General features: G+C 41.4%; 5 protein-coding genes across 7 annotated transcripts; 2 read left to right on the forward strand and 3 right to left on the reverse strand.

The window, feature by feature from the left end:
- Nucleotides 1-13,885: 13,885 nt before the first annotated feature.
- Nucleotides 13,886-17,075, reverse strand: LOC132111228 (interferon regulatory factor 2-like). Of its 2 annotated transcripts, none has more exons than XM_059518384.1 (8): nucleotides 16,964-17,075; nucleotides 16,629-16,728; nucleotides 15,238-15,417; nucleotides 15,036-15,116; nucleotides 14,862-14,963; nucleotides 14,735-14,787; nucleotides 14,314-14,407; nucleotides 13,886-14,151 (listed from the first exon to the last, which is right to left on the reverse strand). In XM_059518384.1, the coding sequence occupies exons 1-8, from the start codon at nucleotides 17,048-17,050 to the stop codon at nucleotides 14,072-14,074; spliced, it is 777 nt and encodes a 258-aa protein (XP_059374367.1). In that variant the 5' UTR covers nucleotides 17,051-17,075; the 3' UTR covers nucleotides 13,886-14,071. The 2 variants fall into 2 exon arrangements, with proteins under 2 accessions (XP_059374367.1, XP_059374368.1); XM_059518385.1 differs by having other exon boundaries at nucleotides 14,066-14,191.
- A 3,940-nt stretch (nucleotides 17,076-21,015) lies between these two features.
- Nucleotides 21,016-33,454, forward strand: LOC132111026 (chitin synthase chs-2-like). The gene is made up of 19 exons (XM_059518200.1): nucleotides 21,016-21,150; nucleotides 22,597-22,732; nucleotides 23,244-23,429; nucleotides 24,313-25,403; nucleotides 25,510-25,611; nucleotides 25,751-25,915; nucleotides 26,245-26,392; nucleotides 26,496-26,561; nucleotides 27,591-27,825; nucleotides 28,276-28,476; nucleotides 29,499-29,783; nucleotides 30,074-30,253; nucleotides 30,352-30,895; nucleotides 30,990-31,117; nucleotides 31,362-31,717; nucleotides 32,611-32,721; nucleotides 32,803-33,020; nucleotides 33,140-33,206; nucleotides 33,354-33,454. Exons 1-19 carry the CDS (start codon nucleotides 21,104-21,106, stop codon nucleotides 33,420-33,422), a joined length of 4,335 nt encoding a protein of 1,444 aa, XP_059374183.1. The 5' UTR covers nucleotides 21,016-21,103; the 3' UTR covers nucleotides 33,423-33,454.
- A 491-nt stretch (nucleotides 33,455-33,945) lies between these two features.
- On the reverse strand, nucleotides 33,946-36,015 carry LOC132111033 (mitochondrial pyruvate carrier 1-like). Of its 2 annotated transcripts, none has more exons than XM_059518209.1 (4): nucleotides 35,814-36,015; nucleotides 34,540-34,636; nucleotides 34,318-34,450; nucleotides 33,946-34,215 (listed from the first exon to the last, which is right to left on the reverse strand). In XM_059518209.1, exons 1-4 carry the CDS (start codon nucleotides 35,886-35,888, stop codon nucleotides 34,191-34,193), a joined length of 330 nt encoding a protein of 109 aa, XP_059374192.1. In that variant the 5' UTR covers nucleotides 35,889-36,015; the 3' UTR covers nucleotides 33,946-34,190. The 2 variants fall into 2 exon arrangements, with proteins under 2 accessions (XP_059374192.1, XP_059374193.1); XM_059518210.1 differs by lacking the exon at nucleotides 35,814-36,015 and adding an exon at nucleotides 34,714-34,845.
- Nucleotides 36,016-36,417: 402 nt separating this feature from the next.
- On the forward strand, nucleotides 36,418-53,341 carry slc30a6 (solute carrier family 30 member 6). The gene is made up of 15 exons (XM_059518201.1): nucleotides 36,418-36,657; nucleotides 37,647-37,693; nucleotides 38,326-38,412; nucleotides 38,683-38,767; nucleotides 43,645-43,687; nucleotides 44,176-44,241; nucleotides 45,217-45,297; nucleotides 50,170-50,205; nucleotides 50,911-51,005; nucleotides 51,398-51,446; nucleotides 51,523-51,642; nucleotides 51,905-52,007; nucleotides 52,089-52,136; nucleotides 52,223-52,291; nucleotides 52,784-53,341. The coding sequence occupies exons 1-15, from the start codon at nucleotides 36,465-36,467 to the stop codon at nucleotides 53,324-53,326; spliced, it is 1,665 nt and encodes a 554-aa protein (XP_059374184.1). The 5' UTR covers nucleotides 36,418-36,464; the 3' UTR covers nucleotides 53,327-53,341.
- Nucleotides 53,342-67,628: 14,287 nt separating this feature from the next.
- On the reverse strand, nucleotides 67,629-68,707 carry LOC132111229 (forkhead box protein G1-like). Its single transcript, XM_059518386.1, has one exon. The coding sequence runs from the start codon at nucleotides 68,684-68,686 to the stop codon at nucleotides 67,817-67,819; it is 870 nt and encodes a 289-aa protein (XP_059374369.1). The 5' UTR covers nucleotides 68,687-68,707; the 3' UTR covers nucleotides 67,629-67,816.
- Between the last annotated feature and the right edge of the window lie 3,382 nt (nucleotides 68,708-72,089).

Consider the following 72,089-nt stretch of genomic DNA (forward strand, 5'->3'; position numbering starts at 1 on the left):
AGTAAAAAAATAACTTGTATTCTTTTCCCCCTTTTTTAACCACTTGGTTCTAGAATAAATGAATGCCCCTCTTGCTGTATTAATATATATCTGATGAATTTGAGTTTTTATTGTCTCCAAACGAACTTTTTCATCTTCTGTAAGATTAACCTTTTTCAAAAGAAAGTCAAATTCTGTCATAATTGCCCTTTCCTTATTCAAATTATTATTTTAAACTTGCTTACTAAAGTAAACAGCTGACTGCCTAACTTTAAATGTAAATAATTCCCATTTCTTAACATGTGACATTTGCTTATTTCCAAAAATACTTTGTGCTACTTCTTGAACCTGGGTTACAAACTCTTCATTACTAAGCAAATTATTATTTAGTTTCCAATAGCCTTGCATACTATTGTTTTTAATAACGGATCCAGAAAGTGTTAATTGTTAGTATGTAACATCAATAACATACTGGACAGATCCTGGGTTGATTAACCATAGATCAATCCTTGATTGTAAAGATCTAGAGAAGTTACTCCAAGAATTACAGTTTTCATTAAAATTCAAATGTTCAATGTTCTTTGTCATTTTGGAAAATTTGCACGTGGTCTTGCAGTGTGATTATTCAATATAGGCTGCGTCACAGTCTGAATAGATTTTTATAAAGTAAATTCAATGTGTTCCACCTTTAAAGTGAGTTACTAGCCCATGCCTTGTAATTAAACTTTACAAATTCGACCAGAAGATGCAACTCCTCAAAAACACCTCAGAAATAAAGCTGCTGAGGAGAGAGAGAGTTAATCTGCTCTTGTAAAGAGGTGGAAGTCAATGTTGTCATCACTGATCTGGAAATAAGTCTGACGTGATCACTGAAAATGCATATATCAGCAGCTACTGATATGTTTAAGAATTATTTCAAGTTTTCTGAGCCCACAAGACTTTCATTCATCGTCACTGATCATCAGCTAGGACGGTTTGTTTGTTCTGGAGCAGTGCTGGATTGGATACATTGTGTGTGTTTAAATGTGAATAAAAGCCCAAACTAAATCTGTATGTCACATACAGCCATTGTGTCTCTTCAGGATACTTTAAACCTTTTGGGTTATAGTTATGGTTGTGTTTATGTTACGTTGGGGGCAGTTGTGGCCTAATGGTTAGAGAGCCAGACTAGTTACCAGAAGGTCGCCGGTTCAAGTCTCGGTGCTGGCAGGAGTTGTAGGTGGGAGGGAGTGAATAAACCCTCAATACCCATGACTGAAGTGCCCTTGAGCAAGGCACTGAACCCCCAGTTGTTATATCCAGGGTGCTGGATCTATAGCTGCCCACTGCTCCAGGTGTGTGTTCACTGCTCTGGGTGTGTTCACTTCTCACAGCTGTGTGTGTGCACTTGGATAGGTTAAATGCAGAGCACTAATTCTGAGTATGGGTTACCATACTTGGCAAATGTCATGACTTTCACTTTCGACTTTCACCTTCAAATGAAGGGACAAAACTCATGAGAGTATGATCAAATCGTGCATCCCTAGATCACTGATATTTTTGTTATTTTGGTCTGTTGTTTTTCTCCAGAAACAGAAACAGAAGTTGAAAGAACAGAAGCTGCTGGTGGAGGCAGAAGAGTGTGCTTCAGCGACTCCTTAACAGAGGAGATGTCCTCCAAGTCTCCAGATGAGAACACAAACACAGAGCCCAACTAATCAATGTAATGGATGTCTTAGACGTCACGCAAACATTCATCTTTATTCTGGAGCACATGTCGTTTAATTCAATCTTCGTTCAGTTGAAGAAGACGAAGGCAAACGTGGAGGAGGTGATGAGTAACTGATAAACTGTTAAGATAAACTGGAGACTGATAAACTGTTCCTGTCGTCTGTCGTGGACACACTGGCTCCGGCCACCTAGGACAGCGACAGCAACCGCGAGAAAGTGTGTTTACTCCTCCGCTTCTGCTCATAGTGAGCCGGTCCGCGGGACTCTGATCATGTGATTTATTCCCTAGGAACTCCGGAGCAGAAAGAAGGAGCCTTTTCCAACATCAAGATCTCCCAGAACACCATCACAGTGCTGCAGGGTAACATGGACATACAGCCCAATAAATGACCTCACGTTGCTGTTTAAGACGAACCTGCCTGATCGTTAATGTGAAATATTTTCTTTTTCAGCCGTGGTGTTTCGTACCTCTTTGACATCTAATTCAAGACCTCTAACTCGGTTCCCTTCCCCTACCCCTCTGTCTACCCCTTCCCCTTGTCCCTTGAAACAAAGTGTCAAGGGGTACGGGAGAAAATATTCCCCTGAGGATTGGGACACCACTACTATGCCGCCACACGTCATAATTTCTCGTCTAGCTCTTACAATACACACATATACTGGTGTGCATTAGAGCCTTTAATTATCGTTCTGTATTAATGAGCTGCTTACTGACACACACACACACACACACATCGGAAATCGCGCAGCTCACACATCCAGGAGAAAATAAACTTGTCAACGGCGCCCCACGACTTTTATTAAATACAGTTTAAATACTGAATCGCTACATTATATTTTCCAGCGACGAGAGGATACAATCGCTGTTTTTAAGTAAACTCACTCTAAAAAGATAATGACCGTATCAGATACACGCAACCTCAATTTCTCTCTCTCTCTCTCTCGGATTGGCAATATTTAAGAAAATGGTTTAGCGATTTCTAATTATTGGGGGGATTAGTCTACGGCAGTTATTGCCCTGATCAGACATATGCTGTGGCACTATCATGCAGTCTGTAATGATATGACGTTAGCAAATATTAGCGATTTTTTGCAAACATTTCTTTGAGTGACATGACCATTAATATGAACTCACAATTTAGTAACATAAAACAAATGATTACTTTTCGTTAAAATCTTTATTTATGCAAAAAAAGCTTACATTTATGTGTCTTTTTGTTCGCTGTAGCAGCCATGTTGCCGAGATAATTCATACCCACTCGTCTGAAGTGAGGTCCCGAAAAATCTTCGTTTGAAAGGCTATCTGGCCCTTCCCCTTCCCCCTACCCCTCCAACCAAAAGAGAATCGAGACAGGGGAAGGGCTAAGGGGTAGAATTGGGATTGGGCCTAAGTCCCATCATGAGACGTGCAGTCTCTGTCAGGTGAGTTGAGTTTCCTCCTCTAGGCGGCACTGTAACACATTCAATGCCACAGAAACTCAATGAGCAGATTCTGCATTACACTCAGAGACATTCAGTGTGGTGTTGTGTAATGTGACGAAGGAAAACAAATGAGGGCATAACCTGTGCAGAAGCTGTCAATCAATGAGCTGGGTGTCTTTTCACCAGTTCAGGAAGGTAAATCAGAGTCTCTGCTTCACACTACACAAGCTTTTCTGAACAAACGTTTTTTCCATTACCTGTGTGATTTGTGATTATTGGGTAACACATGTCCTCTGTCCCAGGTACTGCTGTCATAACCATTATACCACTCAGTTTTAGCTGCTTTTGTTTTGACTGAAATCATCATATCTGTTATCTGATTTGGCTCTGGCCTGCTTGTTTTCTTGCACGCAGCCCCTGTCGATCGCGTGTCACTGGTCTCAGCGGGTGTCCGTCGTCAGTGATGTGATTCAGGTGTACAGCGGCAGACTTCTGCGAGACCATGAGAGAGGCCATGGAGCTCTCCATGAACACCTCCATCAGACAGGTGCATGACCACAGCTGCTCGCACATCTCCTGCCTGTCACTGAACCGTGCTTTACTCTCCTGTCCCGCTCCATGTGGTTCAGAGTGCACAGACGCTGCATGGAGACATTCCTCAGAAATAGAAAGAGATCACACTCAAAGGATTGAAGAACAGCACCTTCGGAGTGTTGGTGGCCACCAATGTGGCAGTGCTCTCTTCCAAACCCACATCAGCCTGTCCCAGGCCTGGTTTTGTTCTTTATTAGCCCCCATGTTTCTTTTGAAGTGTACTGTTTTTCTTAGTATTTCAGCGCATGTTTTGTTAACAGTACTCTGCTGTTTAGGGGTGTAACAGTGCATGTATTTGTCCCGATCAGTCACGGTACAGATGTCTCAGTCCAGTTCAGTCATATGATGAATACAGGCATCTGTGATCAGTGCAGAAGAGGGCGCTCACGGTAATGCATCGCTGACTGTCACAACAGGAAAGAGCAGAAGAAGATATGCTCTAGACTAAACCGAAACAAGAACGGCGAGTTCAGATGACACTCAAGAGCTCAAAGAAGCACCTGCTTGTGTTAAATCAACAGACAGGGAAGGATTCAGGCTATAAATTGGAACCAGTTGTTAGATTTGTTTTGGCCAATCTCTATTCCAGAATTGCACACACGTTTCAATGGCGTTTTCTTTTCCACTTACTTCCATATAGTTCAGGGATCCTCAAATCCTATCCATGAGGGTCAGTGCCCTGCTCAAACCCTGACCAAACTCTCTCACGGCAGTGACCCTCCAGGGCCAGACTGGAGGAACCCTGATCATGCATATTAAAGTAGTATTCATAAGCGCAGCAGCTTTGTTTACACTGATAACCAATTGAATCTGCATTTTCGTTCAGCCCTTCTGCTGTTTTTGTTGTCTTGAGTAGCATAATTTCACAAATCTGAAGTCAGACCATTCTGTTTTTGCTTTAAATCTTAAAATAATACAATCTAATTCCAATCAAAAATAACTCCTGCATGTATGTAGCACTACTGTCTGTTCAATAAATGAAAAAAATGTCCAGTTGTACCGAAGTCACACCGAACCATGACCCCAAAACCGATGTATGTATCGAACCGTGACTTCGGTGAACCGTTACACCCCTACACCCCTACAGCTGACAGGATTTTTTTTTCTCTCTGTAGTTTAATATAGTCTTTAAAAGCCTAAACTTGTGTTGTGAGTGCAGGATGTGGAATCATATATCCACCGATCTGGACAGACCGGCTGAGCCGGAAGAACAGACGTCTGCATCTGTTTCTGCTGGCGGAAGGAGGAGAGCCAGCTCAAGCGTGTGTAGCAGAAAGCGATGAGTCCACTGTTAGAGAAGCAAATATGAGTTAATGGGTTTATTTTCCCATAGTCCTTGTCTAAAATACCAGTTTATGTTTCAATGTTTTCTTTTTTTGTTTAAATGTATTAAAATTTAAAATGACAGTATTTGGAGCAGCTCTTTGTGTAATGTAGGGTGAATTCATGTAAACTAAGACGCTGTTATTCTAACCAATTTCCCAACAGCCCTGAATAACCCCAAAATAATATCATTAGTGTTAAGGATGTTCATTTTAACCGTTAACCGACCATTAAGAATTTTGACCGATTTATACAATCAGTTAAACGGCTTAAAAGTCATTTATTTATTTATTTTCAGTAATTTATCAAAATATTTGTAAAGTTTTGGTGCATGGTTAACGTTACGCATATAAATAAATTGTCGCTTTTTTATTTAATTCAGAAATAGGCCTATTGCCAAAGTGTAATGTTTACAAACATTAATATAAACTGTAACCATAGCTAGGCTATTTAGTTGCCCTCACTCCACAAAATCCTTTCAATGAACAGTATTAAGAAAAAAACAAGAATTAAAAAAATAAGAAGCTAGCAATATAAATGACAAGCCAAAACAAATTCATTTAGGCTAAAACGAAACAGAAACCAATGCTGGGTCTCTCACTCGACACAAAATCTAATGTTTCCGTATTCGCAGTGTGTTTGAATGAAAAATTATTATTCATTACAGCCTACTTCATTCACATTCCAGTATACATGTAAAACTACATGTTTTGCATAACATCACGCCGGTACGAACACTTAACAGCACAGATTTTATTACATATTTAAACTGAGCACTTTGTATTTTTCCATATGTTTGACTGACTGTATTTCATTATGGTAATGAAAAGACTGCATTGTCAGGGTAGCAAAGCTTAACTGTGTGCACACATGCAGCGCCAGCAATCACTTGAGGTTTTTCCTTCTAACAGTGGAAGCAACTTCTCATTTTAGTCATGAAGATAATCGGAATTGTAAACAGTTTGTCTCTATTTGTGTATATTCACAATGAAAATGTGCGTAAAATAAGTCTAAAGAAAATAGGATGCTGCTTTCTGCCTTCCATTTCCTTTCATACAGCACAAAAATGTAATGAAACTCTGCATTTTCTTTAATTTTCATAATTTATTATTCAAGTAAACATATATATTTTTCATTTAGGCCTATTTATATGCTATATATAGCCTAGCTTTATGATATTTTTCTCCTCTCGCAGAAGCGCTGTAAAATTAATCCCAATGGGTCACAGACACTTATCCTTTCTAATTTAATTCAATTCTAATTTAAAATAATCTTGTCGGTTAACGGTTAATAATCGGTTAACGAGCGTCAGTTGACGGTTAGGAAAAATAACCGAGATGAACATCCCTAATTAGTGCGAATAAACCAGTGGCATCATTTGAACAAATGATGGTTGGTTGATTAGTGAACCGTCTGCATGGCTAATGTTTCTTGTGTTCTCCTGCTCCAGGAGACGGGTCGGGGTCCCAACAGCCAACGATATCATCCAGTCCTCCAGTAAAGACGTTGTGAGGTCAGAGAGCTTCACAAGTATGATACATACAGCTGTTTTAATTTAATTTATCAGACTGAATGTTGTAGGGAAATATCTTTCTGTTGGTAGGTTTCTGGTTTCTGACTGTGGGGTATTTCCGTGAGGCCGCACAGGAACTCATCAAGCAGCGTGGGGTGGTGGAGGCGCTGGCAGCGGCCCTCGCTCACATATCAGGGGCCACCAGCACGGAGCAGAGATCTCTCATCAGCTGTACGGCACACAAGAGCATTGATTTTATTACACCCAAAACTGTTAGCAGTCTAACAGTGGCCAGAGTCCAGCCATCATTAAATACAGAGCTGGGAATCTATGTGAAACTCAACAGACTTCATGAATTCTTTTCAGCGATTCACCACCATGATAATGAGCTGCTCTTAAGAAATGCACAACATTGTTTACGGCTGGCATGGACTGAAGGGGCAGCTCGGGGAGGAAGTTGATCAGCACATCAAAACGTATGACCTTCCTCAAGGGCAAGAAGGGGCATCTCCATAATGATTTACTGAAGCCAAGCCATTCTTTGGTGCTGTTATTCAGGACCACACACCTTAACGATCTTGTTTGCTGGGATCTATTTTCAAAACATATGATTAGAAACTAATTACAGCAAATACGACAAAATAGCAAATTTTTAAGGAACATTTATATATTTGTATTTGCATGATTCTCACCAAATCTATGTCATCTTTCAAATTCATTTTTTGTAATTGATTACTTTCATTATATAACTTCCAAGTTAATTTCTCGTAATTCTGACTTTATTAAAGTCAGAATTGGGAAATATGAACTTGCAATTTTCGAGTTACAAAGTCAGAATTGCGAGTTTTGAAGTCAGAATTGCGTGATGTAAAGTCAGAATTGCAAGATTTGAACTTGCAATTTGCGAGGTATGAAGTCAGAATTGCGAGGTATAATGTCAGAATTGCGAGGTATAAACTCAGAATTGCGAGGTATAAACTCAGAATTGCGAGGTATAAACTCAGAATTGCGATGTATAATGTCAGAATTGCGGGGTATAAAGTCAGAATTGCGAGGTATAATGTCAGAATTGCGAGGTATAAACTCAGAATTGCGAGGTATAAACTCAGAATTGCGATGTATAATGTCAGAATTGCGAGGTATAAACTCAGAATTGCGATGTATAATGTCAGAATTGCTAGGTATGAAGTCAGAATTGCCAAGTTATAAAGTCAGAATTGCTGGATTTGAACTTGCAATTGGCTAGGTATAAACTCAGAATTGCGAGGTATAATGTCAGAATTGTGAGGTATAAACTCAGAATAGTGAGGTATAATGTCAGAATTGCGATGTATAAACTCAGAATTGCGAGGTATAATGTCAGAATTGTGAGGTATAAACTCAGAATTGCAAGGTATAATGTCAGAACTGTGGGGTATAAAGTCAGAATTGCTAGGTATGAAGTCAGAATTGGCAGGAATAAAGTCAGAATTGGCAGGAATAAAGTCAGAATTTTCGAGTTATAAAGTCATAATTGCCAGGTATAAAGTCACAATTTTCGAGTTATAAAGTCATAACTGCCAGGTATAAAGTCAGAATTGCGAGGTATAAAGTCATAATTGCCAGGTATAAAGTCAGAATTGCGAGTGATAAAGTCAGAATTTGCAGGAATAAAGTCAGAATTGGCAGGAATAAAGTCAGAATTGCGAGTGATAAAGTCAGAATTTGCAGGAATAAAGTCAGAATTGGCAGGAATAAAGTCAGAATTGGCAGGAATAAAGTCAGAATTGCGAGGGATAAAGTCAGAATTGCGAGGTATAAAGTCAGAATTTTCGAGTTATAAAGTCAGAATTGCGAGTTATAAAGTCAGAATTTTCGAGTTATAAAGTCATAATTGCCAGGTATAAAGTCAGAATTGCGAGGTATAAAGTCAGAATTGCCAGGTATAAAGTCAGAATTGCGAGGTGTAAAGTCAGAATTGCGAGTTATAAAGTCAGAATTGTGAGGGATAAAGTCAGAATTGCGAGGTGTAAAGTCAGAATTGCGAGTTATAAAGTCATAATTGCCAGGTATAAAGTCAGAATTGCGAGGTATAAAGTCAGAATTGCCAGGTATAAAGTCAGAATTGCAAGGTGTAAAGTCAGAATTGCGAGTTATAAAGTCAGAATTGTGAGGGATAAAGTCAGAATTGGCAGGAATAAAGTCAGAATTGGCAGGAATAAAGTCAGAATTGCGAGGGATAAAGTCAGAATTTTCGAGTTATAAAGTCATAATTGCGAGTTATAAAGTCAGAATTGCGGGTTACAAAGTCAGAATTTTCTAGTTATAAAGTTATAATTGCCAGGTATAAAGTCAGAATTTTTTAGTTATAAAGTCAGAATTTTCAAGTTATAAAATCATAATTGCCAGGTATAAAGTCAGAATTTTCATGTTATAAAGTCAGAATTGCGAGTTATAAAGTCAGAATTGCGAGCTTTAAAGTCAGAAATGCGAGTTAAGTCAGAATTTTTGAGTTATAAAGACATAATTTTTGAGTTATGAAGTCAGAATTGCGAGTTTTGAAGTCAGAATTGCGTGATGTAAAGTCAGAATTGCAAGATTTGAACTTGCAATTTGCGAGGTATGAAGTCAGAATTGCGAGGTATAATGTCAGAATTGCGAGGTATAAACTCAGAATTGCGAGGTATAAACTCAGAAATGCGAGGTATAAACTCAGAATTGCGAGGTATAAACTCAGAATTGCGATGTATAATGTCAGAATTGCGGGGTATAAAGTCAGAATTGCGAGGTATAATGTCAGAATTGCGAGGTATAAACTCAGAATTGCGAGGTATAAACTCAGAATTGCGATGTATAATGTCAGAATTGCGAGGTATAAACTCAGAATTGCGATGTATAATGTCAGAATTGCTAGGTATGAAGTCAGAATTGCCAAGTTATAAAGTCAGAATTGCTGGATTTGAACTTGCAATTGGCTAGGTATAAACTCAGAATTGCGAGGTATAATGTCAGAATTGTGAGGTATAAACTCAGAATAGTGAGGTATAATGTCAGAATTGCGATGTATAAACTCAGAATTGCGAGGTATAATGTCAGAATTGTGAGGTATAAACTCAGAATTGCAAGGTATAATGTCAGAACTGTGGGGTATAAAGTCAGAATTGCTAGGTATGAAGTCAGAATTGGCAGGAATAAAGTCAGAATTGGCAGGAATAAAGTCAGAATTGGCAGGAATAAAGTCAGAATTTTCGAGTTATAAAGTCATAATTGCCAGGTATAAAGTCACAATTTTCGAGTTATAAAGTCATAACTGCCAGGTATAAAGTCAGAATTGCGAGGTATAAAGTCATAATTGCCAGGTATAAAGTCAGAATTGCGAGTGATAAAGTCAGAATTTGCAGGAATAAAGTCAGAATTGGCAGGAATAAAGTCAGAATTGCGAGTGATAAAGTCAGAATTTGCAGGAATAAAGTCAGAATTGGCAGGAATAAAGTCAGAATTGGCAGGAATAAAGTCAGAATTGCGAGGGATAAAGTCAGAATTGCGAGGTATAAAGTCAGAATTTTCGAGTTATAAAGTCAGAATTGCGAGTTATAAAGTCAGAATTTTCGAGTTATAAAGTCATAATTGCCAGGTATAAAGTCAGAATTGCGAGGTATAAAGTCAGAATTGCCAGGTATAAAGTCAGAATTGCGAGGTGTAAAGTCAGAATTGCGAGTTATAAAGTCATAATTGCCAGGTATAAAGTCAGAATTGCGAGTTATAAAGTCAGAATTTTCGAGTTATAAAGTCATAATTGCCAGGTATAAAGTCAGAATTGCGAGGTATAAAGTCAGAATTGCCAGGTATAAAGTCAGAATTGCGAGGTGTAAAGTCAGAATTGCGAGTTATAAAGTCATAATTGCCAGGTATAAAGTCAGAATTGCGAGTTATAAAGTCAGAATTGTGAGGGATAAAGTCAGAATTGGCAGGAATAAAGTCAGAATTGGCAGGAATAAAGTCAGAATTGCGAGGGATAAAGTCAGAATTTTCGAGTTATAAAGTCATAATTGCGAGTTATAAAGTCAGAATTGCGGGTTACAAAGTCAGAATTTTCTAGTTATAAAGTTATAATTGCCAGGTATAAAGTCAGAATTTTTTAGTTATAAAGTCAGAATTTTCAAGTTATAAAATCATAATTGCCAGGTATAAAGTCAGAATTTTCATGTTATAAAGTCAGAATTGCGAGTTATAAAGTCAGAATTGCGAGCTTTAAAGTCAGAAATGCGAGTTAAGTCAGAATTTTTGAGTTATAAAGACATAATTTTTGAGTTATGAAGTCAGAATTGCGAGTTATAAAGTCAGAATTTTTGAGTTATGAAGTCAGAATTGCGAGTTATAAAGTCAGAATTTTTGAGTTATGAAGTCAGAAATGCGTGATGTAAAGTCAGAAATTGTGAGATATGAACTTGCAATTTTCGATTTATGAAGTCAGAATTGCGAGTTATGAAGTCAGAATTGCAAGATTTGAACTTGTAATTTTCGAGGTATAAAGTCAGAATCGTGAGGTCCAAAGTCAGAATTGCATGATTATAAACTTGACATTGCGAGTTATAAAGTCAGAATTGCGAGATACAAACTTTGCAATAACAAGAAAAAAAGCATGAATTTTGACTATAAAGTCGCAATTACCTTGATTTGTTTTTTATTTAGTGGCGGAAACAGGCTTCCATAAACTATTTTTTTTTTTTTTTTTTTTTTTTTTTTTTTTTTACAAAAAGAATATTTTTAATTACTAGATTCTAAATAAAAAAGTAAATAAAATAAAGAGTATAAAGTGGACTGGTCTGCAGGAACACACACACTCCTCTGCCATTTATCAATGCAATTATAATCCCATTAGAGTGAATTCACATAGAGATATCACTGCTTACAGTATTAGGATAACACATGGACAACTGTAAAGGTGCTTTTATTATCTATGACACGTACACATTTTGATGTGTGTTTATGTATGTTACCTATATATATATATATATCAGGGCTCCAGACTGCAACCATTTTTTCTGCTGGCTCGACTCATAAGCTTTTCCATTTCTCCTGCATTTGAGAAACACAAATGGCACACGAAATGAAAGCGAAACTAAACCGTGCTATGTTTCAACTGTGCAGCTCGGTCAGTTTATCAGCTCGGGCTGTGATACAAACAAACATGTCTGAGCTCAGAACAGCTTTACTCAGCTTTACTCGGGAGCCAAAGCTGATTTCTCTACACTTACTGCAGAGATGCAAGAGTGTTGCGAGATCCAGTGAGAAGCATCTGAATTCACCGCACGATGATAAGGGTGCTGCAAGATTTACTAAGAATCGTTCAAATTCTGCACAGAAATCTCTGTTATAAACAGCGCTGACATTCATCAAGGAGCCAGAAACAGTAATGCTAACTGTAACCGTGGTGTTGTGGTAGAAATAGTCTAATGCATTATATCATTAATTTTCTAGTTTTGTACAGCCTTTTGAGAGAGAAATTCAAGCACTTTTCAATGACTTTCAAGCATTTCACACAACTATTTCCAGCACTTTAAAGCTCTAAGATTATCCAGTTTGAATGTTATTTTTAATTGGATGAACAAAATATACTTTGTAGTAAACAAAAACTTATATAAAATTTAAAATGTAAAAAAAAATCACAATTATAACCAGTAGACAGCAGCAGAGGAGCATTTATTGGCTTATTAGTCATTCATTTCTACCATTTCTCTATATTTTGAAATGATAAAATCACTATTATAAAATATCAAATTATCAAGAAATCTGATTTTGTCAGAATTTAACACTTTTTTTTGTGTCTGTGTATATATGTAGTGAGAAAAGTCTCAAACTTTTCCATTTGCTACGAAGTCACACATAATCACTGAAGTTGGTCAGTACGTATGGAGCACCATCTGCAGAACTTAGTGGTGCTGGTGCCACTGCTCTCAAGTGTTAGTCTGGAGCCCTGTGTGTGTGTGTGTGTGTGTGTGTGTGTATATATATGCACTCAGCTAAGGATGAGTCTTTATGTAAAGTGGAAATACACAATATTTACATTTCAATGTAAGCGTCTCTCAAAGCATCTGTTCTTGCAGTGTCTGTGTTGAATACAGAGATCTCTTCTGCTTTTGATCTCTGTGCACCTTTGCATCTGGTTCTGTAAAGAGTTTCTGTGCACAGTAGGCTACTGTACTGTGTACTGTTGGACTGGTCAATTAGTTGTCCTACATTTTTATTTATTATTATTATTATTATTATTATTATTATTAATATATTAATACAGTATATTGTGTTTTCACACAGTATATCACTGAGACAGAGGATCTCTGTTTTAGGGTTTTATTTCTAATGTGTCCTGAGCTTTGTTTGTCTCAGGGTGTGTGTTTCGACGTCCCGGCCAGCAAAGTGAAAGAGATCCAGGTATGACGCAGCGCTTGTGTGTTTGGAGTGGTTTGTAAAGCGACGCTCGAGGGACGTGTCTGTACACACGTCCAGCTGATCGTGAGCATCTTCTTTCCCAAGCCACTGTGATGTGTTGGAGTCACTCGGTGCTCTCAGGTTTCACGAGCAGACGCTTGTGTTTGCTGACTCGGAGTGTTTTTGGCTCTCTGCAGGACAAATGGCAGGACGACCAGCGCTGGCAGCTGAGCGTGGCCACAGAGCTCCCCGAGATGTCCGTCGGATTCGGCTACGGACGAGGACACTGCTCATTTGGCTTTAAAGGCAAAAACAGTTTGGGAGGTAGAAGAGGATGAGGAGGTCCTCAGAAACACAGCTTCAGCCAGTTCTTCAGTTACTGATGTGGACTCTGATGGTCTGTCAGACTGCTGTTTTTTTTTTACTGCCGTTTCGCTCTTTAATCGGGCATTAAGTACCATGAAATATGCAAATGCTTTAACTTGCAGTTGTGTTATTTATACAGCCATTTCCACTGATATTAAAGTGGTATTTAAACTTCACTGTGGCTGTGTTTCATTGCTCATATGGTGGTAAAACTCACTGGCTCTAGCGTGGGCTGCAATGACAGATTATGATCAGATTATGTGGTAACATGATTCAGATCTGCAGACTTCAAATGCTTCTTACAGTCTCTGAAGAGAGAAAATCCTGTGATTACAGTCAAGGGTGTCCAACCATGCTCTGTTCTCATTAAACACACCTCATCCAGTTAATCGAGGTCTTCAGGATCATAAGAAATGCTTTTCCTCACATTACGTTCACTGTTCACTGCACACATGAGTGATGTTCATTATTCACCCGCAGCAGACGCAGGGCTTCTTACTGATGTCCTGCACATTCGTTTGGGAATAAAGGTGACACACAGTGTACTCTAAACCATTAACTCAATATTTATTGAAAGATTTTGGAAACAAATAAAATGGCAAGTGTCTTGTCTGGATAATTATTATTATACATAATTTATTATTATTCAAAATCATTTCACTGTCCAGTGATTAAAATGTCCATTAATTAATGTTTTTTTTTCCTTCAGTTGCACTACAAAAACAACAACAGATAGAGTAGTGTGAAGCTTCTGGTTCAGCTGATCTGGTCGTATTGACCTGATGAGGTATTGCAGTCCGTCTGGAAGGAGTAACCTGAAAAATCCATCGTCTCACCTGAAATCAGAACCGTTCGTGGATTTTAATTAGCATGACTCTAATAAGGACAAAATGTTCAAACCGTTTGTTTAGTAGGACACTTTCTTATAATAATAATAATAATAATAATAATATCATTCTGTTGTCCAGTGGATAGAGCTGTTGAACTGTTTTTCTTACACAGGCTTCCCATCCACGTTGAGTTGGGTCTCCAGCCTCTGTCGCTCTCGTACGAGGGACTCCAGTGCTCCAGGGTCTTCAGATGATCCACGATCTGCAGAGTGAACACACACAGCCTTCAATCCTGCATTCAACCAACTAACTAGAAAAGAGCAGCTCTAACAAACTCTGCCGTTGGCTTGACAAAAGTATTAGTTGGAGCTGAAATGAGTTGTCCATGTCTCGTGATGGTGTTTAAAGGACCGTTCACCCAAAAATGGAAACGCTGTCATCACTAACCTAACCCTAACCCAAACCTGAACAAGCTTCTCTCTTCTAATGATGACAGAGTTTTCATTTTTGGGTGAACTAAAGTAAGATCGGAGATCAGGATGTGGTTTGTCAAGCCAGCGTAGCCGTGTCCATCAGACTCAGATCTTACCTTCAGCACGGCTTCAGTTTGCTCGTGCTCGTCCGATCTGTTCAGCTGCAGTCCTGTGGAGGACATTAGTTAGTCACTTTTAAACCTCTACTAATCTGAACTAATGTCCAGAGACTAGCACCAGTACCCTGTGAGCAGTAGATGGCTGGTCTCTCCTCCTCAAGATCATCTTTTCTCAGCACTTCAGTTGTGGCACTGCCTCGATCATCGGTGAACTTCCAGAAGGCCTCTGTATGCACACGGGAAATATATGACACATCCATGACCATGTGGAAGGAAGTCACCTGTCATTGGTCATTACCTGTAAATCTCTCCAGTGGTATGTTTCTTTGTGTTTGTGGCGGTGATGCTGCTTTACTGTCAGTATCCAAACACCTTAAAGCTGAAGAGAAACATGCCATCACAAACTCAGTGATACATCACACATCTGTATACAGATGCACTAAATGTCACTACATGTGAAATATGAAATAATATCCCGAAAGGTTTATATGTGCAAATACCTTTGCGTCTTTTGACTGTTTTGCTGTGTGGAAGGAGAATATAAACTCTGAAAGCGTTGTGGCCTTTCTTGATGCTCTTGTCTTGGAGCTCTTTGACGTCTGTCAGGGAATTGAGGGCACATCGGAAGTTCGCTTTCCATGTCTTGGGATCGGGTTTGTCTACGCCGGGTTTGTATCGCCCTGAAATCCACGAAAGGAGTTTGCATGATCATCCAGCACCAGTTTTCAGTACATTTCAGTCGTGCTCCTGGCCAAACGGATCATTGTTGCCATGATTTAACTTCTCCTTTAAACATGTTTGGTACAATTACAAGTGATATAACATCAATATTAGCTGAGCTGTTCTGGTGCTTCATCTGGATGTTTCAAAGAGTTTAGCCATCTGAGAGCAGTGACCAGAGAGATGAAGTTCATGCCACAATTTTAAAATGTACAAGTGTCTTTTTGCATTAAATATTAGGAGATATATATATATTTATAAAAGCCATATTTACTTTAAATAAATACAGCACACATTTCAGTTCAGCAAAAGGTCATTAACTCTTTCTGTTTGTCAAACTCTGTGGAAAGTGTTGAAAGTTATTGTGATTCTCTTCACTTCAAGATCACACAGTTCAAAAGAAATCTTTCTGAAGTTCTGGGGAAATCATCAAATAACTGCCACACTGTTTGATACTTTGTATTTAATGAAAATATTATTATTATTATTGGCACAGTATGCCCTTTATTTAGCTAGTATAGTAGGTGGACAGGAAGCAAAGTGAGTGGGAAAGCTCTGCAAGCCGGGACTCGAACTCGGGACGCCCGAAGCGTGACAGTGCACTGACCATGAGGCCATCGGCGCCGACGTAGAAATACATTTAAATGACTTCAGTGTCTGGAGGTGTCCAAGTATTTTGAGGCTGCTGAATATGGAATCAGTTTTAGTTTGACTCCGACATTACGCAGAACTTGACACTAGAGCAAATGTGCATTCACTCTCGTTTCTCGTTTCTCATACTAACCAATGCAGATGATACCATCTGGTAACTAATAAACAACACATATGAATATATAACACATATTTGTTAACTGTAACCATCTACTTATTTTGCTTCCTGACAACTGACAATCACAAGTTAAAAAATAAATTAAATAAAAACTAAATTTTAAAACTTAAAATTTTAAATTCATAAAAATGTTGTGATGAAACAGGATGAATGTTTTCACGGATGCCTCATAATAGATTTGCATAGATATCAGTGAAATCTCTGAAACACATGACAGGAAACATAGTTCAAGTCTGCTTCATTTGTTTTTACCAAGCTACCTGTCTAAATAACTGATATTTTTTAATCGAGATGATATCTTTTATTTCCATGTGCTGCAATCAGAGAAATCAGTGGGCGTACCTGTGTGGATCGCCCAGTTTCGAAACAGAGTCGCGTCTTTCTCGATATTCCAGCCGTGCCGGGCCGCATGTTTCCAAGGAATCTGGAAAACTCTGGCAGACTAGAGTAAAGGAAACACAGATGTGCTTATGGATACTGACATATCTAGACATGTATAGTCAAGTCACCTTTACAAAACAGTTCGTATCAAAGCAGCTTCACAGTGTCAAATAGTTTGACAGAAATGTATAGCAGTTAAAAGTAAATGCAACATCTGATTAACACTTCACTGTGTAAGTGCCATGTTAAATGAGGCTGGGTGAAAGCAAACAGCAGCCGTCTGAACCTGATCTCACCTGGTCCAGCCACACGACTCCAGGATATCTGCCCGAATCGATCTGTTCCTCCAGCCACGGCCGCAGACGCAGGCGTCCCTGATGCATCTCTGGCTCCGGAGCCTGATGCACAGATCTCTGCTCAGTGTGTTTCACTCCAGATTCCTCCAGATGTTGGTCTGAAAGCCTTCAGTGCTGATTGAGCAGGGCTTCCTCGAGGCTCACGGGCGGTTTAACACAGCTCTGGAGTCAGTGACACGCAGTCGCATTAGCAGGACGAAACATCATACCTCAGTCTGTCAGTCAAAACTCAAATCTTGGCCTCCTCATACCTGCACCAACAGGTTTGGAGGGTTTCCTTCACACTGTGGGATGATTTCTGTGGTAGTGAGGAACCGAACGCAGTCACGCCCACACACATTAATTTGATTTATTCTACTGAATAATCTGCAAATACATTAGTTGAGTCACTAATATTAATAAAAGAATAGCTGTAGAAGTTTCTTACTGTAGGGAGAAACTAGTAAGCAGACATACTGTAGAGGAGACTTGAACTCCAGCTGATGAAAGAGTAAGTCTGTAGCTTTGCAGAGCAATCCTTTCTGCAGTGTTACTGTAATTGTGGCATACTGAGTGTAAGAGCTGCACTTCAGATTGTTATCAGTCACTCGTGTGTTCTTAGTCAACTCTGTGAGTCATTTTTTTGCCTCACTTATTTCCTGTGAATTTGACTGAGCAGTTTATGCATCTCAGGTATTTTCCAATGAAACAATCTGTGGTCTCGCTCTTTTTACAATGAGTAATTAAACACACACACTCACACATGCAGAACAAAGTGTTATACTTTAAGGAGTGTGATTAATACACACCTAAAGGCTGTAATTATACACGATTAACATGTTTGTTGTCGCTGGAGCTAGTCTGACAGATACACACACAAACGCTTTTGAGCTGAGCAATCATATCAGTGTCATTTGAAACAAGTGCTCCTAAATCAGAAATCAGACATGAAATCTGAAATCAACATATTTGAGGATAGAAATGTGTGTAATTCTAATGCTGAGTGTTAACAATAGCAGCTTATAGTTGGTGTTTTTTGCTTTCGGTTCCAGATTCCAGTCCGTCAGAGGCCACTGACACGGCTTTCTGTATATAGTGTGACGCTGCTGATAATACCACAGCCTCAGTCAGCAGTTACACATTAAACCACGCTTGTGTAGCGATACAACACAGAGCGCAGGTGTGGGAACGGCAAGATTTGAGTGTAACACGCCTGATCAGCTGCTGTTATCAGAGCAGGCCACAGTGTCAGGGCTAATGCCCCACTTACACAAACTGATAACAACGTCTCATTAAAAGGTTTAACACACATCTCAACCCTTTCACAGTCGTCTCGCATCACAGTGGTAAAGTGGACTTGAACAAGATGATCGCTCGGATATTTCGGTGTGAGTTTTTGGAGATAAGAACATTTTCAGTAGTGAAGGCAGAGTCAATGCAGATATTGAATATTTCAACCTTTGGCTTCAGTGCTTCACTGAATGGTTGCTCTCAGTTTATTACATCATTCAGTCCTATCACAGCCAGCTCTGGACCATCATCATTAAATGAAAATGTGCTTTCACATGACAGGCTGAGACTTTTCCGGGACTCCTGCGGATCACGCATTAATCACAGGATTGGGACGGGACCGGGAATCGTAATAATACTTTATACACAAATATAGCCTACCTTTTAAATAAATCAACTATATTGTAATGTTGACCTCAGTTCTAATTTCCCTGTTCTCCTCCTGTTTGCTTTGGTGTGGCTGGTGAAGTGAACGGACAGATCGTTAACGGTCAGTCTATGTTGGGGGCAGGACATCCACTTGCTCTTAAAATACTCTGTCATTTTTGGTCATTCAGATAAAAGTAATAAATCCTTCGAATCCGTATATGTGTATTTGTGTGCACTCAGAATAACAACGAAACGTTGTGCTTACGTAAAATGATTAAAGCAAACAAGATGCGGTTTCTGCCGTCTGGGTCATGTGAACTTAAGCGAGAAACTTCAAAACTCTGTGTATGAAAAATAAATCTATAGAGAGTGAAATGTCTACTTTCAAATGATTACAAATAAATAAATTAAATAGAAAACGTGTGTTATGATGGATGATGTACATGAAATATAATGTGTGTGCACTGCATTAATATGTGCATTGTTTAAGATGGCTTTCAGTTCAATAAAATAAACTACATTTGGGATTTTTATTCAACTAAAGTGGGCATGCTGTCAGGCTAACTGACAGATAATAAAAAATACAACATACTAGAGTAAAAGTAAAAACAAAAATACAACTTCAAACTTTACACAAGTATTAAAAAGTACAAATACCCTAGGAAACCATATCATATTAATAACTGCTAATGCAAAGAGATACTCAATACACTGACTAACATTCAACAGACTGTACAAAAGAGTCTGAAACAACTGAAGAAAAGTCTGAGTGTGTGCAGAACCACTGTCCTGAATGAATCCTGTTAGATCATGCCTCCACACAGGAAACGTCAGAAGATGCCAGAAAATATCAGCTAGTCAGCAGAGTTTTCTAACAGCATCAAAACCAGTGTTTAGTCTGGTACCCAAAACTGTGTAAACAGCCGCTCAAACGCAAGACAAGGTTAATGTAACGACTCCTCCAGACCCAGTGTGGCTCGGTCAGGCTTCCCAGAAGATGACCATTAGTGAGATCTTCTCCATCGCTGGCCGATGAGCCACTCCAGAAGAGTGCACTCCCAAATACTGTGGTGTTGATGTTGAAGAGTTTCCCGGCTGGATCCATGTTGCTGGCTGATTTCTGTCACTGACAGGTAAGAGAGCACTGTTAAACAACTGGGTCTGGCTGAAAGAAGATTTAACATACAAGATCTGAAGCACCACTCAAACAAGAACAGGACCTGGATACAAATACGGCAGACCAAGGTGCTTGCATCCATAACCTACACACAAGAAATAACAAAACAATTACTATTAATGCAGCCAGGCAGAGTGGCGAGGGAGAGGAGAATATATAGACTGAAAGATGCTGTCTTCACAGGACGCTTTCCAAGGTCAGAAGGCATCGATGCACGTCCCAAATCAGTGTTAGCTTCAGTTCCTGTCTCCTGAGATGCCTTCATCTGGACAGTTTCTGAAAACAACATAGATGGATCCTCGCTGCCTCTGATATCCCACAATCCTGTGCGTTTCATTCTGTGATAAAAAAAAAAAGTAATTTTTGTTAAGCCAAAAAATAAAGATGTCGTCTGAAATGAACAGTGGTCAGTTTCTGTGTAAATGTATGTTTTTGATTAACGTTTGACACTTTTATGTCACTCCTAGCGAGATATTAATATTGTAGTAGTGAAATATCTCCTTAGTTATGACCAAAGCTCTCTATATTTAGCTGTAGATCATTAAACCAGTCCGAAATCAGTTCATGAGGTGCCTTTGTGCAAAAACGCTGCCCGCTAGTCATTGCCTGATACAGCAGCGAGGCAGTCACCTGCCTAAGATCTCGGATAGTCTTTGACAGTGGGGACAGCCGAGGGTTTAACAAGTGAACAGGGGTCTAGAGTTTGGGGAATGGAGTCCTGGAGCACAGGAGATGCTGACCTCTGCTGGTGCGAGGGAGAAACACGGGGCCCAGACCCTGACACACACCGACCTTGTCTTCTGTTGAAGATACAGCTGCTCTGGACAGAGGAGCAATGAGGAACAGGTCCAAGAGAAAATGTGTCATTCCTGGTCCTATGATTAATGCAGTATTGTATGAGTGTGACACGTGAAACCTTTTTGGGGTTTACAGGTTAAAGAGGTACTGGAAGCAGCTGAAATTATCAATTGCTGCTATATTAGGTCCTTCAATTCAATATCTGTCAGCTGTTCAAAACATTATATTCTCACTTTAGGATAAACTGAATATTACGATCATGTTAGAAGTACGACTGAACTTTGGTCTGAGTCATAAACACTTTTTCTGGGCAGGGATGTAATAAGGATGTTGAGCTGGGATGAATCTCACAGATCTTTGAACTCTTTTATGGGATTTAATATATTTTATGAGATTTAAGTGATCTCTGTCTGGTAAGCACGACATAACGCAGCAGCGGTTCATGGAGTAAGCGTCAGTGTTTAGAGATGGAGGAACTGAAGCAGCGCGGACGCAAGAGAGAAGGCCGTCACAGGTGAAACACACATCAATCATCCTCGACATCTACTGCGCAAACATGCTTGCATCTCGTTTACTGAGCTCAAATATACGACAGTCATCATCAATACAAAACTCAGGAGCACATTCACACCACAACAGAGTTAACTCATTGACTGATTTAGATTTAATTTTGTCATTAATCTCGAGTAAGAAGTAGAACAACGCTGAATGACCTGTGTGTGTGTGTGTGTGTGTGTGTGTGTGGACTGGTGGGGATTTAAACCTGAATACACACCAACTCACGGGGACCCGTGTCTCTGTGGGGACCTAAATTGAGCTCTCCATGGGCAAACAAACTTATAAATCATACTGAATGAGTTTTTTTTATCTAAAAATGCAGTTTTGTGTGAGGGGTAGGTTTAGGTGTAGGGCGATAGAAAATACAGTTTGTACAGAATAACTATTATGCCAATTGAAAGTGCCCATTAGTGTGTGTGTGTGTGTGTGTGTGTGTGTTCACTGTAAAAAGAGGTAACTTGTAGTTTCTACTTGCTATTTCTACTCGTCTATAAAAGCTATTTCTACCTGATACCACCGTTAAATGTAGTTTTGAAAAAAAATTAATAAATGAATAAATCAGTTAATGTATACCACATAAAGCATATTTTTTAGGTTATCATTTGTGTTTGTGTGTGTGTGTGTGTGTTGAGCGTGATTTCACCAAGTACATGTTCCTACATCAACATCTTTTCAGGAAATATATATTTATAGATTTTATAGGCTTATAATCAGGATTAGGTGTTTCTCCACTCTTGTTAATCAGCTATCATTTCCCTCTGATTTTAGGAATGAATTATGGGTAGGGTTAGGTTTAGGGGTAGGGATTGGTTTAAGTCTATATTTTCGGACAATAATGTTGATCCAGGAATGTGTTTTACTTGGCAAAACTACAGCGACTGTGTGTGTGTGTGTGTGTGTGTGTGTATACACACACACACACACACACCACTAGTAATATGGTACTAAGTAATAATATAGATGTAATATGGCAACATTAATAACCTTCCCTTTGTCTTTATGTGGTTTGGTTTAGGTTCATTTTTTCCTGTTACTGTGTTTTTAGCATGTTATTGATTTATATAACATATAATTACAACTATTATACATTATACTATAGTTACATTTATACACATTTATATAAATATATCTGCTTGCATATGAGCTGTGCAGTCATATCAAAGCTGCTAATCCAACACTGACGCTAACATTTATCTGTTCGGTTTCATCTCAGATTTAATATCAAGTTTGTTCGATTTATTTCTGAATGGTTTGCTCATCTCAATGATTCGAGGAGTCACCGCTCATACACTTTAGTTTTCACACCACACTGAATGAATGCAGTGCACTGATTTCACATTTAATCATGAGGAGGACGCACATTCATCCTCCGTCATTACCTCCACAATGACTGTCTGTACAGAGACACCTGGGACCCGTTCCAGCTGAACCCGATCGGAGCCGAGAAAGAGAAGAAGAGAGTATGCTTTCGGATCGGGCAGAACCTGGTGGCTGTTATCGTGGGCCTGCTCGTGCTGGTCAGCGGGGTCATGAGCAAGGTGACCCATGACCATTACATGCTCATTAATATTAAGAGACTGCTTACTCAGAGCCCTCTCTCCATGATGTGTACTTTCACAGCAATACATTCACATCAGTATACCATCTTTTATCATAGTCATAGCTCAGGGATGAATATTATAAATTCTAGCATTCTTAATTGATCAAAAACCAATCAGGAATTGCTGAAGACACAAATAACAATTATTCACTTTATAAAGACAAAATATACAAGTAACAAAATCTGACTATAATAAGTTTTTTTGTCATTTGTCTTATTTATTTAAGGTGATGTTGTTACCATGTAAGCACATAAATAATTACTGTGTCATATTAATTAACCCCATGTACTTACTATAGGGCTAAGATTAGGGCTTGTTCAGTTCAGTTATTATAGGAGTAATAATGTGTAACAGGTGTAACTACATCACATTAAAACACAGCACTGAAGATCCTAGATGATTCTGTGTGTATTGATCCAGTGTTTTAAAGCTGTTTCTTGTATCGTAGGGCTCTCTGCTGGTGTTGACCACCCTGACCAGTCCAGTGTCCTTGAGAAACAGCGTGGACAAACAGTTCTACACGCTCATGTTGATGTGTGTGCTAGTGATGCCAAACCTGCTGATGTTCCTGAAGTCTCTGTGGAAGTGTGTCTTCAAGAGCTATGTGTCCCCTAACCCAAAGACACTGGGAATCGTGAGTTGACATGATGCAAATGAACACAGGAGAACACTGCTTTCTACAAGTTTAATAGGAAAAGAATTGAATAAGTCCAACAGGTCCTAATATGTGGGTCTGTAAGTGAGTAATGAGGAATGAAGAGAGGAAAGTCACATGCGAGACATTGGCCCACACATCAAAAAAAGAGTTAAACGCCCCTGCTGTGAAGAAGTGGTTCTCAGTTCCAGTGCTCACGAGCCCCCGCTCTACAAAATCTGCATCCTCCGGGTCCTTACCACCACACCTCGTTCTCGAACCCAGGTCTCCGGCATGGCACCAGCTCGTTAGAAGAGAGCTCCATCCATGGGCTGTGTTCTGATTGATAGGGTCCCTACACAGTGTTCACTGCTCCCTACTCCCTGAGTAATGTGTTGAAGTATACTTCACTTCGGATCGTTCATTCACGGATTTGCACTACACCACATCCTGCAGCGTTTTCACACACAGACCAAACTTACTAGAGACATGTGACGTAATATACCTCTGTAAATAAATACTATTTAAATTCACGTGTCACACACTTTAATGCTCTCTGAATGGAACACATTCGCTCCCTTCTCACTGTAATCATGGCAGAATATCCTGTGATGTTCACTTCGCAGGGCACTTACGGTCGAACAGAACAAACGTCTGAAGCGATAAGAGATGTATACTAAATGTGCAGAGCTAAGGGTCTTGAGACTGGAACTGAGAACCAGGTGATCATTTAATGAAGGAAGTTGACTTCGTCTGCTCATGATGACTCGATGGCAGAGGAGTAACTCCTGGAGTAGTTCCTGTATCTCCACCATGCATGAACTGCTGAAATGTGTAGCTTGCATGCAATGAAATGAAATGATTGTTGTTAATGCTTCTGCAGATGTGTGGGATTGAGAGTCTGGTGGCAGTCGGGACGGCGATACTGGTGCTCATTGTGATGCCTAAGCTTGATGTCCTCACAAACCTCAGCATCCCCGGAGGCATCTGCATCCTTTCAGCCCTGCTTCAGATCGCCTTACGCTTGCAGACGCAGAGCTGGAGGATCATCTACCCCATATGCTCCGTCATACTGGTGCTCAGCGGCTACGTTCTGCTGGTGATCGACTACTACGTGAGAGAGTCCTCTTTTGTCCCAGGACAAGTAGATGGTTATTACATATATGTAGGCATTGCGATTTTTGCATCCCTGCTGGTTTCTCTGAACTGGTGGGAGAACCCCTTTCAGGCCAGCACTAAGATTCAGGAAATGCTCACCGAACTGGAAACTTTCAGAGACACCGTTTATCTGTTCACCAGCCTCATTCGAATAGCTCTGACTCTGGGGGTGTACTTTCTGTACTACTGCCTGATCGCTGAGACTCCCATTGTTTGGGATGATTTCACCAAAGCCAGTAAAGGCACAATAGAGATAGGCATTGGTTTGTTTTCCCTGCAGGCGTTCTGCTCTGCTGCGTGCCACTGGTTTGGAGTCGTGGCCTGCAAGATCCACGCGGTGAGATTCGGTTTCGCTCTTCCCGTGTCATTAACTGGTCCAGCTACACTAATCCTGGGCATTATACTTTTCATGACGCAAGCTAAGATTCTGGTCCCTACACCTGATTCTAGTATCTTATATATACCCAGTAAAAATTTTACAATTCAGACTCCTTTCTGGCCATTTTGTCATGAACTTGAATCTCTCAAGGACCTCAATAAAACCTTGGCTATAATGTTGGAAATTTCCTATAGTATCTGCAAAACGTCCCTCAACAACCCGAACGCCATGTGGCCTTTCTCCATGCTGGCGCTGGAGGGGGTCTGCATGTGGCTCGGCCTGGTCTCCTGCACGTATTACGTCTGGAAAATAAAGGTACAGAGGATCGAACGCACGTCCCAACTTTTTGTACGCCGCCTGTATGAATCCGCCTTCATTGACCTCTCTATGCTGCTGAATACGAAAATGAAAGTAGTTCGTACGGCAAACAAGGAGAGGTACATATAAAATCATGATGTTTATGAAAAGATACATGTAATACAGTACAAGTGCGTGAATCTAGTCCAAATCTGACTGTTTCCTTTCCTTCTTTCTGTCGTGTAGTAGTAGTAACAATGACATGGAAAACTGTGTCATTTACCTTTGTGCAACAATGTGGCATGAAACATACGATGAGATGCTGAAAATCATGACTTCAATGTTCAGGTATTTGGATGGTATTATGATGGAGGAGTATTATAAATGTATTTGAGCTCAAAGCCCTGTTGGTTGTAACCCCTTAAGCAAAGAAATGCTTGCTAAGTCTTCGTTCTTCGTTCATCTTTTGCTTGTTTGTTGGCTTCAGACTGGACAGATACCGAGGGGACCCAAAGGAGGAACACAAGGACTGCTTTGACTTTGAGTGCCATATTTATGTTGATGATGCCTTCATGTATGAAAATGACACAGAGACAAAGCTTGTCAACATCTACGTCAGTGACCTCATACAAGTAGTCATGGAGGTGTACAGGTAAGACACACGCTTAATTACTGAACAAAATTATAAACGCAACACTTTTGGTTTTGCCCTCATTTATCATGAGCTGGACTCAAAGATCTAAGACTTTTTCTATGTACACAAAAGGCCTATTTCTCTCAAATATTGTTCACAAATCTGTCTAAATCTGTGTTAATGAGCACTTCTCCTTTGTCAAGATAATCCATCCACCTCACAGGTGTGGCACAGTAAAAGGCCACTCTAAAATGTGCAGTTTATAATTTTGTTAACTATATATATATATATATATATATATACACACAAGCAGCTGCAAACTAAATTTCATTGTTTTTGCCTTCAAGGGTTTTTACAAATAAGGAGCCAGATGAAGTTTCTATCATTGAAACACCATATGGTGGTCGTCTTGTGTTTGTCATGCCAGAGGGAAACATGCTTTACGTCCATCTTAAAGACAAACAACTGATTCGACACAAAAAGAGATGGTCACAGGTGAATCACAAAGTCTTATTCCTTAGTATGATAAGTAATTCAGTCTTCACAACTGTAATGTTGAACGTTTACCTGAACCAGACTGAGCATGTGTGTGTTTCAGATCATGTACCTGTATTACCTGCTTGGATGGAAAGGATACAATGTCAAAAACCCTCAGAAAATAACAGTAAGTTTTTTTAATTGCTGGATGGTGAATAAAATGCATTCACACAAGGTCACGCAACACCTGCAGTGCTTCTGTGAACGGAAAGAAACTGAATAAAACTATATACGTAAAAAATACATTTATACTGTTGGCTTATACACCAGGTATATTTCACTTAAATCATTAACAGATTATCTCTAAACGAAAGAAAGAAATGTGCTGAGTTTCGGTCATTGTGACACGCTCCAACCAAAGTTCACGGAAAGGAAACCGTGATGGCATGAGCTTGTTTTCTTTATTTTGCAAAAGTTTCAAACAGTTTTGATTGATGTATGATTGATCTTTATGGACATTTATTATTGAGTAACAGTTTCCTCTATTACAAGGGAAAACAGAGTTAAAGAAACATAAAAAGTAACACTGCTCAATTTAAATAGTGTTCAGCGTGACCACCGCGGGAGTAGTCTGTTTTCTGTGAATGTGCAAGACTTTCAGTTCAATGGCCACTAAAGGGAAATAGCGAGAGTAATAACAAAGTGCATTAAACTGTAAAACTGCTTGTGCTATAAACAAGTGTGTACATGACTAACATTATATATTGAAATAATATGGTAAGATACACCAGTTTGCAGTATCAGGCAGTCAGAAATAGCTGGAAGTGGATGAGACTGATAATGCGAGTGAAGTACAAAGCCTATGGTTTACATAATAATAATATTTTACCATCCAGATATGTTGAACATATGGAAACATTTGGATTTGTGCCGAATGAGAGACATAGGCTTCAGTTTTGCTTTAAATAGAAATTTTTAAATTGTACATTTTTTACATTTTCTTGAAATTGTAAAATCCTTTTGTTTAAAATATTGGGCCCAAATGTCGTTATAAAATATTATGCTGTATTGGCTATGACTAGGTGCAAGATGACTACTCTTTTTGAGTAAAGAATAATATTGATTCTGCTCAGAGTGAAACAATCTCATTTTAATTTTTTTCATTTCTAAGCCTTGCTGAAAATCCCCTTCTGTTGTTGACACTGTGTTCTTACAGAGACAAAACAACCCGTCTCGTGCCAGTCTCATATCATTAGATGGTGAGAGCTACTTACTACCCACTTCAGACAACGACAGCAAGAGGAGGCACATATCTGATGAAAACACATATATCATGGCTCTGGATGGAGACACAGACTTCCACCCCGCCGCTCTGATTCTGCTGGTCGACCGGCTGAGGATGTATGACACTGTGGGCGCAGCCTGTGGACGCATACACCCCACTGGAATGGGTAAAAACCACCCGCATTCACATCACACAGCTGAACAGGAATGGTCCTCTTCTCAAAAAAGCTTATAGGGGATCTAGGATGTCAAATTGCATAACACATACATAACACTGACAAAACTGGTACATGACTTAAAGCAAGAAAGAAGCAGCAGTTTGGATTCTATAGAAGATAATGGTGCGCCCTTTTATTGGCCAGTTAATTTAATTCTGATCACATACAAAGTCCACTGACATTAACCATTCCTGGCAGTCACTGCATTTTTATATTAACACCACAGAGTAAAAAAGGCTATCGAAAAGATCAGATAGCTCAATAAAACATGCAAATCAGCGTTTATAATATGATAACAGTGCTCATATAACCTGAACATAAAAATGCTCACATGCAATATGAGCACGACACTCCACTTTCCCATTGTTCACGTCAGCGATTCTGTGTGTGGTGTCTCAGGCCCAATGGTGTGGTATCAGAAGTTCGAGTACGCGGTGGGTCACTGGCTTCAGAAGACGGCGGAGCACGTGTTTGGCTCGGTTCTGTGCAGTCCAGGCTGTTTCAGTCTGTTCAGAGGATCTGCACTGATGGACGACAACGTCCTGAAACGATACACCACCAAAGCCACACGCGCCTCTGAGTATGTGCAGTACGATCAAGGTAAACCCTTCCTCAGAGTCAACCCTTCCTGTTTCTATAGCCCACTAGCATGCTAACCATCCACTAGAAGTCTGGTTTATGCTTTATAAATAACTTGCAGTGACTTGCATTATTGCATACATTTGTCTTTACTATCTTGTAATCCAACGAGACATATTATCCAAATAGCCTTTTCCTATAATGTATGGAAACTTGTCGCGTTTAGTAATGCAGTGTTCATAAATGCCTAATGGGTGAAAATGTGTTAATGCCATATTACCTGTTTATATTTAACAAAGAATAATATTTAAAGTCTACACATGACACGGATAGAACATTTTACATCAAAATTCATGAGCAGCCAGCATCGTTTCTATAGAGTTTCCTTCTCTGACCCCCACTTTGCTCACATATGCACATTTAACATGTTCAAGGGGGGAGCACTTTGAAATTAATGAAACTCACAAGCAAACATGCATGCATTTTCCATATACATGTACGAACAGTTTTGTTTAAAATGAGTTAAGAATAATAATTTCCCAAGTCCGACAACACAACTAAATTATCTATATTACAAAATATTAGCTTTTCTTCACACTTGAAAAATGGAGCATTTAAAGAACCAAATGTGGTTTAGATTCAAAATAAACGTTTTACTGAAAATTTGATGCAGAGAGGTGTGTTTACAGAGGAATCGAGGGAAACTATGAATGTTTTTTACTGAGCACGTTACATAAAAGATTGTTTTTGAAGGTTACACAAATAATGTGCTTCTTGTGGTAAAATCTGTAGTTAAATGGTCTTATTTAAAGTTGAGTTAAAATGTAATTGCATCAACATGATAAGGTTACATCATCTTTTGTGTTAGATCAAGAGAAACAGATCCTTGAAATAACAGTTGCAGGTTAACGCAGCACTTCTGTTCAGTAAAGTAGATAGTTAGTGAGATGTCTATAACTTACAGCATCTGATGTTTCTGTGTAGTTGATTCTGAATGATCGCTGAAAGTCAGTTCATCATGTTTCTCATCCGCTCACCTGCAGGTGAGGACCGCTGGCTGTGCACTCTTCTCCTGCAGCAGGGCTGGCGTGTGGAGTATAACGCTGCTTCAGATGCTTACACCAACTCACCGCAGGAGTTCAAAGAGTTTTACAACCAGAGGCGTCGATGGGGTCCTTCAACACTGGCCAACACTCTCGACCTGCTTCACCACGGCAAAGAAACAGTCCAGAGAAACTCTTCCATATCCATCCTCTACATCTTATATCAGACCTTCACTGTGGCTTCCTCTATCCTGGGACCTGCCTCCGTCACCCTCATGATAGCAGGTAAATATAAAAAAACTGGGTAAAAACGTGTTACTGTGGTTCAGCTGCCCTGCTGGAAATGTCCGCTAAAACCATCTTCTGATGGGGCTGAGGTTGACCTGGTTGACCATCTGGTCGATCTGTTCAAGGCTTGTGTATTACCTACCTATGCCCCAAGACACAGATTGGTTAACCAGCTTGGACTTCCTAAGCATGACCTGGTCAAAATACCTCTCTGTGAATATATCATGTATGAAAACTGATGTGAAGTGCAAAGACTAGTGTAATTGACTCTTTCTTTTCCATTTTAGGAGCGTTCCAATTTGTGTTTGGAATTGAAGGCACTCTTTCCATAATAATTGGCGTAATACCTCCAACTGTTTACATGATCATATGTTTTGTGGCCAAACCCAACTTCCAAATCACCATTGCTGCCATTCTCAGTGTCATATACGCATTCCTGATGACTGCATCCTTCTTCTCCATTATTGGTAACTATTGTTAATTATTATTATTTATTTTTTGTATGTATAAATTGTGTTGAAAACATGCTTGTTGATATTCAGTTTCATTGGATGTCTTATTTTAGGTGACATGGTTAAACAGGGGACATTTATAACCCCTACTGGACTCTTCCTGGTGTCTGGTGCGATCCTGTACATGGTGACAGCTATTCTTCACCCTCAGGAGTGCACTTTGATTATCTACGGTCTGATGTACTTCATCTGCATTCCCAGTGGATATCTCCTCCTCACCATATATTCCCTAGTCAACATGCACAATGTCTCTTGGGGCACTCGAGAAACTAACAAGGCAAAGGAGCAGAAAAAGCAAGTGGGCATTGTGTGCAATCGCGACTGCAAAATGTGCTGTTGGGACGTGAAAATCCAAGTCACTCAGGAGACCGAGAGTCTAGTCCTTCAACAATTTCAGCAAGCCATCAATCCAAACACACCAGCTGCCAAAACTGAGCCTGACGACCCGAAGGCTCAGAGCACCCATGAAGTCCAGAACAGCTTAGATGCCAACAAACACATCCAGGACGACCTCGAGGAGATGATTCATAAGAAGGATAAGTCCAAAGAGAATCTCAACAGGGTCTACGAGGAAATAGACGCTTGTTCTGATAAAAGGTAAAGAATATAAAAGTGTGTGTTGATTTCATTTGCAATGCAGCAGAAAAGTTCATAATTTTTCCCTAACTGTTGCTTCAAATTGATCTTCCAGTGGGAGTTCCAAAGATGAGAGAAAAAATGACCAATTTAATGATGAAACAGACTTTGATGATGACGACGATGATGATGATGACAGTGATTACGATACTCTGGAGCCAAAAGAAGTTGTGCCTGAGAGTGGTAAGAGATGACATCGTTATGATCCTATAGTTATAGATTTTATATAGTACAAGTGATTCATGATCATCTTGTCAGTACAATTTGTAAATGGGTGTTAAGAAAACTTTAAATGGGTGTCTCAGATTAGTAAAAGAATGAGAATATCTGAATCAAAACTGCATACAGTACAATCCTCATCTGGACCCTGTTCTGAGTGTAGAGTTGGTCTTGTTGTTGTTGACGTTGTTCTTATTTAAACGGACAGACTGGGTGGAGCCCGTCAAGACAGAGTTCCTGAAGAAACTGACGTATGCCAATCTGAAGAGAAACCTTCAGGAGCAGATCCGATACACACTGAGAAACAAGAACAAGGAGGATCTGTGCGAGGAACTGGTGTCGATCCTCAGCGACACCCTGAACGAGGAGCTGAGGGATAAAGTGGGTCCTGAGGACGTCTTGAGTATGAGTCAGCTGGAGGAACTGCAGTATGCTCTGAATGAAGTCGCCAGGCGCATCGTGAAGTCCAACCGCATCGAGAACGGAGCGCAGAGACTGGAGAGGCGTGTCAAGAGGGCAATCGAAAGAACGCTTGTGGCTCCACAGGTTGAGAAGCTATCTGAGGTAATGCTTTCTGGATGCTTGATGTTATAATGAGATTTACACAAGTAGGACATGTTCCTGGATCTCCATTCCCATCAATGCATCAAACACAACACTTATCTTGACTCCAGCTAACCATAAACTACCACCTAGAAACCAGGGATGGACAACTCTGGCCCTCAAGATCCACTTTTCCACAGAGTTTAGCTCCAATGAGGAGCCTGTCTGTAGCTTTCCAGGACAGGGGAGGCCAACTGGCCCCAATCATTTTGGATGTCCCCTTTATCAGACCCTTCCTCTGCAGATATTGGAGTCTCTTTTAATGAGAGCTGATTCAGGTGTGTTTAATTAGGAGGAGTTGAATAGTGTTTAGAGTCCAGGAACAGGGTTAGGAAACACAGTTTTAGTAACCCTGAAGACCTTGATTAGCTTGTTTTACTATGGTTGGATCTAAACTCTTCAGTTGCCAACCCTGCCCTAACACAAACCCTGTAGCTAATCTCTGATTGCGGAGTAGGGACTTTATTCCAGGAACAAGGAAGTTGATCCAAGAACATGTCCAAACTGGTCAAATCATCTAAAAAGTCATTTGAGAGGTATTCAATGCTAGTGTCAAGTCAATGATTAAGGGCTAAAGCTAAGGGTAGGGCTTGGAACACCAATCTTAACCATTTATGAGTAGGAATTGCTTAGGAATTGTTATTGGTCTATAAACTTAGGTTGGCTTGAACTGGTTGACAGAAATACTGTTCCAAGACCAACTATAATACAAAATAATCTAGATTCATTTGGGTTAATCAAGCTTCAGTAGATTATCAAAGGATAAGTAATGCATTTGGCTAAATTAACTGACCGAATGCAGCCAAACGGAGTAGTCTTTTACAAGTATGTTTATGTTTCCCTATTATTACCAGGATGAACATGATTTCTGGAATAAACTGATCGAGCGTTATCTTCTACCCATACAAGATGACAAAGCTCACCTCGAGGAAGTGACACGGGAGCTCAAGTCGCTACGGAACAAGGTACGCTTGGCAAATGAAGAAGTTCATCTGTCCAGGCCTGTGACTTCATGTACTAAATGAGCACTATTCTGTGTTTTGCAGGCAGTGTTTTTGTACTTCATAGTGAACGTCCTCTGGGTTGTAGCTACGTTCTTCCTTCAGGCCATTGGCACTGATGTTCTGAGCATCAATATTCCCAAGTACTATCCTAACGGTACTCAGGCACTAGAGCCCTTGAGAGTGGAGCCCTTGAGCTTGATGTTTCTGCTGTCCTTCGCCGTTCTGCTCATTGTTCAGTTCTTGGCTATGCTTTACCACAGGTAAACCTCACAGCACATACTGCCACACTGATACCCGGTCTTTTATATACATGTACACATACATACATGTATGGAGCTTGATTATTTGAGATGTGAAACCCTGTTATTTCTCATTACAGAGTGTACACCCTCATCCATGTGGTGTCGTACAGAAGCTCGGAGAAAAACTACAAAGAAAGAGATGAGGTGAGGAGCTGTCTTTGGTGCTGCATGGTGTTTATCCATGATTCAGCCTGTACATTAAGTGTCTTCCTTCTGAAAAGCTGACTGGATTTTTACAACGATTTAAACTTGATTATTATATTGTTTTTACAATGGTCTTGTTCATTGCAGGAGGATGAAGATGAGGGATTGATCCTGGGGAATCCCCAAAATCTTACCATCACTGCTGACGACTTGTGAAACGGTTTCCAAACGCTGATTCTTTTGCTCCTTACGTACAATTAAAAATGATTTATCATACATATAAAATAATTATAAAATGAAGCCAGACTTACTCCACAGCAACAGAAACTGGAGCTGGGATTGGTTTACTGTAGATTTGTGCACCAAATAACATTTTTTAAGTATTGTTTGAACAATGTTTGATCACCTGCTAGTTTATCTCTGTGTTACTGTATTTATCTGTCAAATATTAAATGTTCTGTATAACAAACTGGTCTGGACAAGTCAGTCTCTGTGGAAAGCACATTTGATTCATAGCTGGATGAGAGTCCTGTCATCATTATTCACCGTGTTCTTCCAGAGCTTTACTCCATTGAACACAAAGATTATCTCCATCATGACAACAACATACAAGTTACTTTTTTATAGCTGTGTGTGAAGAACAGACAGACAGACAGACAGACAGATAGATAGATAGATAGATAGATAGATAGATAGATAGATAGATAGATAGATGAGTCAAAAGAAGCAAAGGCAAAACTTTGTATTTTTCTCCATATTTATTATTAACACACTGATCGCATTATGTATGGAAATAAATTATTCAACTATTTCTACATTACATACAAACTGTGACCTTCAAGGCTGTGTTGTAAGGCTTAAAATGTTAAATGTGTAACAGAGGAAAAATGGCGTAAGCCCAATCATCAGTGTATATGAATGATTATTAATTGTGTTAAACGGATCAGCTGTTGTGACACAGATTCGTGATCTCCTCACACGTCATCATTTGGCCATCTTCTTCTCCATGCTGAGGAACACAGAGAAACAAGAGCGTGTGTTATGTGTGAGCACCTGAACACATCTCATTACACGTGTACAGTAAACACGGGACAGTGTTAGACGGTCGTACTTGTATTTGATGAGTCTGCTGCCCTGAGTGAGCTGCGCTGCTTCATTGGTGAAGTGACAGGCGAACAGAAGCCAGTTTCTGGGCTGGACCTTGTAGGCGAAGCGCATGAACAGCAGCGAGTAGCAAGTCAGAGCTGGAAAAACAAGAGGGAGAACACCTCGATTGACCTCTGACCTCACACTATCGGTCTGTTGCACAAGCTGCTGTTGTTGTGTCACGTACCGAAGGTCATTCTGCCGCTGATGATCTCTGGACTCTTCTTCATGTCACTGATGGCGGCGATGGGCAGACCCCAGTTAGCCACCGGACCCCAGAAGTGCTGGAAAACATGAGAAACCAGTGCTGTAACCGCCGGGACACAGACACAGAGAGATCCTTCACTAGAGAGGGACTTACTGTGCTGAGGAGAAGATCCACGGGGGAGCAGAGCCATCGGGAAAGAAACATCAACGTTACAACAAGGACAAATACAACACATGACAGGCTCAACAAGATTGTTAATATACAATATCAAGTGTCTGCTTGTTCAAAAATAATTTACTATTACTCCAGGAAAGCATCAGCATGCATCAAATTCATGGCATTGTTTTCCTACAAAACCACCACTGGCTCTGCACCCCTTTACCTGAATTCATTACTTCAGACTTATGTGTCCTCCAGAAGCTTGTGTTCTGCAAGTGAACGTCGCTCGATTGTTCATCCCAAAGAAACACAAAGTCACAGACTTTTAAATGAACTGTTCCCTAAATGACCTGCCCAACTATTTGTTATAAAATTAAAAAGCAAAAAAAACAAACAAAAAGGCCTCTAACACTAGCTTGCTCAATTCTTTTTCTATTCTGTTTTATTTTTATTATAACTACAAAATAAAAGCGTGTAACCTGTACTGTTTTAAACTAACCTAGACTTGTTATAGCACTTATATATCATTGCTCTTTTGTTGTTTTTGATTGCTTCCACTGTCCTCATTTAAGTCTCTTCGGATAAAAGCCTGTGCTAAATGACTAAATGTAATGTAATGTAAAGTGAACACTCACAAAGACAAAAAAGAAATGGTCACTGTGATATTTATACTAAATGTATAATGATTTACAGATGAAAACACTGGTTTTATTGTGTTCTAACACGAGGAGTCGATAAAGACACGCACTGCTGCCGTTAAGCCAATACAATTAAAATACTAGTAACACTGTGAAGAGGGTTTTATTTCTCCGAGACTCGACTCAGGTGATATAACCATAGACAGTTAAAGATATAACGACAGTTAGCTCACTCCACTGTCATGTAATCACAGAGCTCTGGGGTCAGACAGCGCCTCCGGCGGCGGGCGGCGGGACTGCAGCGCGTGTCCTTCAGGTGTTCCGCGGTTATTATCTGTTTATATACGGTCTGTAGTTATCACACACACACGACCGAGACTCACTTCACGGTATTCTGCTCGACACTCCTCACACTCTGCACGGTTTGACTCGTCAGAGAGAAACACAGAGAAACACTGACCTCATAAGATACTCTCTGAACTCTTTACTGCGGAGATGATCCACGGCCTTACGCGCCAGTGTCCCGGCCATTATCAGTCCGACGACGAGACAGTCACGACGAGAACCGGTTCGTGAGGAGAGGACACTGAGCAACACTGAGCAACTGCAAACACTGTACGCGACGACAAACAGAGGACAGAGAAATGCAGGCGGGGTGACGTCACTTCCTGCGCACACACTCGCTGCTGTCAGATGTAAAGTCCTCAAGGTGCTGAAAACAAAGTATTATTATTATTATCATCATCATTATTATTTTTATATTTTTAAACCCAGTTCGCCAGGTTTACGTCAGATGTTATTATTGTTACCCTGAAACTGCTTTACACGTATAATGGCAATGCACTCATTCCTCAAAAATTAATTAAAATTCATTGTAATTACACATAATGCATTGAAAATATTGTTGGTTGAATATTGTTGAATATTGTTTTTATTTTCTCTAGTTTTTTTATTTATTTTTGTTTCATAGTTATATTATACAATAAAAACACACAAAAAATGTAGTTAACCGAAAGAAAAAGAAAAAAATAAATAAACTCTGCGTTGTCATTGGTTGTGGTGGAGCACGTGGTCGGGCCGCGGAGTGTGACGTGGGCGGAAGTAAAGATGGCGCTGGATATTTCGTCCACGTCTGTTATGGCTCATGATAACTCATATCACAGTCATGTTTCTGATTATTATAGCAGGAGTCTGAGCAACAAACCCGATGTAGTGCCGTCTGGAGTCACCGAGAGGAAGGTGTCGCCATCAGATAGACCTGACATGATGGTGCTGGACGTGATCGGCATCAAGGACTCGGGTGAGCGGGGTTATCTTGTTTGTGTTCGTCTCTGTGTTCTGTCTCTGTGTCTGTTTTGTCTCTGTGTCTGTATTCAGTGTCTGTATTCTGTGTTTGTGTTCGTCTCTGTGTTTCTGTGTTCTGTGTTTGTCTCTCTCTCTCTCTCTCTCTCTCTCTCTCTGTGTGTGTGTGTGTGTGTGTGTGTGTGTGTGTCTCTTTCTCTGTGTTTGTGTTCTGTGTTTGTCTCTCTCTCTCTCTCTCTCTCTCTCTCTGTGTGTGTGTGTGTGTGTGTGTGTGTGTGTGTCTCTTTCTCTGTGTTTGTGTTCTGTGTTTGTCTCTCTCTCTCTCTCTCTCTCTCTCTCTCTCTCTCTCTCTCTGTGTGTGTGTGTGTGTGTCTGTCTCTTTCTCTGTGTTTGTCTCTGTGTGTGTGTGTGTGTGTGTGTGTGTGTGTTCTGTCTCTGTTTCTGTCTCTGTTTCTGAGGTCTGTGTCTGTGTGTGTGTGTGTGTGTGTTCTGTCTCTGTTTCTGTGTGTGTGTGTGTGTGTGTGTGTGTTCTGTCTCTGTTTCTCTGTGTGTGTGTGTGTGTGTGTGTGTGTTCTGTCTCTGTTTCTGTGTGTGTGTGTGTCTGTGTGTGTGTGTTCTGTCTCTGTTTCTGTGTGTGTGTGTGTGTGTGTGTGTGTGTGTTCTGTCTCTGTTTCTGTGTGTGTGTGTGTGTGTGTGTGTGTTCTGTCTCTGTTTCTGTGTGTGTGTGTTCTGTCTCTGTTTCTGTGTGTGTGTGTGTGTGTGTGTGTGTGTGTTCTGTCTCTGTTTCTGTGTGTGTGTGTGTGTGTGTGTTCTGTCTCTGTTTCTGTGTGTGTGTGTGTCTGTGTGTGTGTGTGTGTGTGTGTGTTCTGTCTCTGTTTCTGTGTGTGTGTGTGTGTGTGTGTGTTCTGTCTCTGTTTCTGAGGTCTGTGTCTGTGTGTGTGGGATCCAGGGCTTGTCAGATGTTAATCGGTGTGTTTTCATGTTCAGATGCTCCGGTGAACCGGAGGAAGCGTGAGACGGACGTGTATGTTCTGGTAAGACTCCTCTAGTCTCATAAGAAATAGTTTTTGGCCAGTGAGATTTATTTACTTATTTTTAGTGTTATTCTTTCTTATGTTTGCTTGCTTGAAAGAAGTCTTTTATGTTTGACCAAGCTGTTGTTTATTTGATTAAATTACAGTAGTACTGTCAAGTATTTTTTTTGTTTTCAATTTAAAATGTGTTTTCTATGTGAATGTAAAAAACTGTGATGCTCAGCTGTATTTTCAGCATCATTCCTCCAGTCTTCAGAGTCACATGATCTTCAGAAATCAGAATAATATTTTGATTTATTATCAGTTGAAAACAGTTGTGCTGCACAATATATTTTTTGGAAAACCATGCTACACTTTATTTTTCAGGATTCACAGATGAATAGAAAGTTCAAAAGAACAGCATTTATTTGAAATGGAAGTCTTTTGTAACATATATATTTACTGTCACTTTTCACGAATTTAATGTGTCCTAAACTTTTGAGTGTTAGTGTGTGCTTTGTAGGATGTTTTCCTTACTCTGGTTATAATTCGCAGTATCACGGGAGAGTGCGCTCGTTGCTGAGCTCATTAGCTGTGAACTCTGACTCTGGGGATTGTGGGTATTGTTTATTGATCTCTGTCCATCACTGCAGGGCACGATACATCCCTTCCGCAAAAGTCCGCGCTCGGTCCTGGGGAAGTTTGCGCAGGAGTTAAGTCTGGTGACCTCTGACAGACGGGTGAGTTCAGTGATCTGAGCTGCTGATCTCATGGAAACAATACAGCACTGATTTAAAAACACAACGACACATATGTTTTAATATCGAAGACATAAACTCCATACTGACAAGCGTTTGTTTAAGGCTTTTACTGAAATCCAGCCCGACTGGTTTTATGAGGTAAAGTGTTATTAGAACAGCTGACAGCAGGGGTCAGTGTTTGACTGGTTCTCACACACACACACACACAGACTCTCACAGCCGTTTCATGATTGTGTGATTGTGTTTCAGTCGTGGAGGATCCTTCTGTTCGGCGTGTTGAACCTGCTCTGCACGGCCTGTCTGCTGATGTGGGGCAGCTCCACCAACAGCATGGGTGAGCTCTCGCAGCACACACACTGATACCAGACACACACACTTACATCTGACACACACTGAGGTCCATCCGTGTCGCTGGAGGAAGGTGTGTCGTTGTGTCTTCATGTGTCTGATGAACACACTGTGTATTAAACCCATCTAGTACACTGTGACACTGATGACTTCTGTAGGCCTCACACACAGAGGGTTTTGATTAATGTGGACAGATCTCACACAGTACATCATTCATCCTCCTGTACACCTCTCCTGTGCAGCACTATGATTGCCCAATCTGAATTGTTCAGCCTTCATTTGGTTACCTTTTAAAAATACATTTATCACAGTGTTTAGACTAATTAAAACCGATGGCACAGAAAATAAAAATCAATAAAACACATTCCGTAGTGCACTTTTATTGTTAGAATTTGAATACATTTATTTAAGTTTTTGAATAAATTTGCTGAAACTGGCTGAAATCTCTGTGTTTGTTTGTGTGTGTATGTGTGTGTGTGTGTGTGTGTGTGTGTGTGTGTGTGTGTGTGTGTGTGTGGTATCAGTCAGCACCGCTGTGTCTTGAGCAGAGAAGGGTAATAGTCCTGTATTGAGCTCTTCAGTAAGATGATCTTCACATCAGTGGCCTGTGTGTGTAAGAAGCTCCTTCAGAGACGACAGACGATGATGCTTCGAGGACCAGACTCTGTCTCAGGGTTCAGTGAGGAAGGACACAAACAGTGATGTGTCATGTGTTGAAGCGTGAGCTCGGCCACGGCTCTCCTGTGTGTGTCCACGAGACTTCACGAGAATCCACGAGAGTCCACGAGACTCCGCGAGACTTCACGAGACTTCGCGAGACTCCACAAAACTTCACGAGACTCCACGAGACTTCACGAGAGTTCACGAGACTCCACGAGACTTCACGAGACTTCACGAGAGTCCACGAGAGTCCACGAGACTCCGCGAGACTTCACGAGAGTCCACGAGACTTCACGAGAGTCCACGAGACTCCGCGAAACTTCACGAGAGTCCACGAGAGTCCACGAGAGTCCACGAGAATCCACGAGACTTCACGAGACTCCACGAGACTCCGCAAGACTCCACGAGACTCCGCGAAACTTCACGAGAGTCCACGAGACTTCACGAGAGTCCACGAGACTCCACGAGACTTCACGAAAGTCCACAAGACATCACAAGAGTCCACGAGACTCCGTGAAACATCACAAGAGTCCACGAGACTCCGTGAAACTTCACGAGACTTCACGAGAGTCCACGAGACTTCACGAGAGTCCACGAGACTTCACGAGAGTCCACGAGACTTCACGAGAGTCCACGAGACTCCGCGAAACTTCACGAGACTTCACAAGAGTCCACGAGACTTCACAAGAGTCCACGAGACTTCACGAGAGTCCACGAGACTCCGCGAAACTTCACGAGACTTCATGAGAGTCCACGAGACTTCACGAGAGTCCACGAGACTTCACGAGAGTCCACGAGACTTCACGAGAGCCCACGAGACTTCACGAGAGTCCGCGAAACTTCACGAGAGTCCACGAGACTCCACGAGACTCCGCGAAACTTCACGAGAGTCCACGAGACTCCGCGAGACTCCACGAGACTCCACGAGAGTCCGCGAGAGTCCGCGAAAGTGTGCGAAACTTCACGAGACTTCACGAGAGTCCACGAGACTTCACGAGAGTCCACGAGACTTCACAAGAGTCCACGAGACTCCTCGAAACTTCACGAGACTTCACGAGAGTCCACGAGACTTCACGAGAGTCCACGAGACTCCACGAGACTCCGCGAGACTTCACGAGACTTCACGAGAGTCCACGAGACTCCACGAGAGTCCACGAGACTCCACGAGAGTCCACGAGACTTCACGAGAGTCCACGAGACTCCGCGAAACTTCACGAGACTTCATGAGAGTCCACGAGACTTCACGACAGTCCACGAGACTTCACGAGAGTCCACGAGACTTCACGAGAGTTCACGAGAGTCCACGAGACTTCACGAGAGTCCACAAGACTTCACAAGAGTCCACGAGACTCCGCGAAACTTCACGAGACTTCACGAGAGTCCACGAGACTTCACGAGAGTCCACGAGACTTCACGAGAGTCCACGAGACTTCACGAGAGTCCACGAGACTTCACAAGAGTCCACGAGACTTCACAAGAGTCCACAAGACTTCACAAGAGTCCACGAGACTCCGCGAAACTTCACGAGACTTCACAAGGGTCCACGAGACTCCGCGAAACTTCACGAGACTTCACAAGAGTCCACGAGACTTCACGAGAGTCCACGAGACTTCACGAGAGTCCACGAGACTTCACAAGAGTCCACGAGACTCCTCGAAACTTCACGAGACTTCACGAGAGTCCACGAGACTTCACGAGAGTCCACGAGACTCCACGAGACTCCGCGAAACTTCACGAGACTTCACGAGAGTCCACGAGACTTCACAAGAGTCCACGAGACTCCGCGAAACTTCACGAGACTTCATGAGAGTCCACGAGACTTCACGAGAGTCCACGAGACTCCACGAGACTCCGCGAAACTTCACGAGACTTCACGAGAGTCCACGAGACTTCACGAGAGTCCACAAGACTTCACAAGAGTCCACGAGACTCTGCGAAACTTCACGAGACTTCACGAGAGTCCACGAGACTTCACGAGAGTCCACGAGACTTCACGAGAGTCCACGAGACTTCACGAGAGTCCACGAGACTTCACGAGAGTCCAGCCGTTCTCATGCTTGAATCTGGAGGTAGTTGATAGAGCTGAAATAAATCAAGTCCCTCTCAGATGAGAGTGTCTCACACGGAGCGCTACAGGACCTGAAGGACACCTCCTGAGGTCTGCAGAGCAGCGGTGTTGACCTCTGTAGCAGTTCTCACACACCGTCGTGTGTCTCTCCTGAAGTTCAGTCCTGTCTGATCTAAACACCCATCCCAGGAAGAGCACGTCATGACCGTCTGATCCAAGACTCAACATTTTATTAAAAAATATGTGATCAAAACCATTGTTCCCAATATGACCAGTAACATTGACAGCCCATAGTATTTAGTTATTTACACGTACACTAGTGAAAGCTCAGCCTTTCAAAGTGTACTCCATGTGATAGTGTGTGAACACAGTTCATCTTTGCCCAGAGTCTGGTGTACACAGACCTCGAACAAATCAGGTCGAGCTTGATTTCATGCTGACTAAATGCCTAGAATTGATTCGATAACTTAAATTTTCCAGTGGGACAGGGAAGCGTTAGATTGTGCAGCGCGAGCTAGCCGAAGGGAAACTGATATTTGTGTTCAGCCAGCGGTTCATCAGGGTTCACAGGACAACTGAAGATTAATGTGCTCGCCCTCAGCACATCCAGGAGATGAAGAGGAGTGTGTCTTCATCAGATCTGGAGAAATGTAGCACTGCATCAGTGTCTCATCAAAGTATGCTCTGCAGTGAATGGGTGCCGTCAAAATGAGAGTCCAAACAGCTGATAAAAACATCACAATAACCCACAAGTGATCCACATAAGCTGAAACTATTCCTTCAGTCCAGTGCATCTCCTCCTCCAGTGAAACAGTGTCCTGTTGTCTCCAGCACGTTCTTCAGAGGTTTCACTGAAGGAGGAGACGCTCTGGGTCTGTTCTGCACACAGCAGATATGTACGATCAGCTCATGTATGGATTTAGATCCTCATTATGATATCTGTGACCTTGTGTTTGTCAGCGGAGCGAGCTGTGGTGAAGATCTGAGTCTGCTGTGGTCTGTTGTGTGATGGTCAGGTTTGATGGGATGTTTCCATCGTGCTGCTGTGCTCTTATTTCTTGCAGGAACAGCAGCGTCTCAGTTTACCCTCCGCGTGGACACTTCCTCCCGCCGGGTGTTAGTGTGTAGTTTGTCAATAAAGCTTTTAGTTTACATCTGGAGCGATCTCTTGTTGTTCTGCTGTGGACAGACACCGGAGCCGAGCCGCTCGATGTGTGTTCAGGACTCATGACAGCTGAGCACTGCAGTTTGCAAATCTGTCTTACAGCAGAGAAAGCTGATCCCCGTCCCGGGCCTCGCTCGCAGGCCTCTGAGCGCTGCGCTTGTGTTTCGGGTAACCGCTGGGTTTAATGGAGCTGGGCTCCCGAGAGGCCTGCAGGGAGACGGATGAAGGTCAGGGTTCGAGGACGATCTGATGTGTTTGGATGCTCGGGTCTGTAGATGTTATTAAATATTCAGATAAAGATCCTGGCTTGGTTTACCACTGCGTCTTCATCTGCATCGATCAGGACTGTAAACACACACACGTCACCCTGATCTGCTCAGTGTGTCCCAGCGCTGGGACGTGTTCATCAGTCTTCAACGCGCACACACACACACACGCACACATCTCCTTCTGGAAGCAGGTCAGGTCTGCTTCTGTTGCTCAGAGAGGACCGTGTGGTGGTCCAACAGTCCTGTGTAAGTGACTCTGCACTGGTCTGGTAGTGTCTGTGTGTCCTGGATCAGGTTTCAGAGGAATATATATATATATATATATCAACACATTTGACAGAATAAGAGGATCAGTCTGAAGAAACACCACACACTCACTGAAGATGGAAGACAAACCAGAAGGTGTTCAGTGTTTCCTAGAGGCACATTCAGGTCCCCATCACCTCCAGGAGTGAAGCGACTGCTCTCTGGGTTAGCTGTGCTTCTGCAGAGACGCTTTATTTCATGCTGAATGTGAAAATACCAACTCTTCGCTAGCACTTTTGATGTTTAGACAGTAAAAGTGCTATTTTCTTACATTAGGACTGTCATGTGAACACATGTTAGTCAGCTCAGTGGTTTGGTTGAAAGTGAAGGTTTTCTGTAAGTGCACAGTTGTGTCACAGACTGCTGTTTTGAACATCATCTGTCTTCTGTTTCAGCTTTAACTGCGTACACATACCTCACCATCTTCGATCTCTTCAGGTACGTGTCCTCTGTTCACACTTGTGTGTCTGTGTTCAGATGATAATACTCATCAGTGCTACACAAACTTACCTTAGACAGTGTTTCTGATGTGTCTGTCATCTGGATGTGATGTGCATGATTCACAGGAAAGACTGGCTGTTCAGCAGCTTATCACTACAGTCAAACCACTTTATTTACTGTACACACCTTCAACATTTCACACGTGATCAGTTTAGAAAAGGATAATTAAATATGACAAGAACTCAGACTCCTCTTGATAATGTCAGATAACTCTTAAGTGACACATGCTCAGGTCAGATTTTACAGGTAGTCCACTGTATGAAGGACTTTTGGGCATCACTTCTATGAATGAACTGTAGTGTGCTGAACCCACTGGTAAACACATCAGCAGTTATACGTGGTGTCTGGACGTTTGGTTCGACTGCTGTATGATTTGACTCCTGTGGTCCGTTGCATCACGGTGTTGTTCTGTCTTTCTCTCTCAGTCTGATCACCTGTTTGCTGAGTTTCTGGGTGACCATGAAGAAACCCAGTCAAGTGTACTCGTTTGGGTAAGAAGGGCTCATACTTCACATATCAGTGTTTATTATATCATGAGGTTATCTTCTCTCTTGGACACATGCTAGGTGGCATGTTTATGAGACTGGTACTGATGCCATAGTAAACTGTTCACCCAGACGTAACCCTGTGTGAGCCTGTAGAGCCTCGTCAGTATAGACATGATTGAATCTCTGACAGCAATAACACAAGGCTGTGAGGACAGAAGAGCAGTGTGTTCAGTGATTCAGTCGATAAAAGCTCTGTAAAAGAGTTTTGAAAGTTGTGAAAATGAGCTGATTCAGCATCTTTCTCCAATGTGTGTGCCACTGGAGGAACTGTCTGTCTGAACACAACAACAACAAACAAATAAATAAATAATCCAATAACAGAGCAGCCACTGTCAGGAATATCAGATACAGTGCCTTTTAATGCATCTAACCATTGTGATCGACTCCTAACCAGTCTACCACATATCAGCCAAACATTAATAATCATCTTTTCAGAAGATTCACACGATTCAAAAAATCCACATGATCCGATCTAAAGTTATAAAAACAGATAAACACTACAGGACATAGACCTGAGATATTACATGCCAAATAAGAAATTCTACAATTTCCCTTCAGCAAACTTTCTTTTTTTGCCTTTTTATCAGCAGTTTCTCAGCATGACAATGTCCAAGTTCATTTGTATCAGTATTTATTTTGATGTATGTCCGTCAGAGAGAAAGAACAACCAGTGAAAATGCCTTCAGGGCTGAAGGGGTTAATGAATCGTCTCTGTGTGGTGTAGTGAAGGGAGAGATCTGTTTAATGTGTAGTGATGCGTTTCCTGTTTCTGGAGATAGCTTCTCCTCAGGAAGTAAGCCAGTCTCTGGTATAGCTTTGGTATCTTTGAACTGTTCTTGCTGGTATTACCCCAGAGCTTCAGGGACACACACCTGTGCTTGCAGTGGTGTGTGTGTTGATGTGTGTCTGTGCTCTCAGCTTCCAGCGTTTCGAGGTGCTGGCGGTGTTTGCCTCCACTGTGCTGGTTCAGCTGGGCGCTCTCTTCATCCTGAAGGAAAGGTGAGATCCTGTGTGTGTGCAGAACTTGATCCTGTCAGTGATGATGAGCAGCGCGCCGGGGGTGACCTGACTGACTCACGTTCACCTGACACACACTCACACGAAACACACACACAAACACACACTCACACTCACACTAAACGCACACACACACACTCACACACACTCACACTAAACACACACACGAACACACACTCACACTAAACGCACACTCACACACACTCACACACACACACTCACTCACTCACACACACTCACACACACTCACACGAAACACACACACACAAACACACACTCACACTCACTCACACACACACTCACACGAAACACACACACAAACACACACTCACACTCACACTAAACGCACACTCACACACACTCACACACACACACTCACACACACACTCACACGAAACACACACACACAAACACACACTCACACTCACACTAAACGCACACACACACACTCACACACACTCACACTAAACACACACACGAACACACACTCACACTAAACGCACACTCACACACACACACTCACACGAAACACACACACGAACACACACTCACACTAAACGCACACTCACACACACTCACACTAAACGCACACTCACACGAAACACACACACTCACACACACACACTCACTCACACACACTCACACACACACTCACACGAAACACACACACAAACACACACTCACACTCACACTAAACGCACACTCACACACACTCACACACACACACTCACTCACACACACTCACACACACACTCACACGAAACACACACACACAAACACACACTCACACTCACACTAAACGCACACTCACACACACACACTCACACACACACTCACACTAAACACACACACGAACACACACTCACACTAAACGCACACTCACACACACACACTCACTCACACGAAACACACACACGAACACACACTCACACTAAACGCACACTCACACACACTCACACTAAACGCACACTCACTCACACACACTCACACGAAACACAAACACACACTCACACTCACACTAAACGCACACACGAACACACACTCACACTCACACTAAACGCACACTCACACACACTCACACACACACACTCACTCACTCACACACACTCACACACACTCACACGAAACACACACACAAACACACACTCACACTCACACTAAACGCACACTCACACACACTCACACACACACACTCACACACACACTCACACGAAACACACACACACAAACACACACTCACACTCACACTAAACGCACACACACACACTCACACACACTCACACTAAACACACACACGAACACACACTCACACTAAACGCACACTCACACACACACACACTAAACGCACACTCACACGAAACACACACACTCACACACACACACTCACTCACACACACTCACACACACACTCACACGAAACACACACACAAACACACACTCACACTCACACTAAACACACACACGAACACACACTCACACTAAACGCACACTCACACACACTCACACACACACACTCACTCACTCACACACACTCACACACACTCACACGAAACACACACACACAAACACACACTCACACTCACTCACACACACACTCACACGAAACACACACACAAACACACACTCACACTCACACTAAACGCACACTCACACACACTCACACACACACACTCACACACACACTCACACGAAACACACACACACAAACACACACTCACACTCACACTAAACGCACACACACACACTCACACACACTCACACTAAACACACACACGAACACACACTCACACTAAACGCACACTCACACACACACACTCACACGAAACACACACACGAACACACACTCACACTAAACGCACACTCACACACACTCACACTAAACGCACACTCACACGAAACACACACACTCACACACACACACTCACTCACACACACTCACACACACACTCACACGAAACACACACACAAACACACACTCACACTCACACTAAACGCACACTCACACACACTCACACACACACACTCACTCACACACACTCACACACACACTCACACGAAACACACACACACAAACACACACTCACACTCACACTAAACGCACACTCACACACACACACTCACACACACTCACACTAAACACACACACGAACACACACTCACACTAAACGCACACTCACACACACACACTCACTCACACGAAACACACACACGAACACACACTCACACTAAACGCACACTCACACACACTCACACTAAACGCACACTCACTCACACACACTCACACGAAACACAAACACACACTCACACTCACACTAAACGCACACTCACACACACTCACACTAAACGCACACACGAACACACACTCACACTCACACTAAACGCACACTCACACACACTCACACACACACACTCACTCACTCACACACACTCACACACACTCACACGAAACACACACACAAACACACACTCACACTCACACTAAACGCACACTCACACACACTCACACACACACACTCACACACACACTCACACGAAACACACACACACAAACACACACTCACACTCACACTAAACGCACACACACACACTCACACACACTCACACTAAACACACACACGAACACACACTCACACTAAACGCACACTCACACACACACACACTAAACGCACACTCACACGAAACACACACACTCACACACACACACTCACTCACACACACTCACACACACACTCACACGAAACACACACACAAACACACACTCACACTAAACGCACACTCACACACACTCACACTAAACGCACACTCACACGAAACACACACACTCACACACACACACTCACTCACACACACACACTCACACGAAACACACACACAAACACACACTCACACTCACACTAAACGCACACTCACACACACACACTCACTCACACACACTCACACACACACTCACACGAAACACACACACACAAACACACACTCACACTAAACGCACACTCACACACACACACTCACACTAAACACACACACGAACACACACTCACACTAAACGCACACTCACACACACACACACTCACTCACACGAAACACAAACACACACTCACACTCACACTAAACGCACACTCACACACACACACTCACACACACTCACACACACACACTCACTCACACACACTCACACACACACTCACACGAAACACACACACAAACACACACTCACACTCACACTAAACGCACACTCACACACACTCACACACACACACTCACTCACACACACTCACACACACACTCACACGAAACACACACACAAACACACACTCACACTCACACTAAACGCACACTCACACACACTCACACACACACACTCACTCACACACACTCACACACACACTCACACGAAACACACACACACAAACACACACTCACACTCACACTAAACGCACACTCACACACACTCACACTAAACGCACACTCACTCACACACACTCACACGAAACACACTCACACTCACACTAAACGCACACTCACACACACACACTCACACACACTCACACTAAACACACACACGAACACACACTCACACTAAACGCACACTCACTCACACACACTCACACGAAACACAAACACACACTCACACTCACACTAAACGCACACTCACACACACACACTCACACACACTCACACTAAACGCACACTCACTCACACACACTCACACGAAACACACACACACAAACACACACTCACACTCACACTAAACACACACTCACACTAAACGCACACTCACACACACTCACACTAAACGCACACTCACTCACACACACTCACACGAAACACACACACACAAACACACACTCACACTCACACTAAACGCACACTCACACACACACACTCACTCACACACACTCACACACACTCACACTAAACACACACACGAACACACACTCACACTAAACGCACACTCACACACACTCACACAGCTTTTGCAGCTAGTTAAAATATTGAGTTATACATATAACAAATAAATTACAGTAAGCACTTTAGCTTTTGAGAGTCATATTATGTTATTAATACATATTTATACACATGAATATATTTGGGGCACAAATGAGATAACAGAGAAACTCTCATTCACCATTTAATTAGCTGAATACGAAAGTAGCTGAATGACAACTCATTCTGCCTGACATCTTTTGTAAGTCATTATTATAAGTCATTATTTTTATAAACTATTCACAACATAATCTCTCTTAAAATACCTTTTAGGGTTATGATAATCAAAACAGTCCAGAGCAAGATCAAGTTTTGATCTCTGCAAGCCAATCTTATAATTAAATGACTTTCACTAATAAAGATTGTATCATTAGCTAGCTCCACACTGGAGAGCTGCTTTATAAACAGAAAATCAAGGTGTGAATCTAACTGAAAGTGACACTGAATCTGGGTTTTCATGTTTAATACTATAAAGCTGCTTGATTTAAGGCTATCTATTGCGTAAAGTACTATATAAATAAACGTGAGGTGACTGTAATTAACATTCACATCACTGTAATCAGATGCTTTCTTAACTGCTGCTTTCTCACCCCTGTCAGTTTTTGTTTTATTTTTCGCACGACTACTCGACAATACAAAATTGTAAATATTTTTGTATTGTTGACTTTGTCAATAATGTCGACTGATAATGTCATCCCTACATATGAGTGAGCCTATGATATGAGGACGCGTGTGGATCATTTCTCCTGCTGAGGCTGGTTTGGTGTTTTCTGCTCACTGTAATGATTCAGACTCTCAGAGCGGCTCTGACGTGATGTTATTCAGTATAAGGTGTGTGTGCTAACTGTGTGTTTCCTTCGGTCTCAGTGTGGAGCGCTTCGTGGAGCAGCCTGAGGTGCACACGTGAGTACAGCACACTCACACACACACACACACACACACACACACACACACTCAAAGAACTGGTCTACTGTTGGAGGAGGTTTTAAGGCCCAGGACGCACCAAGCTGACTTCAGTGATCCAGCGGTGTTGGTTGAACTCACGGCTCACACTACAGCCGACTGCAGACTAACACGTGCTCCGCACCAGTGTGAGAGGAATGAACGTCTACATCAGCAGCTATCATTAGTCTAGAGTCAGCTGTTAAAAAGAGAAACCAGAATACTGAAATACGCAGATATACTAAACATAAACAAAGCAGGGCTCGCTTACCATTTTGAATATCAGAAATGCTGATAACTTCCTTCTTTAAGCAGCTCATGCTGTTATAAAAATGTTCACATATTGCATTGCTCGGCTAAAGATCACATAACATCAGAAAGTCTCTTTCATCACTTTCACTGTATTTCTCGTGCACTCTCTCGTTCGCTATAATGAACGTGTGATCAGTTCTCTCTCTCCTGGACAGAACTGCTGAATCACTGATGCCAACTCAAGCCCGAGCAGGGTCAAAGTGTGGAAAACACTGATAAAAGTAGACCGACAGACGCTTGGCCTGTAGATCTCGGACAAACTGATGTGTTAGAGTAAAAGATTTGAAAGTCTCATTGTCATTGTTCATCCATCTGTAGATGTTGAGAAAGGAAACAGTATTTGTGTTGTTTCAGGGGCCGTCTGCTGGTGGGGACATTGGTGGCTCTGTTCTTTAACCTCTTGACTCTGCTGTCGGTCAAGAACAAGCCCTTCGTCTTCGTGTCTGAAGGTAAGATCTTGTTTCTGAGTGTGGCCCATGTGAGGTCTGAGAGTCACTGATCAGCCCGTTTACTGACTCCTGCTCACAATCCAACACCAGTTCACTGTCACGACAGCTCAGCACATGGTTTTATACCAGATCCCAGTCTACAGGTTCAGTTCTGCAGTAGTTTTAAGGTTACAGCCAGACACCGTTTCATAATGAACAGCAAATATCATTGCACTTCTCATAATAACAAAAGATCCGTAGCATTGTTTTGCCAGTTGTGTAAGATCTGAAGACATGTTTTAGACTGTATCTCTGCGCTGGGATCACTCGTGTGCTGTCGTCCGCTCAGAGACAGAAGTGTGTGTGTGTGTGTGGATGTGACTGAGCTGTGATTGGTGTTTCTCTGTCTTTAGCTGCGAGCACCAGCTGGCTCCAGGAGCACGTGGCTGACCTGAGCCGAAGGTAGCGCATGATTCCCGCTCTGTACGCTGTATGGTGAAGAAGGCAGTGTAAATGACCTGTGAATGTTTGTGTGCAGTCTGTGTGGACTCATCCCGGCGCTCAGCAGCGTTCTCCTGCCCAGGATGAACCCGTTTGTGCTCATCAACCTCGCTGGAGCCTTTGCTCTGGGCATCACGTACATGCTCATCGAAATCAAGTGAGGAGAACACACTCTGTCTTACATATATGATCACAAATGCATCTGTCAGGCTCTTCTTCTCCTGCAGCAGTTCTACCAGTACAATTAACAGTACATTCATTGGGTCATAGGCTAATGTTAGAGAGTCGCACTCGTAACTCGTAACCACGGTGTGTGTGTGTGTGTGTGAGAACGGAGTCACGTTTCACTGTCATTGCTGTGAAGTCTACATCCCTACCACAACGGTTTATTGTGATCTCCTTGTGTCGTTGTTGTGCAGTAACTACAGTGCGATGGACACCGCGTCTGCCGTGGTCATCGCCCTCATGATCTTCGGCACCATGTATCCCATGAGTGTGTACAGCGGGAAGGTGCTTCTGCAGGTGTGTGTCACTGATGTCTGAACTGATGCTGTGTCGTGTGTGTGGAAGTGTGATATCAGGGCTGTTCTCTCTCTCCTGCAGACCACTCCTTCTCACGTCATCGGTCAGCTTGACAAACTGCTCCGAGAGGTCAGGACATCATGGGTCATCATCTGTCAGATCTCTGTGGTGCACGTGCACTCCTCTCATGTTTGTTTGGCTCTTGATGTTTCCAGGTGTCCACGCTGGATGGAGTTCTTGAAGTCAGAAATGAACACTTTTGGACCATTGGCTTTGGCTCGTTGGTGTGTAGATATTCTCTCTCGATGACCTTTGTTGCTGACACACGTGTACTAGGCCTGTCACTAATGATTATTTTGGTAATCAAGTAGTCTGTCGATTATTCTGATGAGTAATCGGATCATTTAACAAGTAACTTTTTTTTTGTAGTTATAAAAATAGATCCAAGCGAACAATAGCCTTTAAAATGCCTTAATTTACTCATCATTTACTCATCATTTACTCACCTTCATGTAGTTCCAGACACATTAGACTTTCTTTGATCTTCAGAGAACTAATGAAGGTGTTTAATATATTCGTCCGTTTTGTCTCTGCATTTTAAGTCCAAGCAACCAAGCGTCTTGAGCTTCAAACGGTTCATAATATGGATCTTCTGTACAGTAACAAACCTCTTTAAAGGACTTGAGTATTATATTGGAGGCATGATCTCTCGACTCTCCAGTAAACCCTCACTGTTCCTCCAGTAGGAGATCTGAACTCGCTGTGTTTCTGCGCAGGCCGGCTCCGTTCACGTCCGCATCCGCAGAGATGCTGACGAGCAGATGGTTCTGGCCCATGTGACCAATCGGCTGAACTCGCTGGTGTCCACGCTGACCGTTCAGATCTTCAAAGACGACTGGGCTCGTCACTCGCTGACCTCCAGCACCCTGCCCACCGGCTCGCTCAGCCTCTCCGAGTACGTGGCTTCGGCTGCCTTCCCTCCGGGGTCCAGACCGCACGAGGAGCCGAGCCCGGCCACGTCTACACCTGCCAAACCCAGCAGCCCTCCGCCCGAGTTCTCCTTCAACACGCCGGGGAAGCACGTCCAGCCCGTGGTGTTCCAGACGGCCCATCAGCACAGGCCCTTCCATGCGCCGCTCTCCTATGGGATGGGCCCCTACTCCAGCATGCTGAACCCCGGGGACGCTCCCTCCATGAGGCTGGGCTTTGGGGTGGCGACACGGATGCCGTCTGTTCAAGGATACAGGACTCTGAGCACCACACCACACAGATACGGGAGCAGTCTGCCCCCGTCACAGTCTGGCCAACAGAGACCTTGAGCTGATCACATGACCATCACACCGCTAGCCCTCCACACCCTGAGTATTTATGTTTACGGGACCGAGAGCAACAGGTTTTCTTTTCTTTTTCTCAATGGATGTTTTATCTGTAGTCTTTATTTGTATTAAATGGCTATCAGACATCTGTGAAGTCGCATTATTTAGTTTTTACGCCATCTTGATGAAGTTCACACTGACGGTTGGATACCGCCTACAAGAACCGGACGCGACTCGCTGTCTCCAGGGAGTTAATCACTGTCAGTGTGAACCGAGTTCAGGAGTGCAGTGTTTCATTGCCTAATTATGTCCTGAAAGAATGCTTTTGTGTGAAGAAGAAGTACATACTTCTGAGTAGGCTATGTAGCAGAACAGCAGGCAAGCTTTGGGAAGAACATCCTGTCACCGTTTAAACTGCTCTGTCAGGCATCTTGTCACAGTAATCAGCATCCACATTTAGCTTACTTTACTGTATTTTCTTACCGTACTGGAGAGAAATAAAGAGGGCATGTTGATCTGCCAGTCGTGGGTCTTTCATGCCAAGATTTATCCTCATGTGTTTGCATGATGCATTTAAAAGTTAATGACCAAATGTATCTTTTTCAGAGTTTGCAATGTTGCTGCAGATGAAAAAAAAAAATGTATATATATATATACCCCAGCCGGGGATTGAACTGGCAACCATCCTGCTGTGAGGCATCTGTGTTAAACCCAAAAATGCAAATTACACAAACTAATTCTAGATTTACAATATAAAAAAGCATTTACTTCATTGTAGACAAACACATTAAAGTGATTTTACTGTATTTCCATTGTTTAATCAATGTAAAAACTCTAGATGGACATATTTAAATATTTTGCTTGCACATGTCATTGTTGTAAAACTCAAGTTAAAATAAGTTCAGCTTTTAAAAAAAAACACATCTTGTGACCCTGCATCTGTGTGACCATGTCTCAACTTTTGTGAACAGCCCCTTAAGCTTTGTGAATACCTGCATTCCCTGGGAATCGAACCCGTGGCATTTGGCATTGCTACCACCACGCTCTACTGTGAGAGCTACAGGAATGCTGTCTCAATCAATACAAATGACACCTTGTTCAACACCAACCTGAAGCCAATCCAGGCGTCACAGGTGGAGAAAACATCCTGAACAGATTGTCGAGTCCTTTACAGGGCTGCAATCATCTCAATACAATATCTTTTTGGATGTCACAAAATAGATTTCTGCCAGCTTGTCAAAACCTGAGCAGTTTGGCCTGAGGAATTAGCTTTTCATTCTCCTCTAGGTCAGGAAAGTCATCAGATCAGGGTTAGTAGATCACTCCTTACCCTATAGCACTGGATCCAGCTCCTCTAAAGTCTCTGTATGACTCATATTTAAACCAGCAGAGACTGAGTCCATCAGATCACTCGGAGAGTAGCACACTATTCATCAGCAGTGCACATCCAGGGAAGGTCAGAAACACTGCGGGTACATGCGTGGCCAAAACAAAAGTGCTCTCACAAAATCTAAGACGACACATTATTTTAATGCATTAAAAAGGCAAAAATAATTTGCTATCAGACGCATCATTTGTCTATTTAAAATGTATGGTGCCATGGAAATTTTCATCAATGTGAATAAAATGCTTGATCAGAGCAGCTAAGAAAAACCCTCAATTTACTGCCATTGGCTCGCAAGCTTGATGAAAGGAGAATTTCAGAACATACTACAAGAACAACCAACAAGTGTGGGCTTCCAACAGGACCGTGATCCCAGGTGTGCATCTGAATCTACCAAAGCTTGGCTCTGGAGTTGGTCTGTTCAGTGGCCTGCTTAGTCTCTGGATTTAAATCTTTGGTATGGTTTGAAGAAAGCAGTAGCAGCATAAATGACCTGGAAGCTTTTGCACATGAGGAATGGACCAAGATTAGTTTAGACAGGTAAAGGAGTCTCTGCAAATCTGTAAGAAACTATACATGAATGTATTTAAAAGTCATGGAAGTTTCCACCACATCTCAAGTGGACCACATGCAGACCAGATTTGTCATCTTTCTATCATCTTGGGGAATGGGTGTTTCGTTTCTAATTAATATGCTTTGAAAATTCCACAAATCCTCAAAGTCTGTTTGATCCCAACGTATGTGATTGGCCCCTAATGCAGCACTGACTCAAAACAAATGCAGTAAGGAAAGAAATCACTGGCATACATTAACAATTGGCTTAGGCTAGTTATCTTTGGTAGATAGCACCTGCTGGTAGGTGATGTAACGTCAAGCTTCTGTAGGCAAAAAGCATCTTTGTTCCATTTGATCAATCAAAAATAATAAGCAATTTTGCAAGCTACATTGTATATTAAAAGTCTTTTAGACATTTCAGTATTTGTCAGTGGTCCACTCAGGTGTTGTGTTCTCTGTGTGGATACACACAATGAAAGCGCTGAAGGGATTTTGGTTTGATGAGATCGATCAAGCATCATTCATCACCAAGAATTAGGGACAAAAGGTTTAGTGACACAATCAAACAGAGTTTTTATATGCAAGAGTTTTATTTAAGCTAGAAATATTACAATGCACTGATTCTCAAACAGTAATGAACCAAAACTGTGATTTGCTGAAGTGTGGTGTAAGTGTGTGCATGGGTCCGTGTGTGTTGTCAATTAGACCGCAGCGTTGTGTTTTTTCAGGACTCTTTTGTGTTTGGTAGTGAGACAGGTTTGATCCTGAAAGGGCCTGACACATTCACTCAAAGGTCACATGAGGCCAGATCTGTTAAACTGACAAAGGTCGAAGAATTCACAGCATGAATCTGTAGAGATAAGAGAGGGCATTTCTTATATTTTTATAGACTATATTAATGCTTGGCTTACAGTTAGCCAGCATGCTTTTAATGCTTCGAGAGCATATTGTGCAGTACTCTCTTCTTCCTCTTGAGAGGTTACATGAGATTCACACTTCATGACGTGATTTTGCTTCCACATCTTTAGCTCATCTAGTCCCTCTCCTACATCCTCTTCCATTCATCTGTCATTCTTCTCTTTTACTCTTTAAAGGTATTTTTTAAAGACAAAGACTGGTTGGAGCTACTGGTTATCTGTCAGAAACATTGACCGTGTGTCCAGCAGATATTAAAATTAAGATCCCACTCACCTAAAACATGATGTGTTGTGAGAAGTGCACCAACAAGTGACTCAAACTTTGCTGTGATGTATCAAACACATGAATTGCATTGTAAATCTCAGCTGTCCTCTATGTCACGCTTCACCATCCACACTCAGTAAATAACTCACAACTGCAGCCTAATAAGATAAGAGCGCTCACCAAGGACACTATATAGACTTGAGCTCACACACTCACACATTAGCTGTGTCTCATTCTGGAGGCTGCATTTGTTGGCCACATACATCATCGAGGTTGTTTCATTTTAGAGCAATAACAATTATAAAATTTACTTATTTCTCATGAGGTGTAAATAATTTTTTTTTTTCTTTCTGTGCAATATAATGGTTACTTTTCTGAAATGAGCCACATTGATGTATGTGGCAGACAAAAATGTTCTACAGAGAATTGAAAATGCACATTTATCATCTGCCAGCAGGAGGCGCTTTCGGAAAGGCAGAAATATAATGCTCATGATTCAATGAAATCAATGAAATCATAGCCTTTTGAAGTTTAATTGTCATAGCCATATGGCAATTCTCGTCTTTCCATCCCCAAATTCAAGACCTCTTGAAAGCATAATTAAAACTTTCTTGTACCTTGTAAGAATTTGTATGGCCTTGAATTTGATACAACTAAATGTAATACTTTTTTAAGGACCCATCAACTTTCCTGATTTTAGAGAATGTCATTAAGTGGTTTCTTGTTCACTGTGGAAGATACATTTTTTGAGTTTTCCACTCCAGCCCCAGAACTTACATCGGGGTCTTCCCCTGTTAATCCATTCATCAGATTTGAATCTTGCCCAAATGTTGTCTCCCTGTCCTCTTTGGGATGAACAAGAAGTTTTTTGCTCTCACAAAGTCCCCTGGTCCAGAGCTTCTCCATGGCTCGATTGCTTTCCCTGTGAATTCTCTGGCCACATAGCTTGGCTTTTCCGTCTCTATGCCACCTACTAGGTTTCTCTGTGCTGTCGACTGGGGGCTGTCTGGGTCTTCTATACCAGCTCCCCCTGGGTCACCTGAGTTACTTTGGATTTCACATCTCATTCTCTGCCTTGAACTCAAAAAAAGGGCATAGTCAACACATGGATCAACTCCAAATGGCTTTTACTTGTTTTAATCTTCAGTAAACCTGTTTAATTCTTGACTTAGTTGCAGTATGTTTTAAACATCAAGCTTATTTTCAGTTTCCAGCTAGATTCAGGTTTGATTACAGTATATTAATGATCCATCAGATGATGTTTTTAAAGTTCGATTAGGTGATAACCTTAAAGAAAAGAGAATAAAATATTCATTACTAATCATGTTTCTTAGTTCACAGTTATACACAGTAGTGTACAGTATTATGCATGTGAACTGCATGCACGTTAAATCAACATTATCATGCATAACACGAACCAACAGACTTCCTTGCAGTACAATCTGTTTTATTATAACACAAGATGGTATTATTCAGATTATAAATCAGTATTCAATTTATTTAAAAGCACTTTTATCCTACAATCAGTGTCTCGGGTAAACTAATCACTGACATGTTTTCCTTCTTTCTGTCTTCTTTCATTCAAATCTGCATTAAGTCGCTTACTCATGCTCTTTTGCACACACACTTGGGCTCTAAGACTGGTCAGTCTGATGTTTGCCACTCTCCTGGTTCCACCAGGGTTCCTACGTCCCCCAAATCATTCACAATCTACTGATTCTCCAGGTCCACCCTGACTTCTCCAAACTCCAGCTCCAGCATGGTCTTCAAACACTGCTGCTCCACTTTGGTTCGCTTCGGCTTTGCCCCATTCTTCTGTTCCTCTGGTTCTTCTGTGGACCTTTGGTCATGTCATTCAGTCGTTGTTTAAGGAAAAATCAACAATGATGGGAAAAGTATATATTTTAAATATATTTATATTTAGTTATATTTTATGTCAAGTTTTCCCTCAACAGTGCCCCACACACCATCCTCAGTCTGCTCACTCTCCAATCATCTCCTCATCAGGAACTGTTGAAAGCTCACACACAAACACACACTGGTTGTCTGCTATTGTTTACGTTCCTTTGTGTGGATTATAGACCCTACTTATCTGGACTAGCGTACTGTTGTCGGTGGATCCTCCCTTGTGTTTTTATTAGGGTGTATCTTTATGGTTCTGTGTTTCCAAGTGGCACCTGTTCATATTGCGTCTCCATTTGGGCTCACCTGTGAAAGAATAACAGACAACAATGAACTAAGCAGGGTTTTCATGTTTCAATCCCAAAGACTGTCTGTGTCAAAATGGAGGGGTATGCAGAGGAGTTAGATCTCTACCACGAGTCATGCTGGAACAACGAGGCCCTAAAATACATCTTCTGGAGTGGGATGACATCCTTGGCCAGATGCTGCGGTTGAATGAGGGTCTTCAGCCACTGACCGTATGTGGATCATCATACACCTTCAGTGTGCTAGAAGAGCATACCCCCAGCTCGGTTTCTCAGCCCGAGCCTTCCACAATGTCTATTCCTGAGCACTGGATGCCACAGAGCCGGTTCCTTGTGCCCACCTCTTCCTCCTCTGCCAGTCCTGTCTGACTGTCTTGGTGTCCCGGTCCCATCCTGAGTCCTTCCTGTGCCGTTAGTCCCATCCAGCGTCCAAGCTCTTTCATCTCTGCATGTCCTGTCCAGCCTCGAAGCTTTCTCGTCTCAGCCTTTTCCATTCAGTTCCCACACTTTCTCACTTCAACTCAAGAGTTCATCCAGATCCCTGCTGTTCTCACTGGTCCCATTCAGTTCCTTGGCTCATCTTACCCCATTGGATTTGTCGAGCTCCCCAGCTCTGCCTTTGGGCTACCCACTCCACAGACCAGCTTCACCTCAGTCCCCCAAGCACATGACCCCATCTCTCTCTGGGAACCCATTAGCTCCACATTGGCTTCTCTGTGGACCCTCATCCCTCCCGCTCCACTGAATGTATTTTATTGTTCAATTTTGAAAATTGAATACAAAAAACAGTAGGCACAAATTTTCATTATCATATTTTCTCATCTTCTGTGTAGATTTTTTTTTTTGGTTGCTTTTGATTATTGTGATTACTAACGGCTTATCTAGTAAACATCTGTCCAAATGTAGAAGTGTTCTGCGGAGCAGTGTGTGCGTGCTGATGTCCAGGTCTTCTGCCAAGATCAGCAGAAATCATTATCAAGCATCTGGCTCCAGTTTATAAGATGATCTGCACTGAGATCATATTCCCTTAGTGAGATAATATGATAGCATTTGATTAAATATCAGCATTTGTTGCTTTATTCAGTCTGTGGTAATGTACCTGGACCACAGACACAACCAGAGGAGCACATGACAGTAAACTGTCCTCGGTGAAGGTCTCAGGATCACCTCTTTCTCACAGGGCATCCTCTATCTGTTTAATTTCCTGACTGTACAGTTCACTCCATCTTAAAAACACTGTCAAGATGTTTGTCCTAGGTTTTCCCTAGACTCACTTCTAGACTGCATGTCAAAATGACCAGAATGAGGAAAAACCGCTGATGACCTCATTCTGGTCCAACTAGCCATCTGATTGGATGTCCAGCCAGCCAATAAGAATTCAGCATTTCTGCACTGGTGCTGCACTATCACAGAACAGAGACAGAGTAAACCTGATTCAGTCATCTGATCCTGTTCATGCCTGTACAGTACAGTCACAACACATGATCTTTTATTTGTTTGTTTTAGTGACTGATTCTTACACTATTTCCCACAATCCAGTGTGTGCTTAGAGACCTGCAGCCAGTGCCAGTAGTTATTTACCACTGCTAACCTAAAGTGCTAGATCAAGTCTGGAATAGAAATAGTGCACATTTAGAACAGATGTTTGCAGGAAAAATCAAGTTAATTCTTGAATCCAAATGAAAAAGAATGTTGTTTTTCTCCTGATCCGGTGAAAGTATGTCATTGAAGTCTACACACAGACGTGACAGTGTATGTAAACTAGTATGGTTCTGTACCGAGTTAATGACGGATGCTGCAGGTCTGGAGTAGACCTGACAGATGGAAAAGCTTACAGGAATGATAATGGAGAGATCATGTGGCCTGCGCTTCCCACTTAACATTTGAAAGCAGCGAGACTAGGAAATGATCTTTCACAAGCGGACCATCACAGTGCAGGCAAAGGTAAATATAATGCATTCATACAGGAGGGACATGACTGCAGGAGATGATGAAACCCTCGTATCACTGGCAGAGAAATGTGATGGTCTGAAGCTAGCGATGCTAAACCAATGCTTCTTTGAAACATGCCTCTTCAGTTAAATATATGCAACCATTAGAGATCCGGTTTTGTCATTTTCAGCCACTGGCTTCCTGAAACTGACAGGATTTACTTTTCTCTCCATCTCTGTCTGCTGTCCCTGAAAGGATGAAATACCGCCACTGTTTGCAGGTGTACATCTGTCAGATACAAAAGATACTGGTTAAATCTGTTATAAGAGTCTGTACATCTGCAGGTAACACTGCAGGAAAGCAGAGTGTGCGATACACAGTAATGTGCTCAAAGTTCACAAAAACAGATGTTGTGCCAAATAAAAACGCAATACAGTCAAAGGAAAACATTTGCAGATCTTGCCCAAAAATTCAGATTTTATACTACGTCTGACTCTGGTTGGAGGACAGTAATTGATCATTATGGTGTGAAAGAATCATTAAGTACTGGTTTGGAAAAGCACATGCAGAAGCTCTTTCTTAATGGAGATGTAAGTCACTGTTTGTGGTGAATTGGGAAACATCATATGGCTTGGAGGGATGTGAATGGCTAATTGTTCCCATGTTGTTGCTGAATGAACCTGCACAGCAATCAATACTCTAATGCTCATGATGGAAACACATGTTATGTGATCTAAAACAGACCACTAGTGATTCAGCGCTCGGTCAAATATTATTCTGCAAAAGTAGTCTTTTATGTTTTGGAAATGATCCCCTGAATGTAGAACTGAATCATTACTTATAGAAATAAAAGGCTTCAGTAGTTTGTGTTTACTGTAACGTTTGCTCTTTTAAACATGCTTTGGGGAAAAACATTTTTTATCATCCTAAATATTAGAAATAAAATCAGCAGTGAGGATCAAAGCTATAATTATAAAACAATCTTTTGTTTTGTGTAATTTGACAAGAGGAGGTCCTGGACTGTGTGAGCAGATCTGTGTTCAGGAGAGGATGGAGAGAGCAGGACTGAGACGTCTGTGGAGGCTCTGGAGGCCGAGCAGAATCAGAATCATATTAATATCTGTTTGTTTTATGATTATAGTTTCACAGTGGTTTGCTCCTATCCTGTTTGCAGTGATGGCTGGACCCAAACCGTGAATGATGTGTGTGTAAGATTCTGAGGCCGTGTTAGCGGTTTGTTTAACCTCTTCACTAGCGCTCGGCAGGAGGCAGAGGTCACACACACAGGCCTGTCGTTACCCTGATTACTTCACGATTCGTCAGGCACACCAGGGACGGCTGAGACTGAACACTGACCCGCCGACAGCACGACACAACTCCACTGGAGCAGAGGTACGCAGTTCCAAAGATGATCCAGAGGAGATCACTCCCAAAGCTTTCTTCCTCTGAACTCAGACGAGCCACAGTAACAGAGACGTACTCTCATCTGGAGGTAAGTCAGAGACTTTGGGAGAGTGCTCTCGTGATCTGTGAGCACTATTTCTGCTCAGAATGGCGTCCTTTCCATGAAACTCTGTTTTAGGATGTACATGAGCCGTCACTTGAAGGGCACTTGTTTCACTGAACTCAGGAATAACATCTGAAGCCGTCTGCTGTCTCTGACTGGACTGGACTGGACTGGACTGGACTGGACGGGACTGGACTGGACTGGACTGGACGGGACGGGACTGAACTGAACTGGACTGGACTGGACTGGACTGGACTGGACTGAACTAGACTGAACTGAACTGGACTGGACTGGACTGGACTGGACGGGACTGAACTGGACTGAACTGGACTGAACTGGACTGAACTAGACTGAACTGGACTGGACTGGACTGGACTGAACTAGACTGAACTAGACTGAACTGGACTGGACTGAACTGAACCGGACTGGACTGAACTGAACTGAACTGGACTGGACTGAACTAGACTGAACTGGACTGGACTGGACTGGACTGGACTGAACTAGACTGAACTAGACTGGACTGGACTGGACTGGACTGAACTAGACTGAACTAGACTGAACTGGACTGGACTAGACTAGACTAGACTGGACTGGACTGGACTGAACTAGACTGGACTGAACTAGACTGGACTGGACTGGACTGGACTGGACTGGACTGAACTGAACTGAACTGGACTGGACTGGACTGAACTGGACTGGACTGGACTGAACTGGACTGAACTGGACTGGACTGGACTGAACTAGACTGAACTGGACTGGACTGGACTGGACTGGACTGAACTGGACTGAACTGGACTGGACTGAACTAGACTGAACTGAACTGGACTGGACTGGACTGGACTGGACTGAACTAGACTGAACTAGACTGGACTAGACTAGACTAGACTAGACTGGACTGGACTGGACTGAACTGGACTGGACTGGACTGGACTGAACTGAACTGGACTGGACTGAACTGGACTGAACCGGACTGGACTGGACTGGACTGAACTGAACTGAACTGAACTAAACTGAACCGGACTGGACTGGACTGGACTGGACTGGACTGAACTGAACCGGACTGGACTGGACTGGACTGAACTAGATTGAACTGGACTGAACTGAACTGAACTGGACTGGACTGGATTGGACTGGACTGGACTGAACTAAACTGAACCGGACTGGACTGGACTGGACTGGACTGGACTGGACTGGACTGAACTAGATTGAACTGAACTGGACTGGACTGGACTGGACTGGACTGGACTGAACTGAACTGAACTGAACTGAACTGGACTGGACTGGACTGGACTGGATTGGACTGGACTGGACTGAACTAAACTGAACCGGACTGGACTGGACTGGACTGGACTGGACTGGACTGAACTGAACTGGACTGGACTGGACTGGACTGAACTGAACTGGACTGGACTGGACTGGATTGGACTGGACTGGACTGAACTAAACTGAACCGGACTGGACTGGACTGGACTGGATCAGATAATTCAGCTAAGCCCAGTCTGATAGTCTTGTAGATGTGTGTCCTGGTCCAGAACATCAGTTCACAGTTCTTCAGAATCTCTTTCAGTTACTGAAGCCGTTTACAAGTGTTTCACTCACTCTGCTGTTTTTATCACTGAAATGAGCAGTTTAAAGGAGAATTGGTCAAAATACTGGTTATATCCATGAAGTCCTGATAAGTCATTTGATTGTAAGTTAATTGATCCAGAAAGTGATGAGCTGATCAGATGTATTGTGCTGCAGTGAGACTGGAGCAGTAGATGTCCATCAGAAGGTCAGATTCACATTGATCGGATCGGTCTGTGTTCCAGTGGAGACAGAAAACAGTGCAGACGTTACTCTATGATATTAATGAAGGTCCTTGAGCTGTTCAGTGAATAGAGAAGATATAGCACAGACTTAATTATCACAGAATGAAGAAGATTTCACTCCTTGTGTCTATATGACAGTGAATTAAACTGAATCTAATATATTAAAGGATTATTATTTAAATCTTTAATCGACTTAATATACAATACAACTGCATTTATGAAATAATATAGTTTCTTTTACCATGTCATATTTATAATATTAGTATCACATTGTCCTGTTGTTTTAATACTAAGACACGTTTACAGACTTCCATCGCTCACACGTTCAGAGACTAGTTCATGAAAACAAATGCTTCATCACTTCAACAACGTCATTAGAGAGCAAGCAAACCTTTCTATATTCAAAGAATACAGAATCACTTATTGATTATATCTCTAAAGTCTAACATTAATTCTAACATGTGGTTATATTAAAACATCTCTGCTTAGTTCAAAATCAAAACGTTTCTAAATTGACATCAAAATATAAATGAATGTTAGCCTAACTGTTTGAATTATGATAATTCAGGTGTCTGAATGAGCTATTATGCTCCAGATTGTAAATCGTATGTATTTTTCTGTGTTAGAAATCATTAGTCAAATAAAACCTGTACATGTTGAAGGCAAGCTGTGTGTTTTACAGAACAGCTCATCATTTCTCAACGCAGATGTCAGTGTGACTGTGACTAGTGTTCTCAGGAGCGTCTGAGGAGGAGATATCAGTGCTGTCTGTCCTGTCAGGGTCATCCACAGCCTCTCTCTCTCTCTCTCCTAACACTGGTGATCTCTGATCGACCTGGGAGCTAATACAACCTGTGCTTAAGATCTGAGGCTGGACATGGAGCTCCACAGTCTGTTCAGAGCTGCTCTGTCCTCTCCAGAAAGACCATCACAGTCGATCAGTGAAGAACAGACAGATGTAATGACACATGGACGGACTGATGGAGAGATGAAGCTCTAATACACTTCTGTTAATGTTAGAGATGCACGAGGTGACAGCACTTTTACACTTTTATAAATCATGGAAGTCTGCTTTTGTGATGTATTCTTTCTTTCTTGTAAAAGGTTTGCTTTGTCTTGTTTAAATCTGCAGTAATGACGCGGTTCTGTGACACACGCGCACTTCAATAAACGGGTTACTGCGTTTACAAGACACCCGAAATCGACCAAGACCCGTGTCGACCGGTTTATGCTTATGCTGTTTATGATCTTACTCGTTTAAAGAAAACGGGTTAGGCGTCCTCGGTTTATTAAGCATGATCAGTTTAAGAGAAAACGCAGATCTCAGTCTGTCACTGACTGAAGAGCAGGACTCTATAGAAATGAATAGAGCCTAGATTTAATAACCCTCACGGAAATGAACTCACATGAACCTGACATTGTCCCCCTTTTTTTCTTTTTCTGGGAAACTTGATTATAATTTTTATAGCAGGCTAGGCCTATAGTTATAACAACAGTGGTAAATATGTTGTGGTTTCTCTACAAATAATAAAAACAGTACTGTAATAAAAAAAGATGGCTTTTACATTGTTTTAGAAAAAAGTGTATGAAAACTCTGTCGTTGTTTTCTGTTTCTGCTCTTCACTAATGATCCTCTTCTCTGTTTGTAGTCCATCTCACGAACTGCTCAATACTGCGGTGAACCCGCGATGTTATTATAGCCTATTATTATTATTATTACTATTATTATTATTATTATTATTATTATTATTACTATTATTATTATTATTAGTCATGTTGAAGCGGTATTTCGGGTTATGTTATGGAAATGCGGCCCGTGCTGTGTGAATTATTTATTTTAAAGGTTTTTTTTTATTTTTATTTATTTGTTTAGTACATTTAAAAATGTCCTTTCTATATTATCACATTCAATTATTATATCGGTCTGAAATTGTCATGATTCTAATTAGTTTAATTTGTTGAGTTATTATTTGTTATGTTGTTATTTTTTGTGAGACCATCAGAGAAATATTACGAGGGGAAATTAAATTAACAGTTGTTAGTCTCTATTGGATTCCGTATTTTGATGAATTAGCAGCAGTTTATTTCTATGTTTTTTTTCTATATAACTTTATTTAACATTATTATTTGATTGATATTTAATTTAATAAATGTTAGATTTATTTTATTTTATTTGAAATTGTAGCTACTTTACAAAACTTTATTTTATTGATTGTCACCGCGCTCTAACCAATAAATCTACAGGCAAATAAACAAATAAATAAAGCAGGTAAACAAAATAATAGTTTGTTTATATTGTTTTATCACATACTTTAATTCAATAAATATCAGCAAATATATTTCGATAAATTGTAATATGTTTATGTTTTAACACATTAAATCTCGTACATATCTTTAAACATGGCCAGAATCATTTGACACCATTTTTGTCTTATTTTTCAAACATGTTTATATTTTTGGAATAGGTTCATTTTGGTAAACAACACACGCCTTTGGCTCGAATCCGTCAAATGAACTGTCCTTCACTCTCTCACTCTCGTGTCACGTGCATCACTCAAATCTGCCGAATTTATTAGACATGAGATCTGTAATACTTACACTAATAAATAATTAGTCTCCCTCATTTCGTTTGAATTTCAACCAACAGCACTCTAAAATCATCTTTTGTGTTCCGCAGAAGAATTAATAACTGCAGCATTATTAGTTCCATTACAGTTTGAAATCATTGTCTGCAAACGATTACAGTCTTTCTATGCAGTGCATTTGTAAAAGCTGTATATCAGAGCTCGTGTGTTTGGTCCAGCTCGTGACCTGACACTGATGAAGGACTTTACAATCATCATCTGACCAGTCAACACTAACATTGTTGTTGAACAGCTACATTCAAGCCCAAAAAAGCACAATATAAAGAAAATCTTTAAATTATTACTTTGATGAATGCAAAGTATTTCTCGCTGTTGAATTAAACTGACTCATATTATAGCTACAGTTCAGTTTGAAAATAGAGACACTGTATGGAGTTTTTTTTTTTTTTTTTTGACAAAAACAAAAATGTATTGTTTTGTTGTTTTTTAGTACGAATAATTCATTTCTGTAAATACAAAACCGCTCTATCTCTTCAGTGCTAAACAGTAATCTCAGTATGAATGTTAGTGTTTTATATCTGTTCGAGGTGATCCTCAGAGCTGTGTAATGTGCACACACCGATAATACACCGAAGATCTCGATCACGCGCTTTCTCATCATTTATTCGTTTACGCATTACATCATAACCTGTTCACATGCTTCATATTTGAATTAATTTATTTATTCAGTTGTTTTATAGGCTGTCATTTGACTGCAGCTAGATTTAGTAAAATTAGGCCTATATGTAATATTTTAACAAATGTGTCCAGTCATGGTCCGAGATTCTCCTTAATGTTTTATTTATTTGAAAAAGACAAACAATAAAGACAAAGCCTCGTGCGTGGTATTTGTGTGTGCTACTGAAGTGTTTATAACAGTTATATCATGTGTTTGACATGTGTCTGTGAGCTTCATCACTGTGTGTGTGTGTGTGTGTGTGTGTGTGTGTGTGTGTGTGAGGGGGCCTGAGAGAATGGAAATAAATAAGAGCGTCTCTGACTCTTGTCCTTCTGTCATCAGTTCAGACATGAACACAATCATTCAGCAGGACTAGTGCTGATTCATGGCATCAAATACATTTAAGAGATAAAATATAAATTAACTCGACTTCGAAAAGCATATAAATATTCTGCAGTTAAATCGCATTAACTGGCAACTTTTCACCAAAAGGTTCTTGCGCTTTCGAAGCGCATACAAATGAAGCCCAACTCGGTTATGTTCGTTAAACTGCACGGAAGCATTTAGTCCATGATTGCATGATCCGATCGGCGGAATCCGTTGCCCGTCGGTTCAGAAGGAGTCTGGAGAGACGGTGTGCTGCCGGGACAGAGCAGAGAAGGACACGGTCCTGACGGGGTCACCGAGGAGCCCGGACGGGACGGGTAACAGCCCCACGGGGGACGAGCTCATCCCGTAAGAGTTCGTCAGACTGAGAGGACCGCCAGAGCTCCCCAGAACGGGCCGAAGCACGTCCCGACCGCCGGGGACCGGAGACCCGTAACCGTGCGCCGGACTCAGAAGCGCGTGCGTCGCTCCGGTGTACGGCTGCGGGTGTAACGATAACAGAGGCGAGATGTGCCAGTACAGAGCACTGTTCTCCGTCAGCCCGAGCGGGGGACCGCGCAGTGCTCGTCTGATGGCCAGCTTGCCTCGAGAGGTCGCCGAGCGCCTCCGGAGTTTGCCCGTGCTTCCGCCGATGAACACGTCATCGCTCGAGGGGTCCAGCATCCAGTAGTTACCTTTCCCCGGGTCATCGTAATGTCTGGGCACTTTGACGAAGCATTTATTGAGACTCAGATTGTGGCGGATGGAGTTCTGCCAGCCCTGCTTGTGCTCCCGGTAGAACGGAAAGTTCTTGGTGATGAACTCGTAGATCCCGTTCAGCGTCAGTCTCTTGTCGGGGCTCTGTCTGATCGCCATCATGATCAGCGCGTTGTAGCTGAAGGGCGGCTTGTCGAGCCTCGTGTTTGTGCCGGTTTCCCCTTCAGCATCACGTGTCTCCGCGCGCTCCTGCGTCCCGGGGGCCTCCGGGGACCGTGTCGGATCGGTGCTGCTCTCCGGACGCGTCGAGCCGTGTCTGTCGCTCTTAGACGGAAGCAGCAGACTCGTGATGCTGAACGAGCTCGGTTTGTGCAGCGCTGCTGATTCTGTCTGATCCATGTCTGTGGAACTGTCTCAGGATCTGTGAGGACATCACACGAGGTCAAGAGGCGAAGAGAAGAGAGAGGAGAAGAGAGAAGTTCACTCATCAAACAGCGTCCTTCATCATCACCGACAGAGGAGGAGCCACCGGAGATGATCCTGATCTGATGCGCTTCAAGACTTCGGGCTGCGGGAGCTATTGTCCAGTTATTGAGTTATTATGCTCTGATACGGTTTGTTTGTTTATTTATTTATTTTGCTATTTTATTGTTTTTATGATATAAAAATAAATAAAACTTCTACACTTCTGCATAGGGCTGGGCGATATGAGCAAAAATTCATATCTATTTTTTTTGTCTGATTTGCGGTAGGCTATATAGCCTATATCTTGGTATTTTGTATTTGTATTAAACAAAATAAAATAAAATCACATTGCAACCAAATTGCAACCGTATATATATATATATATATATATATATATATATATATATATATATATATATATATATATATATATATATATATATATATATATAGGCTATATAAGCAGAAGTTAAGTTAAAAATGAAAATGATTAAAAAGCACAGACTGAGTAAAAAACTTTAGTCACGTTTCACTGAGCTCTGTTTGGTGCGCGTGCACGCGGCGGGGCTCGATCAGCGGAGAAACTCATGCAAAATGGAAATATTTCCATTGGTTTTTAACACTTACACATGGACAATATACATGTGCAATGTAAGTTATACATTAAACATCACGCAGCCTTTCTGTCAGAGACGCTTTCAATTGAAACTAATAGACTATTAGGAGAGAAATAAAACAGAAATTATTTAAATGCAAAACAAACAACACGCCGCTGTTGACTGACAACGAACAGGAAATAGAACTTATTTGCTTCATTTTTGATTCATTATAATGTCTAGCAGTTTTTTTTTTCTTTTTTTCTTTTTTTTAACAATTACATTTTGGGCTAAAGGTTTTTACAGAGTAAAATATTACTGAAAATTGATAAGGAATGCCTTACACTACTGCTACAGAAAAAAGTAATGTGTTACTGTAATGAATTACTTTTGTAATGGGTTACTCCCAACACTGCTGATATTTCTCTCACATCAGTTACAAGATCGGATCATGATGAACGACGTGATGTGAGAACATGCAGATATGTTGTTTAGATTGCTGTGTGTAGCCTGTACACTGTAAAATCTAATAAGTTGGGCTTACTTAAAAAAAGCATGCAAACTGATTGCCTTGAAAAAACTAAGTAAAGTGAAATAGGAATAGTATGTTGTACTGACAAATGCTTAGTTAGTATAGTTAACTTACACAAGAGTTCTAGTAACTAAAAAAGAACTGTAGGGGGTACTTGATCCTTTCATTTAGGTTTACTCATGACTTAGTATAGCTACTCACTGACTCCCAGAATGCATTGCGCAGAATAAATTATGCAGTTGCTTTGTTTTAAAGTTGTTGTTTTTATTTGCCATTTTTATTTGCTGTCTTGTGTCAGCAGTAGCACAACAAAAAGAGCAAATAAAATGGCTATTGTCAGAATTAATGAAAAGAAATTAAATTTAATTGTTACCATTGTTGTGATTCACGTGATGAATGTTTAAGTCTGTGTGTGACTTCAGCATATTACCACTCACTATTTAAGGATTATATAAAAAGCATATCAAGGTATTTATGAAAAATAAAATCTCAAAAAGGTCATTATTAAACACACACATAAAAATGCTTTAATTAAAAAATAGGTCATTTATAAAAGCAACCTATTTATTACTTTTCTTTGAAATCATATAACTCTGATTTCATAATGCATTTCTCCATTAATAGAGAGAAAATTATAGTAACATAAATGAAGTTTCAAGTGCCCAACCAAAGGGAATGCTAATCACTATAATGGTGAGCTAAAAAAAAAAACGGCAATTAGCAACATATTAGTGCACTGCTGCCTCTCACTGGTTTATTAATGTCATTGGTTCCTTAGTGTCTACTTGAATATTTTAAGTAAGTGTCACTCAAAACAGTAAGTAGATTGTTTTATTTGCCTTGAAAGTAGCTGAAACTTAATAAAACCTAGTAAGTATAACGACTAAGTAAAGATAACTAATTAAATCTAAGTAAGGTAAACTATTGGATTTTACAGTGTAGTGTAGAGTAACACTAGCGTGCTGTTTGAGGGAGAAACGTTTCACACGCATCGAGGGCAGAGGCGTCACGCCCATTCAAAGATTTCTGAGCCGAGTGGATCTAAAATGCAGCTTCCAAACGAAATAAAAAAAATAGCCGAATAATATTTATATATATATATTATTGCAGGAGAGTGCAGAAGAGTCATCACTGAAACGCGCTGTTTTGTTCACTTGCTCGCTGACTCGTTTATTTAGCGAATTCTCTCATCAGAAACAACAAAAAGTGCAGATGTGCATAATGTAATGTCAAGTGCTTCAGTGATTTTAATGGCAGTTTTTGAGAGAGCCTGAACTCTGGCTAGACTGAATAAAAATATTCTTTGATAATGTAAATGTTCTTTACTCTCTTAAAATGAAAGTGTTAAAATAAGTAGCCTAACTTACAATATTGTTATTAAAATTTACATTAAATGCAAATTCAGAAAACATTTTATGGCATGATATGGCACTTAAGTAAAAAGTCTGGGTTTTATGTGTAGTTAATAGATTACACTAAATAAAACAAATAACGATCTATAAAGGTGCAAAACGCGTTTACTTACACGTCTGAGAATCGAGATATTTCCTGATATATTAATCATGTTTGGAATTGTTTTGAATAAAAAGGAAAAATAAATAAAACATAAGCCTATATCAGTTATACAGTGTTTCATAGCATGACTTATTTTAATGTTTTGTATTAATATTTAAGGTGGACTTATTAATTACTGTAGGTGCAAGAGTAGTAGTGATGGTTAAAATAATAGATTAGTGCTGAAATAGTAAATTGAGCCTTGTTCCTAGATGGACAGAGAGTGGAAAGTAATAGATCAGATGAGGAGATGGAGAAAGAGGAAGAAAAAGAGGGACATGTAGAGGCACGAGTGTTTTCTACAGTTTTTACTTTAACAGCTCTTCTTAATTATTCTGTAGAACAGAGAAGAAAAAGCCATCAGGTTGGGACAATTTAAGACATTTCAGTTTCTAATCCCAGAGTTATTATTAGGTGGATAGAATTTGTTATTTTTTTACTTTTAAACTTAAAATTGTCTTTTCTAATCGGTTTCTTTTTCAAAACTGCATCACAGCATTTGCTGCCGTATCAATACATAATCATCCATATCGATACGTGAATCAGCAAGGAATGCATCACAATATATTGCTGTATTGATATTCTGAGCCGCACTATTTAAAGCCTTGTTCCATGTGCCCCTTTTATTGAGCACCTGCCCCTCCAAGGGTCTCTG

This window comes from Carassius carassius, chromosome 30 (genome assembly GCF_963082965.1).
Source record: "Carassius carassius chromosome 30, fCarCar2.1, whole genome shotgun sequence".
In the NCBI taxonomy this organism is placed as follows: Eukaryota; Metazoa; Chordata; class Actinopteri; order Cypriniformes; family Cyprinidae; genus Carassius; species Carassius carassius.

Bases quoted from the DNA above. Each gene is read 5' to 3' on its own strand.
- LOC132111229 (XM_059518386.1), bottom strand. From the start codon at position 68,686: ATGGATCAGACAGAATCAGCAGCGCTGCACAAACCGAGCTCGTTCAGC.
- LOC132111026 (XM_059518200.1), top strand. From the start codon at position 21,104: ATGGAGGAACTGAAGCAGCGCGGACGCAAGAGAGAAGGCCGTCACAG. The intron at 26,562-27,590 runs GTAAGTTTTTTT...GTGTTCTTACAG, and splicing joins AAAACCCTCAGAAAATAACA to AGACAAAACAACCCGTCTCG. The intron at 28,477-29,498 runs GTAAACCCTTCC...GCTCACCTGCAG, and splicing joins GTATGTGCAGTACGATCAAG to GTGAGGACCGCTGGCTGTGC.
- LOC132111228 (XM_059518384.1), bottom strand. From the start codon at position 17,050: ATGCATCAGGGACGCCTGCGTCTGCGGCCGTGGCTGGAGGAACAGATC. The intron at 15,117-15,237 runs GTATTTGCACAT...GTTTCTCTTCAG, and splicing joins AACAGTCAAAAGACGCAAAG to CTTTAAGGTGTTTGGATACT. The intron at 14,788-14,861 runs GTACTGGTGCTA...TGTCCTCCACAG, and splicing joins AGCCATCTACTGCTCACAGG to GACTGCAGCTGAACAGATCG.
- LOC132111033 (XM_059518209.1), bottom strand. From the start codon at position 35,888: ATGGCCGGGACACTGGCGCGTAAGGCCGTGGATCATCTCCGCAGTAAA. The intron at 34,637-35,813 runs GTGTTTCTCTGT...CATGTTTTCCAG, and splicing joins GAGAGTATCTTATGAGGTCA to CACTTCTGGGGTCCGGTGGC. The intron at 34,216-34,317 runs GTACGACCGTCT...TGTGTTCCTCAG, and splicing joins AGCAGACTCATCAAATACAA to CATGGAGAAGAAGATGGCCA.
- slc30a6 (XM_059518201.1), top strand. From the start codon at position 36,465: ATGGCGCTGGATATTTCGTCCACGTCTGTTATGGCTCATGATAACTCA. The intron at 37,694-38,325 runs GTAAGACTCCTC...CCATCACTGCAG, and splicing joins AGACGGACGTGTATGTTCTG to GGCACGATACATCCCTTCCG. The intron at 38,768-43,644 runs GTGAGCTCTCGC...CTTCTGTTTCAG, and splicing joins CAGCTCCACCAACAGCATGG to CTTTAACTGCGTACACATAC.